The 72089-nt window shown below is 33.7% G+C and overlaps 2 protein-coding genes and 1 long non-coding RNA gene across 3 annotated transcripts; 1 reads left to right on the top strand and 2 right to left on the bottom strand.

Moving 5' to 3' along the window:
• The first annotated feature begins 28818 nt into the window (after positions 1 to 28818).
• LOC140058670 (dnaJ homolog subfamily C member 2-like) lies at positions 28819 to 55315 on the top strand. Its single transcript, XM_072104363.1, has 17 exons — positions 28819 to 29162; positions 29917 to 30106; positions 30558 to 30633; positions 30947 to 31048; positions 31767 to 31911; positions 32778 to 32858; positions 33160 to 33315; positions 37529 to 37652; positions 38391 to 38459; positions 39153 to 39233; positions 39454 to 39542; positions 46683 to 46746; positions 48309 to 48487; positions 50986 to 51086; positions 51927 to 52028; positions 52667 to 52818; positions 54449 to 55315. Coding segments are annotated over exons 1-17 (1770 nt in total). The 5' UTR covers positions 28819 to 29160; the 3' UTR covers positions 54506 to 55315.
• A 163-nt stretch (positions 55316 to 55478) lies between these two features.
• LOC140058235 (galactosylceramide sulfotransferase-like) lies at positions 55479 to 56715 on the bottom strand. The gene is made up of 2 exons (XM_072103797.1): positions 55879 to 56715; positions 55479 to 55520 (listed from the first exon to the last, which is right to left on the bottom strand). The coding sequence occupies exons 1-2, from the start codon at positions 56713 to 56715 to the stop codon at positions 55479 to 55481; spliced, it is 879 nt and encodes a 292-aa protein (XP_071959898.1).
• Positions 56716 to 56823: 108 nt separating this feature from the next.
• LOC140058994 (uncharacterized) lies at positions 56824 to 70887 on the bottom strand. The gene is made up of 3 exons (XR_011847092.1): positions 70708 to 70887; positions 66488 to 66615; positions 56824 to 56911 (listed from the first exon to the last, which is right to left on the bottom strand). It is a non-coding gene; the product is annotated as an uncharacterized lncRNA (long non-coding RNA).
• Positions 70888 to 72089: the final 1202 nt, after the last annotated feature.

Genomic DNA, 72089 nt, shown 5'->3' with positions numbered 1-72089 from the left:
TCGAATAAGATAGTAATATGTAATACAAAATATTAAAAAAATTGGGAAAAAGGAATAGGATACAAAATAGGCATGGATGCTTTAAAAATTAAGTTGTTTTCTTTTTATTTATCTACGTACGTTTAAAAATTAAGCATCTACGTACGTTTAAAAAAAATTAAGCATCCACGTACGTTTGAAAATTATGCATCTGCGTACATTTAAAAATTAATTATCTACGCACGTTTAAAAATTAAGTATCTACGTACGTTTAAAACTTAAGTATCTACGCATGTTTAAAAATTAAGTATCTACGTACGTTTAAAAATTAATTATCTACATACGTTTAAACATTAAGTATCTACGTACGTTTAAAACTTAAGTATCTACGCATGTTTAAAAATTAAGTATCTACGTACGTTTAAAAATTAAGTATATACGTACGTTTAAAAATTAAGTATCTACGTACGTTTAGAAATTAAGTATCTACGTACGTTTTAAAAATTAAGCATAATATGAGTACGTACAAAATTAAACCTTATAAGTTTATAGTTAGAGAATAAGTGGAAGTGACTGTGAAGTGAAAGAAAATATAAAATCTTCAAAACGAAAGTAAATAAAATGCTTTCAATTTGTATTCTGATAATTTTCAAAAATATATAGTATTAAAATAAAGTACCGGTATGCGATCGTTACAAAATGTTAGTACATTTAAGTTGTGGACAAATGTGAGTCAAATGTCATAGGTTGTTAATGATGACACTTATAAACCTAAAAAAAAATAAAAATGAAATCCATCATAGGGCCTGTTTCCGCTGCAACTTCTCAAAATACGGTATAAAAATACGGTATATAAAATACGGTATTTTTTAGTACCCCGTTTCTGCTAACAATACTTCTTGGTTGGTTGTGTTAAATTTCATCCTTTTTACACAAATTGCCATTCATTTATTTGGTCGATAATTAAAAGTCGCAATAAAGGAAGTTCTACGTCTCACTTTCTACAGCCTTGCCCTAGTGATAGAGATGTTGTGAGAGCACAGAAAACATCGTAATGGGGACAATGTAATTCGTTCCCTGCCCGAGTTATTGTATTTTGCAATGTTGTACTGCTTTTGCAGGCTCTTCAGCTTTGAGTTTACTTACTTTGGAGACAAGTCTATTCCATACTCCTGCTTTATTTTTTATAAATGTCTTTATAAATTTGGTTGTCCCTTTTAGTACCTTTTAGTTGGTCGGACATTTTAGCTTCCCCACCCCCTTCTTCCCCACACAGATTTATATAGTAACTACTGTGACGTCTTCGCTCCACATTTTCGCCGAATATATCTATACACGTGTGTAAAACAGCTGACAGCGACAGAAAATAAAAACACGATCTTGACCTCATGTCGCAGGTAAAAAAATACGGTATTTTTTATTGGGCAACAGAAAAAGGTAGGCCTATACGTGACTCTCCATCTCTCACTATGTCGGTCTATAAACACTCATATTCATATTTTTTTCGTTATTTTGACACTGGATATTAATAATTGGAGGCAAATATAAATGTTATAAACATTTTTTTAAACATTTTCAGCAACTTCGGTTGGTCGGTCGGTCGATAAACACTAACTCATATTCATATTTTTTTCGTTATTTTGACACTGGATATTAATACTTGGAGGCAAGTAATTATAAATGTTTTTAAAACTTGTTCAACATTTTTAAACATTTTTTAGCAATTTCGGTAGGTTGGTCGGTTGGTAAACACTAACTCATATTCATTCAGCAGATGTGGTAACCTTTGCCTCGCATTACAAAAACTCTGTCTACACTATCAAACTAGTTTGACAAAGAAGTTTTATGCGTCCAAACAAGGCCATATACATAGCTGCAGTCGCGTGCTCAAATTTGATTAAGTGTTTACTGGCCGACTAACCAACCGACCGACCGACCAACCGACCGACATATAGAGCTGTAGAGTCGTTTTTCCCGCGACTAATAATGTTAGTGATATTCCGAAATATGGTAGTAATATAACGTCATCATGTCCAGATATGGGCACATCACATTTTTTTGTCCCATACATTATGATAGTGTAGACAGACCTTTAAAAAACACTTACTCTGGAAGAACTCATAAACACACGTACAATTTTATTTTATTTTATTTTATTTTTATTTTATTTAGTCAAAACATACATGACTCTGTGGTCTAATGGTGTGATACTCGCCCTGTAAGCGAGAGGTTGCAGGTTCGGATCCAGCCAGAGGCATTTTTTCATACAACTAAAAAATACGGAACTTTCGCCAATGAGCTAAGCTCGACGCGATTATGAGATCATGTTCCGAATATGAGCACTGTTTCTATAATTTACAGTATGATTTATATATAATTTACGCAGTGCTACGCAACATCATTGATTTACATATACACAATATTATTTAAAAAACCGTTGCGAATTAAAGTTGGAATTTATTCTGACTTGTTAAGCCTCCACTGATTGTGAGGGCGTTTGTTGTATGAGAGAATGTATCTGGTGGGTGAAAATCTGTGATAATACCATACATGGCTCTGTGGTCTAATGGTATGATACTCGCCCTGTAAGCGAGAGGTTGCAGGTTCGAATCCAGCCAGAGGCATTTTTTCATACAACTAAAAAATACGGAACTTTCGCCAATGAGCTAAGATCGACGCGATTATGAGATCATGTTCCGAATATGAGCACTGTTTCTATAATTTACAGTATGATTTATATATAATTTACGCAGTGCTACGCAACATCATTGATTTATATATATATATATATATATATATTTAGGTTGAAATTTTCAGACCGTTTGGATAGAGTGCTCAATACCAAGGTAGAGCATAAATAAATAAAATAACAGCAGAAAACTTGGTTACTTCATTGTTTTAATCACTACAAATTTGTTTCGTACGACCAGCATGTAACTGGCCGCACTCTTCAGGTGAAATATAAAACTTATCATTTATATTTCACCTGAAGAGTGCGGCCAGTTACATGCTGGTCGTACGAAACAAATTTGTAGTGATTAAAACAATGAAGTAACCAAGTTTTCTGCTGTTATTTTATTTATATATATATTTATATATATATATATAAACACATTATGCAATGAACATTAATATAATATATATAACATAGATCGGCATGCCATAAACAATTTCAATTTAAAATTTATATTAACAGGTTATGCAGGCTGTTCAAGAAGTGAACACATAATCGTCCTCATAAAATAACCAAGTCTATCATTAAAAATATCAATATGATTGCTATTTAGATTATTAAATGTATATGGTAGTCTATGAAAAAATCCCCTTTTAGTACAGTCGACACGGCTAAAAGGAATATGTACTAAATGTCTATTTCTTGTACGACCAGGGACATTTAAACTAAATAGTGAAATTAATGAACAGTCATATTTAGAATTTAAAATATTATTATATAAAAAAACCATATCAGATATCGTTCGACGATTGCTGACAGAATCAATGGAAAAGGCAAAATTAACACAGTTATAAGACAAGAAACGTACAAACTTCCGTTGAACAAGATAAGATAATTCTATTAGTAATGTTTCGTCCACAACAAATTAAAATAAAATACAATACAATAATGTAAAATTATTGTGTTATTGCTATTCAAACTATAATTTTCAGTTTATTCACCCAATTAAGTAATCAGGACAAAAAAACCCCAACGTTTTTTAACTAATAGAGTCAATGTCATCATACGTTTTTGCTTACAGTATTTAATTTAAATTTATATTTCAAAATGTAGCATTGGGTTCTTACCGTTGCGAATTTCGTAATCGTGCTGTATAATCCCTTGGTATTGGTGATGAAAAGGATTTATGCTGTGGTGACAAATTGTAGAATACGCAGCATAGTATCACGCACGATGTTAAAACAACAACGAAGCTCTACAGTGAAAAAGAAATATTCTTACAAAAAACTCCGCTCTATTTTTACTTACTTAGTTTTAATTACATTTTTTTCTTTCTTCAATAAAATATGCTTTTTGTATTTATATTCTTCCTAATAATTTAAGAAATAATGATTTATTATCAATTATTTTGGTTTGACAATCAGTAGTAGTAGTAAATATAGTCTGAAATGCTCTATTAATTATACCGTATCGGGGATTATTAAATACATACGTTTTTTTAGGATGTGTATTATGATTGGATTCGGTTGTCCTTCGACCTTCTCTAGTTGATTTAGGTTATCAATTAATTAATCAACTTTTATTTCAGAACAAAGTTTGTGGCCTATACTGTATACAACAAATCATATCAATCCTGTAACTAAACTATAGTACTATGCATATTCCGGGTTTGGGGCGTTACTCCCTAAGGTTGGAGTGACCAACACATACCCAAAAACACAATTTCTATGACAAATAATATCAATAATTATATACAGACGGTAATTATACCCGCCCGCGCAATGCTACCTGGCCTAGGTTGACCGCCAACACAAAGTCATTGTTTATTGCACATAGGTATGTAGTAAGAATTATTATGTCTTCCAGCTCGAAGACATAATATATTTTTTAGCTAATTTTGTTATTCTTCAGATGCTCATGAATCCAAAACAGTTAGATGCCATTGTTTCAACCACTTCTTCAGCCGCCATTTTGTATTTCAAGATGGCCGAGGTTCCACACTAAATCTGGTCATCCATGTTATCTTTGGAATGTAATACTGATACATTTTATTCCATTTCCAATATCAATAAACGTATGGTTACATAGTTAATTGGGCTCGTTGGATAACTTTTTAGCTCACTCTACAGCTCACTATGTCGGTCGGTTGGTCGGTAAACACTAACTTGAGCACGCGACTGTTTCATTCTTAATACAGTTTTAGTAATGTTTGTTTGATTTTCTGTCTACTTTGTCATACTTGTCCATTTATAGGCCTATGTTTTATATTATATTACATATTATCTTATAATACTAAATATAAGTACAGTACTGGATTACACTTACTACGCCATAAAATGTCAAGTTTCCAAGTTATTTAAAATCAAAATAACTATAGTCTGAGAAAAAAGTGAAATAAACTGTTGTCAAATCACATCTTTGTTTTGTTTCGTTGGATAGCTTTTTAAATTCTGAATCTATTTTATTTTTAGTAGTCTAAATTTAATTTAATTTAAAAATTAGTGTTATTTTGTCAAATCTGGTACCATACAATATAAAGCCATCTGTGCACAATGCCAATGTTAATTGACATGCCTTTCTCTTTGAACATCAGATGAAATGCAGTAAAACAAAAAAAAAACCTAAATAATTGCATTTTATATTATTATACAGTGAAATTATAACAAAATATTAAGAAGTTTTTAATAAAATTAAAATAAATTAGTTTTCCCAACAAATTAACACGAAATAAAGACAAGTCAGTGTCCTACTGCCTTTACAACCTTTATAGACTACCAAGATAATGTACAAATAAGAATTACTGTGTTTTTAACGTCTAAAAGTTCCCTTTGATTTTTATGTATGGTTTGTGGTTACCGCAAAATAAACCATAACTATAAGTTCTTATTATCTAAAGAGTCACATATCTACTTTCCAGCAATATTCAAATTAGTTTTAGAAAACAACTGCAGCTTATAAATGCTGTGTATGTAAAGATTTCAGTTATTGATTTCCGTTTTATAAATTTGTATTTTAATTTTGTTACATTTACTATTTCTCGGTTATTATTATATTTCTTTTTCATCAAAAATACAGTGGTTTTTTTTAAAACTGAAGTGCGATCGACTACCACCGTAAGTTTGTTGTTCCTTTTTGTATTCTTATGAGTATGAGCGTATGCCACCGATTTAAATGTATATTCAGTAAATTGTATTATCATCTGAAACCGTGGACTCGACTGATTATTATATACAGTAGATGAGCTGTTTTCTATTCTGCTTTCATGGTCACATAATATGTAAATACAAGGATGTGTACATAAATTATTTTAATTAAACAACATATTTTGTATTGGTTTACTTTATAATATAGGCTTACAATATGCAATATGCTTGTGCTTGCTCAGATAGCCATAATTTTTTTCTATTGGCAGAAACCATATTTGAAAAAACAACATAGACACCACTGAACTGGATAGTTATAAATACATTAACTAACAGATAAGACAATTCTAGATTACTTTCCAAAGTTACGTTTCTGCTGAAAAAGAAAACAAAGGAAAATCGAATAAACTGTAAAACTGTATTCAGAATAGAAAAGGTTATACTACGATATCAAACAGTATAATATTTGAGAAAATGAAATGTTGTACTAAAGACCTTTATTGGTCACGTGACTTGTTTTTTGGTAAAAATTACTATGTAACTGTGCATTTTTTATACGTATGTAACATGATCAGCTCTGAGAAAAATCATGGTAATATAATAGGTGATGTCCATGATTCTTTCTCTGTAAGGTTCAAGCGAAAGTGTTATCAATCCATGACAGGTGGTACTAGTCCAGTAAATGTATGGTTGAATCTAGAACAAATTGCAATTTTGTTTTATCTGGTTGATATGGTTCAAATGAACATCATGTCCAAAGTTTACCAAAATCGGACATCGGGAAGTGGCTTAATTAACATAAATTCAAAATGGCCGCCATTTTCTATTTTGAAGCCCCTTTTCGGGTGGATTTAGACCAGTAAATGCATTACGAGTAGATTTTAATGTGATATCCAAACAAACATATAACGTTTATATAACGTTAGTTTTTGGTTGTTGTTTGGTCAGGTTCGGACGTTCAAGTGACGTTCGAATAACATTCATTCAAAAGACGATGTTTGTTTGACATTATTTTAACGTTGAGGTGAACGTTTATGGTAACGTTCAAATATAACATTAAAATAACTTGTCTTAATAACGTTTATCTAACGAGAAAAAGTTAACAATATTGTTTAAATCTAACTTAAACATAACGTTTTTAATAACGTTTTCCGAACATTAGAAGGACATTCATAATAACATTCAAAAGTAACTGGCAGTGAACCTTTTTAACAATGATCATCTAATGTTAGGTTAACTTTAATAATAACGTTAAAATGTAAGATTACATAACTGTTCTAACATCTTTATCTAACGTTAAAAAGAACGTTCGCAATAATGTATGAATTTAACTTAAACAGAACGTTTATCAAACATTAGAAGGACATTCAGAATAACGTTAAAACGTAACTTTCAGTAAACCCTTTTAAGAACTGTTGTCTATAAATTTCGACGTTTAGGTGGCAAAGTAAAAAAAAAATTAAATTTGCACAATGAATTGGTTGAAACATGCACAGATAAAATTATTCTTACAGATATTGTATTTTTTTTCTGATTTCAGGATATGATATTTGTAAAGTAATTGTATAAAATTTGAATTGAAATCAAATTGAATTACATATTAAAACCGAAATGTAAAGTAGACATTCCTCTATACATTGATATAAAGAATTAAATGTTTGAACAAGAAAAACTGGCTATTTGTTATCAAACCCTACCCAAAATTGTTTAATAATCTAGAACTCAGTGTTTTGTTAACTTGTGTACGTACATACTCATAGCTATAAACATGTGCCTAACGATGCTTAAAAGAATCAGAGTATAGGCCTATCATATATTATATATAATTATATGAGAATTTTAGATATATTAGTCATATCTTAAATATAATATTGACATGTTTTAGATACGAAAATATTCATTATTTATTTACTGATGTATTGTCCCCCTGAAAAAAAATCCAAAACTTGGATCGGAAAAAAAAATTATTTACCTGAAAAAACTGTAATTTAAAGTAAAAAATAGTCAAATTGGCTGCCAGCCAATGAATTTTTGATTGAATTTAACCATTTATTTTTTCAATTTTAGTGAAAAGATATTTTATTTGTTTTTTTTTCTTAGCAATTGATTAACTTGATTAAAACTACAAAATAACCTTTTCAAATTAATCTTCATTGTTCATGTTTTTGGGGGACAATATATCTTTAATGTCCTTATGTCCTCATGTGACGTCATTAATTATCTAATTACAATCAACTTACATCAAAATAAAGAGAAATTTATGATTTATACATTGATACCAAAAAATATGAGCAAGGAAAACTGCACTTACAGATATTTATGTTCGCTACCCCCAAATTGTCCAAACTGTGGATTGAACAACTCAGTCACCATGTACTTTATCGGATCGAATTGAACCAGCATATTCCAAATTACAAAGAAACAACATTCCTTCTTATAGAGTGAATGTCATCCTTTTAAAGAGTGGTATTAGAGAGTGGCGCATTTGGTTTTCACTCTTTTCCTTTAAAAGAGTAAAGCAAGTGACAAGTATATTTTTTGTGATAAAAAAATAAATCTTTGTATATTTTTAATATAGATTGGCATAGTTACAGTTAGAAATGTTACTATATTTAGTTACGTTAATTTTTTGATGAATATGTTTTAATTATTAATGCTTAATAAAATTGAAAGTCAGTAAACTCAATTGGATGTTTTAAATGCTTTTTGTAATATTCATTAATTAATGTATACATGTATTGTACTTCGATTCTTTGAGAACAATCTTCACTATAACCACATTTGTATAACACACAGAAACACCGGTACGCATATTTATTATTAGTAATTTACGTTTTTCTTTTTATTCGACTTTTGATAATAAAATTAAAATTCATTATGTTATTATTAGATGTGATAAAAATGTAAAATACAGTATAATTGTAATAAATTACCATTCCCTAACATATAGAGTAACATAGTATTTACATGAACATTCTAGAATAAGATGTTTTGATTTAAGAAACCATGTATAATTAATAAGAACAATCAGGAACATTCCAGAAGTGCTATTAATAGAAACTATAATCAATAGAATAAGAAGAAGTATAGGGAATGATCTAGAAGGTTATGAACATATTGTATATAAGGGGAAGTATGACAATTGTAAAAGGGGAGAAGGATTTTTTGATTGAAGCATTTATTTTGAAGAAGGGTTGGATTAGTGGTTGGATATTATATTGTAAAGTTATTGTGAAGTTGTTGTTTAAAGTGCTTACTGGATTGTTAAAAGTTGAAGTTGATTAAAATTAAAGCTTTGTTTTGAGTTATTTTACAACTTTGTGGATTTTGTGTGTATACTTTTATGTCACAAAGGAGTTCCTAAAGTATTTTCAACCGCTCGGAAACATACGTGAGAGGAGTTCGTGACAATAATAATAATGTGTAAATTAATATTAATTCAATATTTAATTAGTTTAATGTTGTAGATAAAACACCTGGCAAAAAAAACAACAATAACGTTTATCAAACATTTAAAAAAGTAGCCTAACTACTACAAATAACGTTCAACAAACATTAAAATTATGTTATATAGATGTTAATTTAAACATTAAACTAACGTTACTAATAAGATTAAAAGAGCGACATAGAGGGTCAACATTTTTACGTTAAGTTAACTTTATATTACAGCATCTAAATAACGTTACAAACATTTCTAAATCACATCATTTGAACGTTATTTCGAACCTTCAAATTTTGTTATTAATAACGTGTAATGAACGTTTACAAGGGTCAACATTTGACGTCAATCGAACGTTAACTTGTAACATTCAACAAACATTTACAAATCACCTCATTATGAACGTTATTTCGAAACTTCAGATAAATTTATTAATAACGTTTAATGAACGGTTACAAGGGTCAACATTTGTAAATTGCATATAATTATAATAAACTAAAATGTCTGTAGAGCCTTTGTTCTGCCCTCAAATGACTCGGATTCAGATTTCTAATAGCCAACCTAGAACTGTTTAGTAAATTTCAAAATCACACTTGTATCACTCACCTCCAAAGTATGCAAATTCTTAGTACAAGTTACATGAAATATGCAAATTAGGGGGTGAAATTAATTGCAGGTTCATATATATCGACAACCACTAAGTCTAGAGAGTTGATTTCTTCAAAAACTTGTTCAGAATGTAGGCCTACATATTTATATTTGCTCTAATAAAACATTTTACGAAAAAATGATCGGAAATACAAAAATTGACCCTTGACTCCATTTATCAATATTGCAAATATAATGAAATTAAAATGTCTGTAGATATTTTGTTCTGCCCTCAAATGACTCAGATACAACTTTATAATAGTCAACATAGAATTGTTAAGTAAATCTCAAAATCACACCTGTATCACTAACCTCCAAAGTATGCAAATTATCAGTAAACGTTACATGAAATATGCAAATTAGGAGGTGAAATTGCAGGTTCCTATATATCAAAAAACACTAAGGCTAGAGAATTGATTTTTGAAAAACGTTGTTCAGAATGTACATATTTATATTTGCTCTAATAAAACATTTTACGAAAAAATTACCGGAAATACAAAAATTGCCCATTGACCCCATTTATCAATGTTTACATACATAATGCAACTAAAACGTTTGTAGAGACTTTGTTTTGGACTCAAATGACTCGGATACAGGTTTCCTATCGTTAGCATAGGACCGCTTTGTAATTCCCAAAATCACGCCTTTGTCACGCATCTCGAAATTATATTATTTAGTAGTACAAATTACATGAACTATGCAAATAAGGGAGTGAAATTACAGTCTTCCCATATCTCGAAAACCAATAATGCTAGAGAGTTGATTTTTGAAAGGCCTTATTAAGAATGTACATATTTATATTCGCTCTAATGAAACATTTTACCCAAACATTATCAGAAGTATGATATTTGACCCTCGACCCTACTTTTCAATATTTGCATATAATGCAACTAAAATGTTTGTACAGACCTTGTTTTTGACATGTCCATCCATCCAGCACTTGCTGATCATTTTGGACCTTCAGGTAAGGCAATGAGAGTAAAGGATCTTGCCTAATTGTGCAATTAGTATGGTACCAATAACCTCGAATCCATGCCTATCACATGCTAGTCCGATATTATTGTCACACCATCACATGCGCGATTTGAACGATTTGCGCAATTTGAAATTGCGCAAAAAAAATCCTTGCGCTATTTGAATTGAAACATGTGTTTCAAATTGCGCAAGCAACGTATTAAATTGCGCAAGTAATCTGCAAATTGCGCAAGGTTTTTCGACAGATTGTGAAATCATGCACACCCATATTTTTATAGTAATTTCTAAGAATGATTCAAAATTAAAGATAAATATCGCATTTCCTTATTTTAGTAGTGCAAATATTGTTATAAGTTAGCATACCGTCGAAGAACCGACGAAGGAAAACGAAGCGGTGGTGTTCCACCAGGCGGGCGCGGCGCGGGCGGCCGGCTATACTACTCTAGCCTAGCTAGGGTTTGGACTACTGATACTGACTAGGTTACATGGCCTAGCTTAAACTAATATTAAAAACTTAAAAAGTGAGTATTAACATTATCTTCATTGAAATGGTCTTATTTACCCTATATAATAAAATACTAAATTTTAAACTCCTCTGCCTAGGCCTAGCCTAGCCATGTATGGGAAAATTTACAGTTCGTTTTCAAATTGCGCAAAGGTGTCATATTGCGCAAGAACTATCTTGCGCAATTTACAAATTGTGCAGCGCAATTTAAAATTGCGCAAAGATTTTCTTGCGCAATTTGAAATTGCGCAAGTTGATTGCGCAATTTGAAAATGCGCAAAAAAATCCTTGCGCAATTTTAAATTGCGCAAGAATTCTTTGCGCAATTTTAAATTGCGCAAGAATTTTTTTGCGCAATTTCAAATTGCGCAAATCGTTCAAATCGCGCATAACATATACAGCATTCGCCACTATTTCTAGACGGTCTCCCATCCAGAATGCGACCGGGCCCAACGTTGCTTAACTTCGATTCGGTGATCTGACGAGAACTGGTGTTTCGACGAAGTAAGTAATGTGTAATTACAGGCATGGGTCTAATACACCGCGCTGTGGTTAACGCCCTATTTCACTAAAGGTCAAATAAAGTGGTTTTTTTTCCTTATAAAATTAACAGAATTTCCTTATTATGTAGTTTTTATTTCATCATGTTTATTGACACAAAGAGTATATATTTCTTTTATAAAAAAATGGAATATATTATTGTTTGTAAGGGTATAAATGTTAATATGGAGACACTGTAGAGACATTAAAAAGCCTTGTGCCATTATTGCTTTATATTGTCACTTTCCGTCTGTTTCCGAATCTCAGGTAAACTGTATTAAAAACAGACTTTGCCTTAAGCCTTTTTGTACATGCAAATAAGCTCCAAGGCAAAGATTTTTCCTATCATGATACTTTGTTTGTTTGATACTGTAGCCTCTACAATAGGCCTAATTTGTTCCCTCTGAGATATTAAGCTTGGCACTGTTGCTGCGGATTGATTGTTTAAGTTTCATTTTCATCGTGCAACCTGAAGCTTCGTTTTATTTGAAACCATAGATAAATCCGATCATCTCCAAATCTGGAAAAATGAATACGGTTAAACCATTGACGACACATCATGGCCATCAGCAAACTCTTGACGTCAGGGGTATAAAGTACGTCAAATAGGCAGGGCAACCTCAGTATGCATATACGTATGGGTAAAAATCGCGTTCTAGGTTACATATGCGTATCGACGTGCCGATTGTATTTCACACGTTTAAGATTTATTCGTTGAAAATTAAGTTGTTAAACGCGGTAAAGATAACATTTTACAAGCATAACTTAAACATAGATTACGAAAAGAAAATTCAAACAGAGTTTAGTATAGAACTGCTTCATGAAAACGACAAAAAAAGTAAATATTTTGGCTAGGCTTAGGCTTAGGCTTGATGCGCCGATGAACCTGGCTAGCCATACATATGGCTCTCTAACCGAATCTACATTTATTTTGCCCAAATGTGATATAAAGTCAACCGTGTTCGTATATGTAAAATGTAAATGCGTATGTGAGATAGATTGCTCTAATAAGGCCACGTCGTTCACATTACAATGCAAACCACTTGAACCATATTAGTGCTCTTCATAAATTTTTAAAGATATTCTGATAAATAAAAAAAAGTTACATTACCTTTAATATATTCATAATTTCCACAATCTATATGATTTTACTGTTTTTATAAAGTGAGCACAATGAATATAAACCCTCTAGGCCTACTATACGTGTCACGAATAAAAGTGAAATATTATACTTTAAATCAAATATATTAGCCGTCACAACATACAGTATTGTAGTGGAAGAAGGAATACTTATTCATGCCCGTTCTAAATAAAACATCATCAGACATGTATACGCCTTTTTCAGGAAACGGAAGACATCTTCGATCGATGACGTGACAAACAATGCCGTGCAACAAAGCGTAAATATAAATTGGCATAGTTACCGTTAGAAATTGTATTGTATTTAGTTACGTTATTTTTTGGATGAATATGTTTTAATTATTAATGCTTAATAAAATTGAAAGTCAGTAAACTCAATGAGATGTTTTAAATGCCTTTAGTAATATTCATTAATTCATTAATTAATGTATACATGTATTGTACTTCGATTTTTTGATAACAATCTTCACTAGAACAATATTTGTATAACACACATAAACACCGGTACGCATATTTATTATTAGTAATTTACGTTTTTCTTTTTATTCGACTTTGATAATAAAATTAAAATTCATTATGTTATTATTAGATGTGATAAAAATGTAAAATACAGTATAATAATATAATGTAAATTAATATCAAATCTTCACTTCATTGGAAAGCTCCTTGAGAAAATAGTTTTAAATCAATTTATATCTTATCTCTATAAATTCAATTTTTTAAATCCATTTCAATCTGCATATAGAGTTGGTCACAATACTGAAACTGCCCTCACCGAAATTCATAATGATATTGTCTGTGCCTTGGATCGAAAGCGTGCTGTTGCACTTGTTATGCTAGACCTTTCATCTGCTTTTGACACTGTTGATCACAACATCCTTCTCTGTCGTCTTTCAGATTACTATGGAGTGTCTAATAGTGCTTTAGATTGGTTTTGATCTTATCTGACTTGCCGGACCCAGTGCGTAGAAATCAATGATACTAGATCTGCTCCTAAGAGCCTTGAATGCGGAGTTCCACGGGGTTCTATCCTTGGGCCCTTGCTTTTTTCTCTGTATATTTCCCCTCTCACTGAAATTATTAAAACACTACCACCTATAATAGCTGATGACTTACAGATATATTTATGTCGATTTTAATCCTTCTGAATCTCACGATATAACTAAACGACTTGAAAGTTGTCTCTCTAAAATATCATCCTGGCTATCATCCAACATGCCTTTGCTTTTTATTTTATTTTTTAAAATTCTAAAACCGAATTTATCATTTTTTCCACCAAACACATACGTTCCAAATTCAATATTCCCTCGATTTCTTTTAATTCCTGTTCAATTTTTCCATTTTTTTTCCATGTTAAAAATGTTGGGGTTTATTTTGATGAATTATTATCCTTCAACAAACATATAAGTCATGTTAAAAAAACTACTAACTTCCATCTACGTAACATTGCTTGCATTCGAAAGTATCTGTCAAAGCGTACTGCCTCTACATTAATAAATGCCTCTGTCACTTCTCGCCTTGATTATTGCAACTCTCTTTTTTTTTGCCCTACCGAAATCTTCAATGAATCGACTTCAACGTCTCCAGAACACTGCTGCACGCATTCTAACTATTACTAGAAGATCCTCACACATATCTCCTATTTTATATAACCTCCATTGGCTACCTATTGACTCCCGTATAAAATATAAGATCCTTTTACTAACAATTAAAGCGCTACTTCTTAAACCTTGATCTTCTTCCCACCTACACCCCTCTTGCTTGTCTTCGTTCGGCTGATCAAAACCTACTACTTGTTCCTAGAATTAACACCAAATCTTATGGACAAAGGTCTTTTATGTTCTCTGCTGCTTCTCTTTGGAATTCTCTCCCTCGTCATTTTACTCATTCAACCTCTATTACTATTTTTTTAAAAAGAACGCATCTTTTTAACATCCAATACAAGCGCCTTTGATTTTTACTTCGGTTTAGTTGATTCTGGCGCTATACAAATACCTAAATTATTATATTATTTCAATATTTAATTAGTTCAATGTTGTAGATACATTTATTGTACTTTGATTCTTCGATAAAATTCTTCTTAGAATAGCATTTGTATAACACACATAAACACCGGTACGCATTATTATTATTAGTAATTTACGTTTTCTTTTTATTCGAATTTGATAATAAAATTAAAATTCATTATATTATTTTTAGATGTGATAAAAATGTAAAATACAGTATAATAATAATGTGTAAATTAATATTAATTCAATATTTAATTGGTTCAATGTTGTAGATAAAACACCTGGCTATTTCCCAGCAAAAAGAACAAAAAATAACGTACAAATCAAACTAACTAACTATTAAATTAACTTTCAAAAAGTAACTTTCAATTAATCTTTTTAACAACGTTCATCTAACGTTAGATTAACTTTCATAATAACATAAAAAGGAAAAGTTACATAACTATTTCTAAAACCTTAATCTTACGTTGAAAGAACGTTCACAATGATGTTTAAATCTAACTTAAACAGAATGTTTTTAATAAGGTCTATCGAACATTAAAAAGACTTTCAGAATAACGTTCAAAAAATAAATTTCAGTGAACCTTTTTAACGACGTTCATCTAATGTTAGATTAACTTTTTATAATAACGTTAAAATACATAAATATTTCTTTTATCTTTATCGTACAATGAACGTTCATAAAAAGTTAAAATACGACTTTGTACATAACAATTTTAATAACGTTTAACGTTAACAGGACAGTCACAATCAAATTTAAAATTTGAACTTAATGACATTATACTATTCAACAAGCTTAAAAACTTCGAAATGAAATAGAAACTTTAAATGCGCTATTAAATATATTACTTTGCCATCATTAAACAACAAGCGATTTCGTTTTAATAAACAAAATAGTGGAATAATCGTTAGTTAAAGAAAATATGAGAAGGAGCAAATTTGCAACATCTATGTAACGCTGTGCACTATCACCGAAACAGAGGGATGAATATTATATTGAAAGCAAGAACTTCAGTCCAAAATTAACAAAAGCCAGTGAAGTAGACGAGACTTGCTGTGCCTATGTATGGTGGAATTATGTTGACGGCGCCAACTATTACTTTAATGTATGTACTGTATTGGGAACTGTGATCCAACTCTATATTTAGGATATGGTCGAATTATTAAACCCCAGATTCATAACAGACTTAAGATATTTAAAATATAAGATAGCAGTTATAAAAGATGCAGATGCAGTTGCAGACAATTAACTGGAATGTTCTGTCACACCAAAATCAGTCCGGGCCAAAATCTGTCCGGCGGACCAGTGTTGGCTGCCAAAATCAGTCCGGGGGACCATTTATGGCTGCCAAAACCTGTCCGGCCGGACCAATTTTGGCCGCCAAAACTGGTCCGGCCTGGATAAAATCGGTCCGGGCAGTAGGACTGTTTTTGGCCGCCAAATATGGTCCGATCTTGCAAATATATGGTGCGCAAAATGAGTCATAATGTATATATCATTTAAAAAGGCCATGATTAGTCATTTATAATATATTGAAAACTACGGGGTTTTATTTGTTATTTTAATATTATAAATTAAGCCTGTTTTTTTTATCATCATTATTACTATTAGTAGTAACTCATCAATAATTAGTACTAATTTTTAGGTTTTTTGTGTACAATTAATTCTCTGCCTGTTTTTAATCCATTTTGTTCTTTTGTTTTTTAAACATCTTCGTTTCCCCATGATGTTAAAAACAATTTAATTTATTACTAATTTATGGTTAATCAATCAATATCAATTCACTACAATCATTATAAAACAATTATCCAATATTGATTAGGCTGAGGAAGGAAAAAGGCCTCAATCATAAAATAAAATCTGGCTGGCAATATCAGCGTCTCATACCCGTTCATGTGAGTGTGTGGCAGGTTGAAACATGAGTGAACACCTAAGTCATGTTTTTAGATAAAATACATTTATTTACAGTATTTATCCGACAAGATAACTTACTTATATATATCATGGGATATTTTTCTAGCCATAAACAACTTAAAACAGCATCATAGGCCTAGTAATTCAATTAAAATCGACAGAAGAAAAACCCGGACCGATTTTGGCAGTGGCGGACTGCTTTTGGCCACAACTTTAGAGCCAAAACTGGTCCGGACGGACCGATTTTGGCCCCGGACCATATTTGTCGTGACAGTTCTATTGCATAACTTCATGATCTTAACCTGAATGCGTTAAATGTTACACCGTATTAGACAGACTTGCCTTAAGCCTGTATGTCCATGCAAATGAGCTCCAAGGCAAAGATTTCTCCTATCGTGATACTACGTTTGTTTCATACTGTACACTCTAAAATAGGCCTAATCTGTTCCCTCTGACATATTAAGACTGGCAATGTTGCTGCGGATTATTTAAATTTCATTTCATCGGTCAACCTGAAGCTTCGTATAATTTGAAACCTATATATAAATCAGATTATTTGCAAATATGGACAAATTTAATACGACTAAATCATTGACGACACACCATGATCATCAGCATGCTCGTGAAGTTAAAGGGGTATACAGTACGTCATACTTACAACCTCCGTATCCGTATATGTATGGGTAAAAATCGGGTTCTACGTCATCTTATAAAAATATATATATATATATACACATCTTACCGTACGTGATACCGATTTTGTATGTGGGTCAACGTGCGGTTTGCATTTCACACGTTTAAGATTTATTCGTTGAAAATTAAAGACACCTTCCCTACAATTTGTGACGTTTTGTAAAAATAATACATATGTATTACTTTAAAAACATTAAACCAGGTCATTCCTTGTCTTAAACGTACGTTTTATGGTAAATTAGGATAAAAAGTTTTTTTTGCCAGACTACGTTGATACAAATTGGAGAAAACCCGGTATTTTCGCTGAAAAGTTAGGAGTCTTCCATTTGTTTTGGACTCACGATCGATCGAAAAGTGGGTGAATTACAGAAGAAAAACAAAAATATCAATCCGCGCGCAATGCATTTTGGGATTTATAGCGGGCCGCTATAATTATTAGATTCGACTTATTTTTCAAATGTTTAACCATTTAAAGACGTAAACAGTTATCGCAATAGGACCATATAGTATTATTTACATTAAATATAGTTTGTGATCTTAAATTAGATCTAAAAAACATAGGGAAGGTATCTTTAAGTTGTTAAACGCGGCAAAGATAATATTTTATCAACAAAACTTAAAAATATAACAGACAGAGTTTTAGTATCTTTTCTGCTAGATGCGCCGATGAACCTGGCTAACTATACTATATTTATTAGTCTAGGACCTGGGTAAGATTTGTATGCATTTAATTTAGGAGAGAATATATTAACTATTATAGGATAATTTGACCCCAAGGAACAACATGGGATACGTTCCGGTCCAAATTCGCTATCCGGGGCGAACATGCCCAAAACTGGGGTCAAGGGTTAAAAATGTATGGTTCTTATATCTCGACAACCACTTGTCGTACAGATTTGCTTTTGGTGTCAAATTGTTCAGAATATACATATTTATATTCGGTCACAACTTTTAGCGAAATAATGACCGGAAATGCTTTTCCAGTACTTTTGACCCAGGCCCAAACAACACATTTTCTGGTTAATTATTCTTTTAAATGCCAATGGACAAATTGTTCTTCCAAAAACTTAAATTATTTAATTCTATATAAATAAACATAACAATTACGCTGCCAAATATTCATTTTTTGTGTATAAAAGTAATCGAAATATGCACATTTTCCATACAATTAGCTTCATAATTAAACATTTTCAATACAAGTTGGGTAGCAATGGGTAGCATATTGTATATGCTTTCATTTGATACCATACAGTTTGTCCATTGGCATGTTAAAGAATAATTTAAACCGAAAATGTGTTTTTTGATCATTTTTGGGTCAAAGGTCAGTAAAGCATTTTTCGCTAAAAGTTGTGTTAGACCGAATATAAATATGTATATTCTGAACAATTTGACACCAAAATCAAATCTGTACGACAAGTGGTTGTCGAGATATAAGAACCACACATTTTTAACACCGATTTTGTGCATGTTCGTCTCGGATAGCGAATTTGGCACACATTCCATGTTGTTCGTTGGGGTCAAATTATCCTATAACAGTTGAGATATTCTCTCCTAAATTAAATTCATACAAATCTAACCCAGGTCCTAGACTATATCTCTAACATAATCTAAAATTATTTGGCCCAAACGTAATATAAATTCAACCGTGTTCGTATTATGTAAAATGTAAAATGGGTATACGTGAGATAGATTAGCCTATTGATTGCTCTAATAGGCTAGTACGTCGTTCACGTTACAATGCAAACCACTAGAACCATAACTGCTCAGCCTGTTAAAAAAATATATTCTGACAAGAATAACAAGAAAGCTACATTACCTTTAATAGATTCATAATTTCCACAATCTAATATGATTTTACCGAGTTTCTGAGTAAGTACAGAGAATATAAAACCTCTAGGCCTACGAAATGTCACGAATACAAGTTATATTACAATTATATAAATTATTATCAAATACATAATCCTTCAAAAACACCTTCGTGTTTTATGAAATTGAAATGATCTGTTACAACACCAAATGTACAAAACGCCAACTAATGTCGAAACGACCGCTAAAGTAGAACAATCCACCGCTAATGTAGTAAAACCTTCAGCTAATGTAGAAACACCAACAGCTTATGTAGTAAATTGTTTATGTATACAAAATCAACACCAGTTAATGTAGAACGGTCAACAGCTAATGTTGTAACGAAAATTGCCTCCCAGCATGTAGAAAATATTATATATTTGTCTACATCATGTGTAAATGCATTTCTTTACTTAGCTATCAGTCTATCTCTTAATCGATAGCTTCTCTTAAGACCACACCTCTCGTAAGTGACGATCTCTTTTAAAGAATCACCATCTTTCTTAAGGGACCACCATCTCTCTTAAGATATCGCTTCTCATAATCGACCATCTTCCGTAACAACGACCTCTCGTACGTGACCACCTGTATTAAACGACCACCGTCTCTGTCAAGGAAACGCTTCTCATAATCGACCACCTCTCTTAACGAACACACCTCTCGTCATGGGGAGAGAGAGAGGTTGTTGTCCCTTCATAGAGGTGATTACTTACGAGAGTTGTGGTTGTTAAGAGAAGTGGTCGCTTACGAGAAGTGGTCGATTATGAAAAGCAGCCCATTTAAAACGGTGGTCCTTTAAAGAGGTAGTCTCTAACGAGAGATGTGGTCGTTAAGAAGGTGGTCGCTTACGAAAGTTATGAGAAGCGTTCCCTTATGAGAAGAGGTTATCAAGAAGAGGTGTTCGATTATGAGAAATGGTCTCTAATCAGAGATGGTGGTCGTTCAATAGAGGTGGTCATTTACGAGAGGTGTTCGTAGCTAAAGGTGATAGATTATTAGAAGTGGTCCCTTAAGAGAAAGAAAGAAGTTGTGGTCCCTTAAAAGATGTGGTCACTTACGAGAGGTGTGGTCGTTAAAAGATGTGATGGCTTACGAGAGGTGGTCGATTATGAGAAGCGGTCCCTTATGAAAGAAGATGATCCCTTACAAGAGGTGGGCGATTATGAGAAGCGGTCCCTTAACAGAGATGGTGGTCGTTCAATAGAGGTGGTTGCTAACGAAGTCAGTCGTTTACGAGATAGCTAAGTAAAGAGATGCATTTGCATGAATTAGACATAGATTTGTAAAATATATTATATTTTCTAATTTAGCTGGCGATAATAACTACATTAGCTGGGAGGCAATTTTCGTTACTACATTAGATGTTGACCGTTCAACATTAGCTGGTGTATATTTGTATTTACTACATAAGCTGTTGGTGTTTCTACAAACATTAGCTGGTGGATTGTTCTACATTAGCGGCTGTTTCGACATTAGCTGGCGTTTTCTACATTAGCGGTTGTAACAAGCCCTTTACTTAAATTCGCATTCGCATATTTGGTGTCAAATTGTTCAGAATATACATATTTATATTCGGTCACAACTTTTAGCGAAATAATGACCGGAAATGCTTTTCCAGTACTTTTGACCCAGGCCCAAACAGCACATTTTCTGGTTAATTATTCTTTAAAATGCCAATGGACAAATTGTTCTTCCAAAAACTTAAATTATTTAATTTTATATAAATAAACATAACAATTACGCTGCCAAATATTCATTTTTTGTGTATAAAAGTAATCGAAATATGCACATTTTCCATACAATTAGCTTCATAATTAAACATTTTCAATACAAGTTGGGTAGCAATGGGTAGCATATTGTATATGCTTTCATTTGATACCATACAGTTTGTCCATTGGCATGTTAAAGAATAATTTAAACCGAAAATGTGTTTTTTGATCATTTTTGGGTCAAAGGTCAGTAAAGCATTTTTCGCTAAAAGTTGTGTTAGACCGAATATAAATATGTATATTCTGAACAATTTGACACCAAAATCAAATCTGTACGACAAGTGGTTGTCGAGATATAAGAACCACACATTTTTAACACCGATTTTGTGCATGTTCGTCTCGGATAGCGAATTTGGCACACATTCCATGTTGTTCGTTGGGGTCAAATTATCCTATAACAGTTGAGATATTCTCTCCTAAATTAAATTCTTACAAATCTAACCCAGGTCCTAGACTATATCTCTAACATAATCTAACATTATTTGGCCCAAACGTAATATAAATTCAACCGTGTTCGTATTATGTAAAATGTAAAATGGGTATACGTGAGATAGATTAGCCTATTGATTGCTCTAATAGGCTAGTACGTCGTTCACGTTACAATGCAAACCACTAGAACCATAACTGCTCAGCCTGTTAAAAAAATAAATTCTGACAAGAATAACAAGAAAGCTACATTACCTTTAATAGATTCATAATTTCCACAATCTAATATGATTTTACCGAGTTTCTGAGTAAGTACAGAGAATATAAAACCTCTAGGCCTACGAAATGTCACGAATACAAGTTATATTACAATTATATAAATTATTATCAAATACATAATCCTTCAAAAACACCTTCGTGTTTTATGAAATTGAAATGATCTGTTACAACACCAAATGTACAAAACGCCAACTAATGTCGAAACGACCGCTAAAGTAGAACAATCCACCGCTAATGTAGTAAAACCTTCAGCTAATGTAGAAACACCAACAGCTTATGTAGTAAATTGTTTATGTATACAAAATCAACACCAGTTAATGTAGAACGGTCAACAGCTAATGTTGTAACAAAAATTGCCTCCCAGCATGTAGAAAATATTATATATTTGTCTACATCATGTGTAAATGCATTTCTTTACTTAGCTATCAGTCTATCTCTTAATCGATAGCTTCTCTTAAGACCACACCTCTCGTAAGTGACGATCTCTTTTAAAGAATCACCATCTTTCTTAAGGGACCACCATCTCTCTTAAGATATCGCTTCTCATAATCGACCATCTTCCGTAACAACGACCTCTCGTACGTGACCACCTGTATTAAACGACCACCGTCTCTGTCAAGGAAACGCTTCTCATAATCGACCACCTCTCTTAACGAACACACCTCTCGTCATGGGGAGAGAGAGAGGTTGTTGTCCCTTCATAGAGGTGATTACTTACGAGAGTTGTGGTTGTTAAGAGAAGTGGTCGCTTACGAGAAGTGGTCGATTATGAAAAGCAGCCCATTTAAAACGGTGGTCCTTTAAAGAGGTAGTCTCTAACGAGAGATGTGGTCGTTAAGAAGGTGGTCGCTTACGAAAGTTATGAGAAGCGTTCCCTTATGAGAAGAGGTTATCAAGAAGAGGTGTTCGATTATGAGAAATGGTCTCTAATCAGAGATGGTGGTCGTTCAATAGAGGTGGTCATTTACGAGAGGTGTTCGTAGCTAAAGGTGATAGATTATTAGAAGTGGTCCCTTAAGAGAAAGAAAGAAGTTGTGGTCCCTTAAAAGATGTGGTCACTTACGAGAGGTGTGGTCGTTAAAAGATGTGATGGCTTACGAGAGGTGGTCGATTATGAGAAGCGGTCCCTTATGAAAGAAGATGATCCCTTACAAGAGGTGGGCGATTATGAGAAGCGGTCCCTTAACAGAGATGGTGGTCGTTCAATAGAGGTGGTTGCTAACGAAGTCAGTCGTTTACGAGATAGCTAAGTAAAGAGATGCATTTGCATGAATTAGACATAGATTTGTAAAATATATTATATTTTCTAATTTAGCTGGCGATAATAACTACATTAGCTGGGAGGCAATTTTCGTTACTACATTAGATGTTGACCGTTCAACATTAGCTGGTGTATATTTGTATTTACTACATAAGCTGTTGGTGTTTCTACAAACATTAGCTGGTGGATTGTTCTACATTAGCGGCTGTTTCGACATTAGCTGGCGTTTTCTACATTAGCGGTTGTAACAAGCCCTTTACTTAAATTCGCATTCGCATATTTGGTGTCAAATTGTTCAGAATATACATATTTATATTCGGTCACAACTTTTAGCGAAATAATGACCGGAAATGCTTTTCCAGTACTTTTGACCCAGGCCCAAACAGCACATTTTCTGGTTAATTATTCTTTAAAATGCCAATGGACAAATTGTTCTTCCAAAAACTTAAATTATTTAATTTTATATAAATAAACATAACAATTACGCTGCCAAATATTCATTTTTTGTGTATAAAAGTAATCGAAATATGCACATTTTCCATACAATTAGCTTCATAATTAAACATTTTCAATACAAGTTGGGTAGCAATGGGTAGCATATTGTATATGCTTTCATTTGATACCATACAGTTTGTCCATTGGCATGTTAAAGAATAATTTAAACCGAAAATGTGTTTTTTGATCATTTTTGGGTCAAAGGTCAGTAAAGCATTTTTCGCTAAAAGTTGTGTTAGACCGAATATAAATATGTATATTCTGAACAATTTGACACCAAAATCAAATCTGTACGACAAGTGGTTGTCGAGATATAAGAACCACACATTTTTAACACCGATTTTGTGCATGTTCGTCTCGGATAGCGAATTTGGCACACATTCCATGTTGTTCGTTGGGGTCAAATTATCCTATAACAGTTGAGATATTCTCTCCTAAATTAAATTCTTACAAATCTAACCCAGGTCCTAGACTATATCTCTAACATAATCTAACATTATTTGGCCCAAACGTAATATAAATTCAACCGTGTTCGTATTATGTAAAATGTAAAATGGGTATACGTGAGATAGATTAGCCTATTGATTGCTCTAATAGGCTAGTACGTCGTTCACGTTACAATGCAAACCACTAGAACCATAACTGCTCAGCCTGTTAAAAAAATAAATTCTGACAAGAATAACAAGAAAGCTACATTACCTTTAATAGATTCATAATTTCCACAATCTAATATGATTTTACCGAGTTTCTGAGTAAGTACAGAGAATATAAAACCTCTAGGCCTACGAAATGTCACGAATACAAGTTATATTACAATTATATAAATTATTATCAAATACATAATCCTTCAAAAACACCTTCGTGTTTTATGAAATTGAAATGATCTGTTACAACACCAAATGTACAAAACGCCAACTAATGTCGAAACGACCGCTAAAGTAGAACAATCCACCGCTAATGTAGTAAAACCTTCAGCTAATGTAGAAACACCAACAGCTTATGTAGTAAATTGTTTATGTATACAAAATCAACACCAGTTAATGTAGAACGGTCAACAGCTAATGTTGTAACAAAAATTGCCTCCCAGCATGTAGAAAATATTATATATTTGTCTACATCATGTGTAAATGCATTTCTTTACTTAGCTATCAGTCTATCTCTTAATCGATAGCTTCTCTTAAGACCACACCTCTCGTAAGTGACGATCTCTTTTAAAGAATCACCATCTTTCTTAAGGGACCACCATCTCTCTTAAGATATCGCTTCTCATAATCGACCATCTTCCGTAACAACGACCTCTCGTACGTGACCACCTGTATTAAACGACCACCGTCTCTGTCAAGGAAACGCTTCTCATAATCGACCACCTCTCTTAACGAACACACCTCTCGTCATGGGGAGAGAGAGAGGTTGTTGTCCCTTCATAGAGGTGATTACTTACGAGAGTTGTGGTTGTTAAGAGAAGTGGTCGCTTACGAGAAGTGGTCGATTATGAAAAGCAGCCCATTTAAAACGGTGGTCCTTTAAAGAGGTAGTCTCTAACGAGAGATGTGGTCGTTAAGAAGGTGGTCGCTTACGAAAGTTATGAGAAGCGTTCCCTTATGAGAAGAGGTTATCAAGAAGAGGTGTTCGATTATGAGAAATGGTCTCTAATCAGAGATGGTGGTCGTTCAATAGAGGTGGTCATTTACGAGAGGTGTTCGTAGCTAAAGGTGATAGATTATTAGAAGTGGTCCCTTAAGAGAAAGAAAGAAGTTGTGGTCCCTTAAAAGATGTGGTCACTTACGAGAGGTGTGGTCGTTAAAAGATGTGATGGCTTACGAGAGGTGGTCGATTATGAGAAGCGGTCCCTTATGAAAGAAGATGATCCCTTACAAGAGGTGGGCGATTATGAGAAGCGGTCCCTTAACAGAGATGGTGGTCGTTCAATAGAGGTGGTTGCTAACGAAGTCAGTCGTTTACGAGATAGCTAAGTAAAGAGATGCATTTGCATGAATTAGACATAGATTTGTAAAATATATTATATTTTCTAATTTAGCTGGCGATAATAACTACATTAGCTGGGAGGCAATTTTCGTTACTACATTAGCTGTTGACCGTTCAACATTAGCTGGTGTATATTTGTATTTACTACATAAGCTGTTGGTGTTTCTACAAACATTAGCTGGTGGATTGTTCTACATTAGCGGCTGTTTCGACATTAGCTGGCGTTTTCTACATTAGCGGTTGTAACAAGCCCTTTACTTAAATTCGCATTCGCATATTTGGCAACCCTAATTCATGATGTGAATAAAAACAACGTACAGTATCCAGAGTTGTTCAGAAATAGAGATGCCATGTGTTGCGTCTGGCCAGATGAAAAGGGTTACTTGGGGGAGGGGGCGGTGTAGGCGATTATTATTCAAAGTGATGTTTTATTGGGGAGGCGTTTATTCAAATAAATACCATCATAATACATTATTTAATTTAAACATCTTTTGAAACTAACTTCCGCGACAGTGTAGGCCGTTTCGGCCCAAGAAGATGTTTTAGACGGCTTGCAATATGGGCCCTAATGGGACACAGATAGCCTACAGTTATTCCTGCCAGCTTACTCAATAAAACTCGGCTATCGTCGGGATTTTATTTTTTAACTACTGTACCTTCACACGCCCGGTCCGATCCGAAAATAAACAAAAAAATAAAATAGCTATAGCCACTAACGACCAACTTAACTGAAACCAGGTAGTTGTTGCAAGGTGAACCTGTGAACTCATCGTGAACCCGCGGAAGTTAATTTGACCGCGTACAATTGAAATTGAGTTGAAAATCTACCAATGAATCAGAAATTTTGTTTTAAAACTCTTTATAATATATTCCTAAGATAGAAATATGGAACAATATCGTAATAGTGAAAACTGTTTTACATTTCGCGGTACACCTAAGATAGTTCAGGTATTTATCCAAGGCAGAAATTTGTTCCAAAGTTTTTCCATTGTGCTCGCCTATGTCAGAATTAACCATAATTTATATATTATATAGATTCTAAATTACAGATCTCATTTCTTTTCATGAAACTGAAACTTGAAAGGAGACAGGACCACAATATAAAACAAGTGCATTTATACCTTATTGTGAAATCCTGTATAAATATGTTAAATAATAAATGCGTTATTGCTATGTAATTCAATTTCTGAACCTTCAGGGCCATAGTCACCAGTATGGTTGGTAAGTTTTAAATCTGTCGACTTTTGGCAGAAGCTTGAAAGAAATACAGATACAGCTCTGCCTATAAATAACCTTGTAAATGAATGAACTCCTACTTCTCATCTTCTACAATCTCAACCAATTTCATTAGATATGTACAGACAGACCAGTATTATACACTGGTTTGATGAGTGCACATGGTTGTGGTATACAAACTCATGTACTATGGAAAGACAAGAATGCCTGGTGATGACTCTTGCCCGAGATGAGTTGAGGTGGACAGAGATGACATCAAAAAGCAATTATTATGTCGACCCGGTGAACTATATGGCTTTTGGACATGTATCATTGTGAAAATAGTGTTGAGGCAAGTGCTTTTGTTGAAACTGAACTTGTATTACCTACGGTATACAACCAGTGACACAAATATCTTAAATGGAAAACATCTCTAAAGGACAGAAGCACACTAATTCTGCTTTCTCTCTACAACTTGCTTCTACAAATGCAGACAGAGAAAAAAGAGATTCTAAGTTTAAGTATCATTTTGTTTTAAAGAGGCTGATCATAAAGATATTAACTTGAATACAGAGAGTCGACGAATTCTAAATGATGTGGTTAAACTATATCCCTATAATATATGTATATGAGAGGACATGTATGTGTGGGACTTGCTGGATTTACATCAATTGATCAGGGTCATTGAGCGTGGTATAATTGGAATAACACAAATTAATGATTTCATCAGAGCTGGCAAATCTAGTTAACATATTTAAAGGGAGATGATATCCCGAATAATGAAGAATGTTGCAATTCGCACAAAGGTGTTTGTTGGCCATTGCATGATGAAATTGGACAGAAAATGTTTGAGGCATTGGTAAAAGTCTTGTAGAAGGCAAACTGTATATATGGGATCCTAAGAAAAAGACAAATATTGGCAAAAAATATATATGACGGTGAATACAGGTCACAAACTTATCAAAGTAAAAGAGGACTCCTATAGAGATTATTTGCCGGTGAAATGAGGTATTTCAGTTATTTTGCCAATTTGTTTCTGAACAAGGTTGTTGGGAACGCAGATCAGTCTGTGGAAGTTTGATGGACACAGTAGTAGAGAACGAAGGAAGGTCAACTTATTGTATCGCATTCAAGATTAGAAATATTTCATTGAAGGACTTTGGCAGAGTTAGTTGTCATTTAACTGAAGAAGTTTATGAGATGTTCTAATATGAAGAAGTGTACTGTCAGTACTGTAGACCTCCTGATGGTCAACATTTTGTGTTACTCACCATGTTGTTGTCATAAGCATTATCATTTTGTGTATTTCAATCTAATTTTATTTAACTTAAGAAATTTATGGCGGCCATTTTAAAATTCAAAATGGCCGCCATTTTGTGTTAATCACCAATGTTGTTGTCATAGGCCTATCATTTTATGTGATTTCAATCAACGTCATAACTTGCACATGTTTTAATAAGAGATTTAATCAATTTTTAAAAAATGGCGGCCATTTTGAAATTCAAAATGTCAGAATACTAATGAATATAGGTTTATAATAATTCTTATACAGCAGAGAACCCATATGAACTTAAAATGTTATTCATAATGGCTGTTTTGTCCAATATGGTACATTTATTGGATATTTTACGTATTGGCGGCCATCTTGGATTTGACACCCTTAAGCTTTTTTAAAAAAATGGCAACATATTTTTTTTATTACTTTACATCCTAAAGACACTAAATCAGCTGGAATTTTGCTTTTAACAAAAAAATGACACGAATATTACATAGTGGCCTACACTATTGATAGAGTAGCTGCTTTGAGATCTTTGGTATGGTATACATTTTCACGTTCTTGAGGGTGCTATTGCTGTTTTTGACAACATGTGTCAATTGTCGTATTCGATTGGGAACTTTCGTTTTCAACGTAAAGATTCGTTGAGTACTTTTTGTATTCGAATTGTAAATTTGTGCTCAACAGAAAGTCATTCGAATAGAAAACGTTGACAACGAAAGCTTTTTCGTTAAGAACAATCTCAACGCTCAAAATACTCCGTTAAAGAAGTACTCAACGGAAAAACTGTACTCAACGGTGAAAGTCTAAATCGAATACGACAACTGTGTGTCTCTTCTGGCTGGTGGGACCTGTGATAAGGTAGACTTTTTTACGAGGAAAAACGGAGCTTAAAATGTTATTAAACGAGAACAATCAGCCTGAGTCTATTGTATATGGAAGACTACTATGTGAGTTGTTTAACTATATAAGTACAATAAAACCATACATTCATAATATGCCTAGGCCTAGGCATTAATATTACAGTAGCTAGGCATAGGCCGAGGCCCTGGCTGGGCCTAGCTAGGCCTATAGGCTATGCTATGTAGGGTTTTTTAGTAGGCGGCAACTAGCCTAGCCAGGGAAAAATTTCATTTTGTAATTTTGTTTAGCAAAATTGCTAATCAAACTGATTTTTGAGTCAAGAAACATAGTTTTGTATTGTATTTTTTGCTACACAATTTTAGAAATGTGTAGCAATATTGTTGTTTTGTATAGGTAGCTTTTTGCTATGCTACATACACTGGCGAAATTATTCCCTGCTAGCCATATAGCCTAGGCCTACCAGCCTCTGGGCCTACTAGTACTAAGGCCTGGCTACTAAAGCCTATCTCTAGGCCAGTAATAAGCCAGGGAGTTCAGTGGTATAGCTAACTAGGCGGCCCTCCCTATGTCAGGCTAGTAGGCCTTCTACACGAACCTTCTACACACAGAGTAACAATACATTATTAGTATAGGATAGGCCTAGAATAGATGTATTTTTACAGTATAGCCGATAACTATTTATTAGACCTGTCCTAGCTAGGACTCTGAGGGCCTAAAAATAATATTGTATAGGCCTAGCTAGTAAAGGTATAGGCCTAGCATATAATAATCTTAACATTTTCATCCTTTGTTAATCAGATTGTTGAAATCTTATATCATGCGAAAATGTATTATTTTCAGGTCCGATGTTAAAATTGAACCAGTAGGCAGGTGGTACAGTATGAGGCATTCTCTCAACGTCGTCGCAATAGACTCACTATCGCACAATGAATCTGTACAATCCAGTAGCTCATCTGACGAAGAAGAGGAAACGATATTCGACGAAGAAGATGACACTATGCTTAAGACACTAAATCCAAAAGATTGGAAGGTATAAAAGTGCTACAAAAATGGTTTAAAAATATAAAATACTGTGAGTGAGTGAGATTGCCTCTCAACGGAATTCTTGGCTACCATTCCCAGGAATAGTGTTCAAATCCGCGGTCACATGTATTTAGATTTCTTTTACCATAAAGCTTCCCAATTTTAGAAAGATGATAAAAGCATTTTTGTGACTTGGATAGATCCCCTACTCACTTTCCCCAACATCCTAGAGACACTCTAGGCCTAGGAAGCATATGATTTGCGACGACCGACAACCAAACTTTGCCATGTCAGTTCGTGTGTCCTCGCTCCTCACATTGTCACTGGCTTTATAGTTTTCTAGGTCCAGGTGATTGACCTGACCTAGATTGGTTGTCAGTCCTCAGTGGTCACAAGTTGATAGTTTCTTAATAGAAATTCATATTGTTAGTTATTTAGTTAAATCTTTATTGATACAGGACCAAGACCACTATGCTGTTTTAGGCCTCTCTAAGCTAAGGTATAGAGCCTCTGTGGATGACATTAAGAAAGCATGTAAGTTACTAGAAATTCATTAGTGTTTAATACATTTTACTGATTTACTTAATTTTCAAAACTGTGATGCATTTTATTGTGTTTTAATACTTATTCTCTTGAACACTTATTCATGATTGACTGATAAATTGCATTTTAATACTTATTCATGATTGTCTAAAAATTTCAATTCCTAATTTTATTTTTTATATTGTTTATCAATTTTTTATATATCATTAAAATGTATTAATGGTTGGATATATTTATTTACTTTTTGATGCTAACTCATGATTCTGTAATGAGTTGTACTTTATGTACTTTATTATATTTTCAGATAAACATAAAGTGTTAAAACATCACCCAGATAAACGAAAGAAACTTGAAGGCACTGTGCAAGTCAGTGAAGATGATGATTACTTCACATGTATCACAAAAGGTAGCAGTTTATTTTCATTATTTCCAAATATATCCATATTATTATTTTATTAATATTATTTTTATTAAATAACATAATTACCAAGTAAACTAAAAATTTATTTAAATCAAATTTATATCCTTCATTTTAAAAGCTAGTCATGTTAATTCTTGCTCTTAGAAACAACATAATAATGCTCACTACAAAGCTCAAAACAGCTAATGAAATAAATAGTGGTGTATTATTATTGAAAAATAAGTTATAAAAAATGAAATACAATTACTTACGGTTGCAAGTAATTGTATTCATTGACGAATACATAGTAGTTGACTTTCACTGAGTGGTTTTTAATGGAGATCCAAGTTTATACCATGCTATACACCTTACTTTATTTTACTACAAACAATTAAGACTTTTGCTTACTAAATAATACTGAAGATGTATAAAGCTCTGTCTATACTATGAAAATTGATGTGACAAAAAGTGTGATATACCTAAAATATGATAGTGAAAATAAAATGCTTAAATATGGTATTGATGACATCATCATGTCTTTATATGCACATGCACATCATATTTTTTGTCACATAAAGTTTGATAGTGTAGACAGAGCTTTAATATACCTATTTGATTCGTGTTTTGTCTCACTACTTAAATAAAAATACATCCACCTTCTTTTAAGATTGTTTTTGTATTTATTATTTATGCAACATTTTTATTTAGATTTTCTTTTTCACAGCATATGATATCCTTGGCAACCCAACCAAAAGAAAGTCATACGATAGTGTTGATCCTCAGTTTGAGGATGACGTCCCAAGCGTCAATACATATTCAAAAGAAAATTTCTATCAAGTATTCCGAGATGTTTTTAAAAAGAATTCTAGGTAATATATTATTTATATCATCCTTTTTTAGGTGTGTTATTGTTTCAGTTTACACATTGGAATGTATGATGTTTTTGTGTCCAAACCAATTAAACACAATTTAAAGTTGAATTTCTTAACAACAGCATAATACTATAGCTCGTTCACTTGTATAAAAAGTTGCAAAACCCATAACTTTTGACCACCGAGCTTGCGCTGATGGGTTATATTCGAACCCAACCTGATGGTAATTGTTACTACAACGAAGAACTGAGTTTTTTTGTGTCTGTAGTGTCAAGTATAAACATGTTTTGTAATTATTCAGTAAATATTAGGGAGGTTTCGCAATCTTACGATTACGATAACGAAAACGAATACGTCACGCACACGTATTCGTTTTCGTAAGCCATAAACAAATCTGTTTCGCTTGGCAACGAAATATTGAGGCGCGTCCAAAATATGACTGCGGTAAATTTGAGCGAAGTGCAGGTACGTGTTGCTTGGTGCTTGGCTGCCTAGGCCTAGCGTAACATCAAAGCGAGTGAGGACTTTAAAAACTGCTATTTATCAAAATTGACTTGGCATTTTAGTAAATTACTTTAGTAAATTACTTTCAATAAATCTATAATTATATTATAATCATGAATCATTCCTGATTCAAATGCAAAATAGATCAAAAACTATACTCGTTTTGTAGTTACAAATATGACTGGTGATATTCGTCAACACGAATACGCTTTACGAATATGAAATGGGGATCAGCTCAAAAGTTTCACAAATGTGTGACGTATCCATTTTCGTTATCGTATTCGTAAGGTTGCGAAACCTCCCTATTATTATAATTTATTAAATATTATAAAATGATATAATTGTATTTTTTTGTTCAGGTGGTCCCTGAAACCAAGAGTGCCAGCGTTAGGTGGTGAAAATGCTACGTTTGATGAAGTCAACAAATTCTACAATTTCTGGTTAGATATTAAAAAAAAAATTATTTTAGTTTCTTGCTTATAAATATAAACAAAAATTAAAATCGTGTATAAGTTAATGATTATACTCTTTATTCTCAACTGTAGTAAATGTAAATGTATTGTTTTTCTAGGAAATAGACTATATTAAATAATTCATTTTTTATAGTCATAACATTTTTTTAAACATAAAATCTATATTTTCAATTTTTAATCTGTATTTAATTTGAAATCTGAAAGAAATAAATGGTATAATTTGATATTCTGGTATAATTTGATATTCTGGTATAATTTGATATTATAGGTATAATTTCCAGTCTTGGAGAGAATTTTCTTACTTAGATGAGGAGGAAAAAGAAAAGGGAGAAAATAGAGAGGAGAGGAGGTGGATTGAGAAACAGAATAAAGTTGAAAGACAAAGAAGTAAAAAGGAAGAAGTAGCTAGAATAAGGCAACTTGTAGGTAAGTTTACCAATCTGTCTTTTCTGACTGAACGACTTTTTAATGTCCCTTTGCAAAAAAACCGTATACGAACGTATACGATTTACATACGTTTCGTATATGTTTCAAATAGGAAGTCCACTTCGTATACGAAACGTACGTCAATTCGGAAGTTCCTGCCCGCATAATAAAGATATACGAACCTTATACGATCATTTATAAACAATTTCCTAATTATACGATCTGTATACGACGACGCGTGTATACAAACTGCATCGTTTTACCAAGCAAAAAGGAACTGTCCCTCTTTTTACAAGACGACGATACCATAAATTTACGATGGCAGGAGCATCTTGACTTCAATAATTAGTGTACAATTTGTTTGTTTTTTCAGTCGGTATATGTATATTAAATTCCCTATGATGATTTAGTTCATAGTTTTTGCGAATGAAAAAAATTGGTGCTGTATTTTACTAGACGTTGTTTTTCTAGCAAGCATAAAAACCCACCCAGGCTGTTCTGCCTTGTTTATCCCCTCTGCTATTTCTTTACCTTTTGTATGTTCCATTAATAAGTGAATCACACAAAATGTGCTGTTATTAATTTGAAAGTGCTTTAAATAATATTAATGTACTTGGAAATAAATAAATAAATATTAAATTGGGCCCGCAGTATATTAAATTTAAAACGAGTAAGTAAAATCCATAAATTACAATTTAATAAAAATTTAGAATACATGTGGCTCCCTATTATATATATGGAATGATCCAAATAAATTCGCCCAAAACGTGCCTGTGTTATGTGCGCTGCATGCATGCATCACCACATGGATGGATCAGAATTCATTCATTTTCAATCATCATTGTTGATTTTTTGGCTACGGGTTTTAACTCACCATAAAAAAAAAAATAAAAAATGGGATGTAGGCCTAGTTACAGTAGGCCCAAGTAGATAGTAAATTCGATGACTTCTAGCTAGCTAGGCTATAGGCATATTGTAATTGTATATATCGAATATGCAGTATATAGCTACTGCAGCAGCTCTAGTAAACTAAGAGTAACTAGGCCTGGGGAAAATACGCCAAGGAAAGAGTCTGTGGTACACTCATTGTGAAAATAAGCAAGCTAGCTTTCCCCCATATATTAGATTTGGTTATATTGTATTATTTTAATAACCTACTCTTGCTAGTAGTATATCAACAACGGTGAAATGGAAATACGATGCATTATGGATATCATCGTTGCAGAGTTAGGGGGTGCCAACAAAACATTCAACAGCCAGAAATACAAAAAAGAAGCTCCGATGTTTTTATTTAGAGAATTTTACTATTTTAGGCATACAGAACTAATTGCTGTAAATTTCCTAGAGTTGTCACTGATAAATACAATTTAACATAACCTACATATAACTTAAAAAATCCAAATGATAAATTGTATGCGAACGCAGTAAAAGGGCCAACCAGTTAAATAATTATTTTACATCTCCCTGGTAAAATGGTACCCTACGCCCCCATTTTTATGCCTCCATCATTGATAAGCCGAGCGGTATTTAATTATTTTTATTATTTAATTCGTAAATTAAAAAAAAAAATCGTTAATATAAATATGTGAACCTTTGTAACTTTTTGTTGTATATGCGCGGGCACGATACTATTTAATAAGATAGGCTTTATTCATATCATTGGCGTCACTGGAGTGGTAAACAACTATGAGCCTAGTTGATACCGCCGATCGTAACTACGTATTGACATTTTACTATAATATTGAATATGCACTGTTAGTGTTACTTTAAAAAAGGATGTAATAAAACTGTGTACAATATTAGTAGGTAATAGTTTTTTTGTGCCCCCTCTGTACACACGCCTGCCGGCTATTTGCAGGGAAAAATTTCATTTGAAAATTTTGTTGAGCAAAATTGCTATCAAACTGATTTTTTAGTCAAGAAACATAGTTTTGTATTGTATTTTTTGCTACACAATTGTAGAAATGTGTAGCAAAAAGGGTGTTTTGTATAGCTTTTTGCTATGCTACACTCGCGAAATTATTCCCTGATTTGTTTATCATTTTAATGAATGTAGTACGAGTCTAACTCCAAATAAAGATATAGAACACATTTTGAGAATTCAAAGTGTTGATCTTTTTTAAGAATCTGATATTACCATGAATCATCTTTTTACATAATATACAGCATAAGCATGTACAATCTAATTTAATTGTCACACAATAACAAAGGACAAGGATTTCAAATAAACTGTTACAAATAAACAATTATTAATGAAATAGTTGGGGTATTGTTGGGTCCATGGGAAATCAACAATGTTTAGTAGACTAATTTAATTTGTTATTTAAAGTTGAGGGTAGTTATGTTTTAAACATATTGGAATACCATGAAAATAAAGAAAGATATGTTTTATGATTTCTTAATCACCAAGCAGAAATACCGCTGAGATAAATGAAAGCAATTCAATCTGTTCGCTACCGGGAATAAATTGAGATTCGATATAATTGTATTTACTATCACCACTAATTGTGTTTTTTTTTTCCTCGGCGGAATTGATCGACTTCATATTCAAAATCCGAATGTATTCATCGTTAAATAATAATTATTATTATTATACAATGATCCCACTTCTGTTTTGGGTCATGGTTTTCCTCTTCGGCATTATTTGCCGAATTATTGTTACTCCATCTCCATTGCTACAACACACGTCGCGGAATAATATCGCTTAACATAACGATGTAATTTGACCACCCAAAGCTCGCACGTGGCGTGACGAATTGAAAACGACGAACCCGATGATTCACCCGATGATATGCATGATTGGCCACCAGGGAGCCGAGTCGACCACGAGGTTGGAACTGTAGGCAACCGAGCGACGCTCGGTTGTCGTCGGCGGCTGCACTTACTGACCTCTGTCATATTTTATAAAGGAAAACTGCAAACAACATCGTCGATTTGTGAAAATGGCCCCTTGTTTTTTCTAGGCCTACGTTAGTATACCTGTTTAGCGTACTTTATTTACTTGCGAAAAACGTTGTTTGAATTTTATCGGTAGCCTATAGGCTATCTAATAAATATAGATAGAAATAAATATGATCTTATGTACTAGCTCCTCCTACTACTTACTAATAATTAATACTACTACTAGACTAGGCCTAGGCCTAGGCCTATCTAATAATAATGGCTGGTGCTAGCTAGGCCTAGCCCTAGGCCAGAGCCTACGTACGTATTTGTTGTAATGACAATTTAAATGTTTTATTTAGCTCTATTCTACTCATTACTGCTATTATAATTTATAAAATGGCCTAGTTTGTTCGTATATGATTCGTATACGTCCCGTATACGATATTCTTATCATGAATAAACAACGTATACGTTACGTATGCTAAACGTATACGACGCCAACTCTTTGTGGAGCAACAGAGTGGAAATAATGTAAACAGTGAAATCGTATACGATCCGTATACGTCGTATACGTTTTCAGCGTATACGGATCGTATACGGCTTTTTTGCAAAGGGGTAGATCATTAGCATGTTTTGTTTTAATTTGTGGGATATACAATATATGATTCATTGATTTGTGTTCTATGGTGTTGGTTGAAGTTCATTGGACTAAACCATTATATATCGAATCTAATTAAACACATTTTTTCTCACTCTTGGGATATGTCCGAAAAATACAATTAAATATAATAACGTCATTATTCGGCAAAATATAATTTTGCTTTTAAGTATAGCACTTTGTTTTTTTGTTCGCACACATTTTCAAGATATCGTCCTGAATGTTTTGGTGTTATACAGATACATACTTGCAGAACATGCCTATTGATTTTCAGGAAGATTGATATGGTGACATCTAAAAAACTTATATTCAAATCTGAAGCTAAAAATATTAAAAAGCACGCCCTCTGTATTTTTTTAACTTATGTCGAAATATCAAGTAGTGAGCCGTCTCTCTCCGAATGTAGTTTTTCCTGATATATTTTGCCAAGTACTTCTTTTCTGACTGCTTTTATTTTTATTCTTAATACAATGTGTATATTTTATGTCAGACAGATTAATTAATTTTATAAACTATTGATTGATTGAAAAATAATTGAATTGCTTTTCCAGTCACTCAGTTTGTCAGATGTTTTAAATATTTATATCTAACTTGGTGTTTTAAAATGCCACTTTGTAAATATTCAAGTAATGTGATGAATTCATTCATTTTGTTTAACATTTTATGAAACCGATAACGCATATGCCTGTGATCCTAGAATTAAGAAATTTAAAGATGATGAAAAAGAAAGAAAAGCTGCCGAAAAGAAAGCCAAGCAAGACATCATTAAAGCTGCTGAGATGGCAAGAAAAAAGGTAAGCTGTTAAGCTATGAACAGGGACTATAAAACAGTCTTAGCTAAGACCACCTAAAGGTACAAATTGAGGGCGTATTTGCGCGTAGAATACTAAATAAGGTAATGTTCGTCACGCTTGTTCAAATCGCAATCATAACAGTACGTATATTTTTACGCGAGAAAATCTATTCTAGGCCTATACACGAATAAAATCACCGCTATTATTTGATTTAACAATCAATTCAATTCAACATTCAATTTGTTGTCTTTTACAATAAATAATATGTAAAATAAAAAAAAAAGAGGTTTAAGACTGTTTTAAGACTCCTTTGAGTAGGCTTTAATTTTAAAGGCCGCTAACAGGTTAGACCGCGGTATAGCAATTGTCTATAATAAAGACTACTTGCTACGTCACGAATTATAGACCGCTTATAGCAATCCGCCCCAGATTTAGTTCATCTTAAACCTTTTTAGTCCTGACAAATTAATTTGCGCAAATTCAAAACAACGGCTTATCAGATTCATTGTCCTATCAATTATTATGGAACTATGTGAGGCCTACTAGAAGTAGTGGCTGTGTGTGACAGTGGCTGTGTGAACTAGTACACCTAGGTAACCCTTCCTTTCTTCAGAGATGTACTAGGTTGTTTAAAGTACACACACGCACTTTGTGTACACTTGACCTACGGTTTATAGCCCTTACTTGTATTAGTTTTATTATGATTTATAATGTAAACTTTTATTGTTTTGTTTTAAGGAAAAAGAATCTGTACTTGAAGCTGAGAGATTAGCTAAAGTAAAAAGAGAAACAGAAGAGAAAGCTAAGGTAATTTAGAATTTTAATAAACAAAGTGAAAATCATTTATTCAATACTATACTTTAAGTACTTTTACATTTGTTATAAAAACTTGATGGATTAAAATTTATAAGTTGTTGTGTAGATGCCGTGGTGATTTTCTTGTACTGTATTGTATTTTTGGCCATAGGCTTGAAGAAAACAGTGTAAAAACAAACAGAATATTGAAAAGCCTGGACGCTGTAGTCAAAATGTATATAATTAAATGCCAAGAAATCTTAAATATTATAATTGTATGTGTTTGCTGTTTCATTTAAACCATTCAACAAAATACAAGAGATATTTATATAAATGTTATATATAATTCTGTTAAGCATTGACCACTTAATCTACTTGATTATTCTGAACTATGCTTGATCGTCATCATTTTAAACGCTAATCGTCGTTAGACATTGCGCGTCTCACTTGTGTTTGCCACTCAGTACGTTTTTGAGCAAGCATGTATATAGGTCCGCATGTGAAAAGTTGTGTTTCCTTTTTTATGTTTGCCATCCATGTTGTTGTTGGTCTTCCTTTTGGTCTTTCTCTGAGCCTCTCCGAGTGCGATAATTGTTTTGATAATTTGTTTTTATTATAATTCATAACATGATGATTGACCTTTGAGAATTCTTCATTTTTTTTTCAATGCATTCTTCATTATGTGATTTTATGTACATTTTTCAGGCCGATGAAGCTAAGAAAGAAAGAGAAGCTTTGAAGAAAGCAATGAGACGGGAGAGAAAGGCTCTTAGAGACACTTGTAAGGTGAGCCTCACTTGACATTTATTGCTCTCTTGGCTTAGCTTTATATAGTTAATGTATCTTTACAGTGTATTTCACACATCTCAATGCGCTGTAGACTAATGTTGCACTTTTCATGCTTCCCCATTTGTGTTACGGTGTTGCCAACTACTACTATTTCATTCGTTCCTTCATCCACTTTTATCTTTTATTTATATTTAATATATTTGTTCTACTGTTTTAGAAATATAACTATTTTCTTGGTGAAGATGGCGATTTAGTAAAGCGATTGGAAGCTGTTGAAACATTATGTCAAAGGTTAGATTTACAAAGGTCAGTACTCGTAATAGGTTATAATTATAATACACAAATAAAAACTGTTAAATGTGTTATTCTTAGTCCTCAAGTTTAAATTGAAACTCAAATTCAGATTAGGCCTTCCAGCAGTGCAGCGCCTACCAGATCAGCACACCGGGAGATGATCCCCTACTCTTTTCGAATAGTGTATTAAGTTCTTTAACATGCACTGTTAAGTGCGATCCATTACACCATCACTCTCCAGTATATACAGCACCCGCCGCTATTTCTAGACGGTCTCCCATCCAGAACGCAACCGGGCCCTACGTTGCTTAACTTGGGTGATCTAACGAGAACCGGGGTTTCAACGCAGTATGGCTGTACATACACATACACAAGCATTTATAAAGTGCTATAAGAGTAAAATTCTATTTAAACAAGTGAGTTTTAACACTTTGACTGCCAAACACGAAGATCTTCGTGTTTGGAAACACAACGCTTGACTGCCAAACACGAAGATCTTCGTGTTTCGCGCTTTTTTACGAAATCCGGTAGATAGGTTAATTATTGGTATATACTATAAATATGAACACTATATTCGGTCTGGACCGTGAATATTTCACTATTTGAAAGTAACTAATCTGGTTACGAACGACTGTCAAAATGGTACCTGTCGAAATAACAAACACCGCGCATAACAGTAGCGCGTAGAGCGATGGCTTGGCGCATTGTGCATCGGTCGCGCGCTAGCTATGCCGCCGAAGCATTACAAAAGTTTTGTGGATTGACATATTTGTTTGTTATCTAAATAAAAAATAATGGAGTTATTTTCAATATAAAGTCTTTAATTTTATTATTATAATATATGTATACCCTAATTGTTTTGGTGTTTTACTGAAAGTGACCGAGTTTCACGCAACAAACTTGTTTTGAAATGATATGGATATTATCATCAGTTTACTATCTAGGCTAGGCCTAGTCGTCGTAAAACGGTTCTGGACCAACTTTAGGCCTGGTTAACTAGGCCTGGTGTCTTTAGTATGTGGATTTTGGCGAAACATTGATGTAAGCTTTATGATTTATAAAATGTAATACATTTTTCGATAGTGATAACTTGTTTTTATAGGCATATAGGTGCCGTGTAAATAACTTTTTTGTTGTTTGTTGATCTCACCGGGCGATATTTTCATATTGTGATGTCTTTCACAAAATCGCGATTATCTTGGCTTTCTTGCGCGAAACTAGGAAAAACTAAAAAAGTGGGTTACTTTCATTTTACTATTACGATTTACATATTGCGATTTAAAAATCGTTCTTGGTACCATTGTAAAGCTAAAATCTTTATGATTATTTTAGTCTAAATTACATATAAAACAGATCACATGCATAGTTTCAATCAGCTTTAATAAAAACATCGAATTGGGCTAAAAACGCTGGCGGTAGCAGTTTCTAACTGGAAAAACCTCTGGCAGCCAAAGTGTTAAGAAATTTAAAAACTGCACTGAAAATCTTATTCTTACGCAATGTTTCTAGCGTAATAATAAATATTTTTAATTCCTTGAAATTTTGGTTTAAAAAATGTATTTTGTCTTAATTTTTATATTGTATTGAGTTTCGTTAAGTATAGATCTTTATGTGTTGTCATTTTAATGAGCGCCCTAAATCGACTGGCCTGCTGGTACAGTTGGAAGGGTAACTAGCTCTAAATAAATTTGAAATAAAAAAAACAAAAATAAATTTATAGTAGGCCTGTTAAGTGACCCAATCCTTCAAATTGTGATAACATTCTGAAACTTTGCACAGTTATTCATTAGGGTGTCAAAAATATGAAATGGAAGGGTTGCACAAAATTTGGTCAGGGGAAATCCGCCATTTTGGATTTCAAAATGGCGGACCCAAATTGTTCACTTTTCAGGTATATCTCTGCTAAATAGGCACCTAGAGTTCTGAATTTAGGTGCAAATTATATGGTAATGGGGTCACCCAACATATTGGTATAACTAATATTTTAATTGCATGGCGGCCATTTTGGATTTCAAAATGGCGGACTTCAAATTTTCACTTTTTAGGTATTTCTCTGCTAAAGAGGCACCTAGAGTTCTGATTTTAGGTGCAAATTATATGGTAGTGGGGTCAACAAACATACTGGTATAACTAACATTTTGATCCCATGGCGTCCATGTTGGATTTCAAAATGGCAGATTTCAAATTTCCTTTTTTCAGGTATATCTCTGCTAAAAAGGCACCTAGAGTTCGGGTGTCACGAAAGCTCAGACCACGAAAGCTCAGACCCCCTAAGACCTAAGATCACGAAAGCTAAGACCCAACACCTAAGATTACAAATATTTATCTTTCGCACCTGCCTTGTATTTTAACTCCCAACATTTATTCTGAATACCACACCTTAGAATTGGCACTTTCATGAAAAAGAATCACATAAAAAGTAACAAAAATACATTTTTAAATTGATGATTTTACAGACGTTTTTCTCGCTCACAAAATGACTAGCCTACAGTACAGTAGGCCTACCCCATGGGCCATGTTCAATGTTTTTGTTTCTATGGAACGTCAAAAGAGCAAAAATTATATAGAGGGCTGAAAACTCTGTGGAGTCCATCTACAGTGTGGATGGAACAATGTAAAATTAAAATTGTAATGATAATAGTATAATCATGCAAGTACGAAGAAATAAATACTGGCAAATAAATTTTAATTTAAAAATCATGATAAGTTTTTTTGTTTCGTTTTCTTTCTGTTTTTATACTTGTACTATTATTGTTGCTCTTTTGGCGCTCCATAGAAACAAAAACATTGAGCATGGGGAGCTCGAGGAGTTACATTGTCATTACAGTATACAAAGAAACACATCTGTAAAATCATCAATTTAAAGGATTTATTTATTTGTTATTATATGTTTCTCCTTCTGAAAGTACTTATAAGTCCTAATTTTAAAGTGTGGTGTTCAGGATAAAGTTAGTCAACAAATTTGGAGTCAAAATACAAGAAAGGCAGGTGCGTAAGAAAAACATCCTCTGAAGCAACACAATGGAGTAAATATATACCAACAAACAACCCGTCAAGTTTGTTTGTTGTAAAGAAAAAATATACATTTACTCAACGGGCGAAAATAATGTGAGTTTATCTATGTTTTGCGGTAGTATTAAATTATATTTATGGTAATAAATGAAACCTACTGTGTTTAAAATTATGTATGGATAAACAAGTATTGTTTTTAAGCTGTAGTATATCTTAGTATTTGTAATCTTAGGTGTTGGGTCTTAGCTTTCGTGATCTTAGGTCTTAGGGGGTCTGAGCTTTCGTGACACCCCCTAGAGTTCTGATTTTAGGTGCAAATTATATGTTAATGGGGTCACCAAACATATTGGTATAACTAACATTTTGATTGCACGGTGGCCATTTTGGATTTCAAAATGGCGGACTTCAAATTTTCACTTTTCAGGTATCTCTGCTAAAAAGGTACAGAGTTCTGATTTTAGGTGCCAATTATATGGTAATGGGTAACCAAACATATTGGTATTTAACTGACATTTTTATTGCATGGCGGTCATTTTGAATTTCAAAATGGCGAACTCAAAGTGTTTCAGTACGGTACCTACAGTTATAATTTTAGGTAGGCCTACAAAGTATAATATAGTATTGAGGTCAACAAACATATTAGTATAACGTCATTGATTGCATGGCGGCCATTTTGAATGTAGCTCAACCCGTACTGGTTTTACACTATTTGTTTATGTTCATAATTACATGCATTTAACACGGACACTTATTGTAGGTCACATTTTCCCTGGCAACCACACAGCTCTGTACATCGTAAATCACTCTTTCTGCATTTACAGCATCCAAGATCACAGTCGGTGTGTCCAAAGCGAATTAAAACCTTTGTGACATCTGAAAGTTCTCCAAGCAATGAACTCCAAGCTGGACTAAATTTGTTGCCGCCCTTCCTCTATCCCCAGTTTGCTGGGTCCTGTCCAACCCTGAATGCATCTAGACAGTCGTACCACTTCCTGGCTTCCGTTTCACATGTTCTCTTAATGCCGCAGATGTTGGGGGATATTTTCAATAGTCTTTCTCTTGTTGTAAAAAGATATCGTATTGCATCATTAAATGTTCTGCAGTAGACATAGTTACAACAAACTGTTCTAGATAATCTGTGTCTGTTTCACTAACATGCCCTACAGACAATGACATCCTCTCAAAAACTGGAGTCATACATGGCATCTTTTTCAAAGTCTCGTTAAATGTAGCTTTACCTTTTCCTTAAACAGATGAAGTTCTATCACAACCGCTAATGGTATGAAAGAACAAGTAAGCGGCTGATGCTTGTGATCCAATAGAAGAAGCAATCTCCTGTATTGGGATGTACTTCAAGTGCTTCCCCACTCCAAACTCGATCAGAAGCTTGTGGATGCCAGGTTTTCTGTGGAAAGCTGACAACAACATCACTGTGAACAGTCTTGACAATGCGTGGAAAATTTCAGCGGCAAGTTTAACGTGAACAAACATACGTTCATCTGCCTCTTCTATGTTACATGGCATCAGCGATTGTATATTTACTGGTTTGTTACAGCTCTGTCTCCCAAAGACCCTACAAACATTCCGTGATTTTTGCCAATGTTCTCTACTACTTCAGTTACAATAAATGAAAGCAACTCTGATTTGTTGTCATCAAATCTAAAAAATGTGGTCCAATTGTTGTGTATGCTCCCGCTGGCTTTAACGACCCTCCTTACACCAGAAACGCGGTTTGAACGCGTACCAGACTTTAAACTGTCATTAAAGTATCTATCGAAAAACAAATCTAGTCGTGTCATTGACACAAATCACGGAATGTTTGTAGGGTCTCTAGGAGACAGAGCTGCAACAAACCAGTCTGTAAATATACAACTGCTGATGCCATGTAACATAGAGGCAGATGAATGTATGTTTGTTCATGTTAAACATGCCGCTGAAATTTTTCCGCACATTCTTGTCAAGACTGTAGACAGTGATGTTATTGTTATTGCATTGTCAGCTTTCCACAGAATACCTAGGATCCACAAGCTTTGGATCGAGTTTGGACTGGGGAAGCACATCCCAATACACGAGATTGTTTCTTCTCTTGGACCACAAGCATCAGCCGCTTACTTGTTCTTTCATTCCTTTAGCGGTTGTGATACAACTTCATCTGTTCAAGGAAAAGGTAAAGCTACATTTAACCCGACGTTGAAAAAGATGCCATGAATGACTTCAGTTTTCGATAGGATGTCATTGTCTGTAAGGTAAAGTGTCGAGACCTAAGCTAATGATAATGTCCGTGGTGCCCATCTCCATTTCTTTAGCGTTTGAGCCAGACTCCACTAAGTGTACATGTTTGTGGGGGTACGCCACTCCTCCCGCACAAACGAGTATGATTTACCTTCCCAGTACTTTTTACATACTGTACCGGTACCCATTTCTATCATCTGGGTGGGGAGGAACAATGTGGATAAAGAATCTTGCTTAAGGACTCAGCACTGTAGTGACCGACCGGGCTTGAACCAGCAACCTCTTGATTGCAAGTCCAATGCTCTAACCACTGCGCCACAGTGCTCCACACTCTCAGATGTCACAAAGGTTTTAATTCGCTGTGGACACACCGACTGTGATCTTGGACGCTGTAAATGCAGAAAGAGTGATTTACTATATACAGAGCTGTGTGGTTGCCAGGGAAAATGTGACCTACAATAAGTGTCCATATGTTAAATGCATGTAACTATAAACATAAACAAATAGTGTAAAGCCAGTACAGTTTGAGGTACGTTCAAAATGGCCGCCGGCGGCAATGCAATCAAAGAAGTTACCCATTACCATATAATTTGCACCTAAAATCAGAACTCTGTGTACCTTTTTAGCAGAGATATACCTGAAAAGTGAAAATTTGGGGTCCGCCATTTTGAAATCCAAAATGGCCACCATGCAATGTTAGTTATACTAATATGTTTGGTGACCCCATTACCATATAATTTGCACCTAAAATCAGAACTCTAGGTGCCTTTTTAGCAGAGATATACCTGAAAAGTGAAAATTTGGGGTCCGCCATTTTGAAATCAAACATGGCCGCCATGCAATCAAAATGTTAGTTATACCAATATGTTTGGTGACCCCACTACCATATAATTTGCACCTAAAATCAGAACTCTATGTGCCTTTTTAGCAGAGATACAACTGAAAAGTGAAAATTTGGGGTCCGCCATTTTGAAATCAAACATGGCCGCCATGCAATCAAAATGTTAGTTATACCAATATGTTTGGTGACCCCACTACCATATAATTTGCACCTAAAATCAGAACTCTAGGTGCCTTTTTAGTAGAGATATACCTGAAAAGTGAAAATTTGGGGTCCGCCATTTTGAAATCTAAAATGGCGGCTTTCCCCTGACCAAATTTTGTGCAACCCTTCCATTTCATGTTTTTGACACCCTAATGAATAACTGTGCAAAGTTTCAAAATATTATCACAATTTGAAGGATTTGCCTAAAATATGCACCTTAACATGCCTACTATTATATCCTCTGCAGGGTCCCAAATTTGTTTTTGTTCTATTATATGTAACATGCATTCTGTAAACTGAATATCGAGTTACATTATATTACTTTACTTGATGTATGTTAATAGGGAGGTTTCGCAACCTTACGATAACGAAAACGGATACGTCACACATTTGTGAAACTTTTGGAGCTGATCACCATTTCATATTCGTAAAGCGTATTCGTGTTGACGAATATCACCAGTCATATTTGTAACTACAAAACGAGTATAGTTTTTGATCTATTTTGCACATTTTGCATTTGAATCAGGAATGATTCATGATTATAATATAATTATACTTTTATTGAAAGTAATTTACTAAAGTAATTTACTAAAATGGCAGGTCAATTTGGATAACTAGCAGTTTTTAAAGTCAAACTCGCTTTGATGTTGCGCTAGGCCTAGGCAGCAGAACACCAAGCAACACGTACCTGCGCTTCGCTCAAATTTACCGCAGTCATATTTTGGACGGCGCCCTCAATATTTTGTTGCCATGCGAAACAGATTTTTACTGGCTTACGAAAAACGAATACGTATCCGTTTTTGTTATCGTATTCGTAAGATTGCGAAACCTCCCTATTAACAAATGTTTTACATTTGCATTAGTTTGCAGAAACTGAATGCAGGAATGACATCAGAGGACTCATCAAAGACAGTGTTTGAAACACAGGTTTGTATAGAGTTCTGCGGTGACGTCACATTGCTAGATGCCGCTGCGTGGTTGCTAGCACAACCAAAAATGCGTTCAATGCTATATGTTGATGGTAAACACTATAGATTTGTGTTTCTATCAAATTATGTATCTTTTACTTAAACTGTACTTGAAGAATATATAGATTATTAAAAACAAATATTTAGTGATCTTTTGAAATTTTAGTTGTTATTAATAATTATTGAAAATTATGAAATTTTAAAATGACTGCTTCAATAAACTTATTCTAAACCATTGGTGAACTAGGAGTCACTCAGGCAGGTTGAACGCATATTTTGGTTGGCTAGCAACCATGCAGCGCCACCTACCATCATGACGTCAGCACCGCAGAACTTTATAGAAATACAATAAGGTGGTGTTTAATTTAAATGAAGAATACTGAAACTAAGAAATAAACGCCCGCCACATGCACATAATACACAGATAATCATAGTAGTAATAGTTTAAAAATTAAATAGCATTTTTTTCATGAAAGTTAGTTTGTTCTTTATAGGGCCCGTTTCTGCTGCCAACCCAAAATATACCGTATAAATATACCGTATATATACCGTATATGAAATTCGTGCACCGTTTGCGCTGCACATACTTCGTGGGTGGGTTGTAAAAATGTTGGCTTTCATTACCCAAAATGCATTTCGTGAGACGGAAGTATGGATTGACCTCGTGTAGTGAGGTTTTTACCTACCGGTACATGCTGACAAAAACAAAACAATGATGGTTTCTCAAAACGTCGTAGCATTGCTTTCTATTTTAAATCTAATGAGCAGAAGTAGCAACGAATTTACACCGCACATACAAGCACAATCTAGAAATGTCACTATAAATAAACTCTGTTATTCAAATTGAGTTTATATTATGCTATATTATCCTATATTGCCGTTTTCATTTCCATTTTCTATTATACAGTATTTTACCATGATTTTACATCACGTTGTTGTCGTGTAAGAACATTCGATTTATGGTAATTAAAATCTTGGTATCGCTTCTGTTGCCATGCAGTCTCCCCCCAACCTTCGCTTCCCCCCCACAATTGAATTGCAAAAATAGTGATTTGTTTGGTCCACAGTGACATTTTGATCTGTTGCTTGCTTTTACACGTGTGTTTCAACTTTCAATGCAGCAGAAAAACCAAAACAAACGCGTCGCGCTCTGTTAGTTTTTGACCTCGTGTCATGAGTCGGGTCACATTTACGGTATATTTTGAGTGCAGCAGAAACGGGGAACGAAATATACGGTATATTTTGGAATATACCGTATAATATCCACAAACGATGGGGATATTTATGCAGTATATATACCGCAAATATATACGGTATATTTTTTATGAGACCCATTTCTGCTGCCAAAAAATATACCGTATATAAAATATACCGTATATATACGGTATATTTTTGGCAGCAGAAACGGGGCCATAAAGTACACTTCTCTGGCTTTCCAAAATATAATATGGGTTTTTTTGTGTGTGCTGAATTGTAATAATAAAATTAAAAAAAACGTACTTATAAACTATCTCATTACAGCTGAAAGAGGTAACTGAACAGATTGGACAAGAGAGAGAAAAGGAGCTTAAACGACAGCAAGAACTATCTGCAGGCAAAGGAGCAACAGGAGGAGGAAGTGACTCATCTCCTTGGAACAATGAAGACTTACAGCTTCTTATCAAGGCTAACAACCTGTTTCCAGCTGGTACGGTGTCCAGGTAGGCTTCAGATTACTTGATTGCCAAATTAATATCAAAGCTTAGCTGTTTAAAATTCCTGTTTCTTATATGTTATAAAAAATTCTTTGAACCTTTGTAACTAAATATAATAAGGAATTAGATTCTTGTAACACTTTTTTCTCAATTTTCTCATTCTGCTCAACAATGTTGAAAAACAAATGAGATTATTATCAATGTTGTTGCAAAGGTTTTTATTTTATAATAAACAATTTAAGTTCATGTATAGGTACTCAAATAACAAACTTCCAACCGCTTTCAACGGTTTCTTCACTAAAAATAACGAACTACACACATATAACACTAGGAACGCAAACAACTACATTTCTAAAAACTATAACAGTAAGCAAATACTTAACTCTATACTACATACCGGTCCCCTACTCTGGAACTCTCTTAATCCGTCAATAACTAATAGCAAAACAAAATAATACTCTAAAAATAAACTACAAATCTTATCTAATATCAAAATATAAAGTAAATTAATTATTTCGATCATATTAATACTAAAATTAAATTTAATTAAGCGAATCATATAAATACTGTTTGTCCTTCCTGTCGTCCTTGTCGTGTTTGTATCGTCGTACATGTCCGTCCCTGTCTGTCACCTTATGCTTATTATTATTATTTGTAACTCTACTTTATCCAGGCTTAAAGCCCCTTGGAGTTTAAATAGTATTCTTCAGGCATAATGTAACTATTACTTTACTTAACTAGATGGTACGCTCGCTTCGCTCGCGTACCATCTAGGTCGTGCCCACAGATGGTTCTCGAATACATAATAATTTCAGCGTTAAAGAACTGGCGATTTCAAATGTACGTATCGCAGGACAATAATACATGTCGTTTACAGGAACGAATAAATAGACACTGTGATTTATGTACTCAACTAAAATTAGCACCCTGGGAATTACTTCCGAAAGAGAAACTTGTCACAAAATGAGACAAATTGTTTAAGTCAAATTTAAACAAACTTAATTTGTGTTTTGTATGTAACATTAGGGTTGAGGGATGGGGAAGAGGATGGGTGCAAAGAAGAACAATTTTTAAATATATTCTTTATCCATTTAGTAACGAAATATTAATTGTTTTCATGTTTTACAAATAATATACCACTATAGGCCTATACAGTAAAACATTGCGATTTAATACTTTGTTGAAACTATCACCGTCGATTGAAATAGTATAGTACATGTAACGATACATCACTACGACGTGTATATGTTTATATAATTTAAAACAATTTGTGAACACCACCTCTATTCGGGCAAAATCATAAATTCGATTTAATGGTCAATACATTTTAAATTATCTAACTCAACTTAATTAGTAGGCATAATGGTTTTCAATTGTTTTTAGAGCCAATTCATACTTAAGTTGGTTCCTACCCTACCCTCCGAAGTTGTTCTGCGTTTACTGGTTTTACAACGCTACTCATGCCAGTGAGGGAAGGGTGGTGATGTGGGTGGTTTAACTGCAATAATAAAGATGTGTACATAGTATACGGCGAGTGAAAACGCTAGCTCATTATCTGTTTAAAAAAAATGTATATCCAACCTCTGCAGCACAGATTGAAATGGTTGGGTTGGTTGAAAAAAAAATGGATCGAATTTCTGTTATGAGTATACAGTACTTGCCTTTACGACGCCTGAGGGAATAGACACTTGTGGAACAGAGATTGGAATGTTCCATTCATCGCAAATCAATACATTTGTATAAACGTATATTAAATCTATCAAAATAGTATTTTTTAAAGAAAATCGGCCTGTCTTCAACATTATGATGCTGTACTCGAGCTGTTCAACCGGTTTTCAGCCATTAAAAACAATTATCGTAGGAGGAGATAGGAAAATGCGAAGCATCCTCGTATTATCGTCTGCGGGTATTTTTTCAAGACGGACATCCATTAGACAGTGTATACCACGATCGAAAAACACCCCTATTTGGGGCAAATCGTTGAACCTAAATTCGTTTTAATCGTCAATAACTAATTATCGAACTCAATTTAATTACTAAACAGGGTTACATCAGGCGGTTAAAATCAGTACCGAAAGTACGAACCAACTTTATATACCATCGAGTAAACATTCTAGAAATAACGCGCGATTTACCGAATTTTGCCCTTACGTAAATTAATTTCCAACCATTTGTATCTATATTTTTGTATGTGTTTGCATTATGTGAATAAATCTGAACCTGAACCTGAACTTGAAGTATACTTGATATAAAAGGAATTCAGTTCCTCGAGGACTTGGTTTTGAAAACATGGCTTCCCATCATTTAATTGTTTAGTTTTGTGATAGCTGTTGGTTTTGTGAAAATAAAATAAAACAAGGACAACTGTGAAATATAGTTAACCATAATCTCACAATTTACAAATTAAGCATTGAGTACATTTATTTTTTGTCAGGTTTGGCAAAATATCACTCATTCCTGTGTTCTTGTTCTCCCTATTATTTACACATTGTTATTACCTGTAGGTGGGAGGTGATAGCCAGTTTCATCAATCAACATTCCACCTCTGGCGTCACAAGAGTTGCTAAAGATGTTTTGAAGAAAGCGAAAAATTTACAGAAAGTTGGTAAGTGTATTGTTGTAACTTACATTTTTTTTATTATTTATACTGGGCGACCTCTTCAGTCAAAAACTGGTCTCCCAAATGGCCCAGCTATGGCTGTGATGTACTAGTACACCACACCGGGGTAACCCCCCCCCCCCCCTACTCATCTCGAAGGATGTACTAGGTTCACATTAGCTAAATGTGTACACTGGACCAACAGTCCTTGTAAGACTCATTCTACCACCAGAACCATAGATCGACTGAGCCTCGAACCCTTGCTGATGTTACGGCTACATATTACGGTTCCACTGTCTTAACCGCTCGGCCACTCACTATGCATAGTTTTTATGATGTATTGCATTATGGGTAATATTATTGTGTACGTTTGGTTGATCGTTTGACTTGATAGCTGGCTGATTTTGATTGGCTGTTTTGTATTGATAATTTACTATTGAGTGCATTGATTAATTGATCATATTACAATTTTATTGAATTATTAACTGTTCCTAGATTAATATGGTGTATGGATTAATTAGATTATTGATTGATTTATTAATTATTTGTTTGATTTAATGATCAATTAATTGATTTATTGATTTTTAAAATTGGTTGGTAACTTATACTCTTTTCACATCTGCAAAATGTATCAAGTTGTAACCAGGTTTGCATAATGCGAATTTTCCACAAAATTGTACAAAAATAAGATAAGAGGCCAGTTTTTGTTCCGAATTATTTATTTATTTATTCGGTATATAAAATATATTACAAAACGACAGTCAAGGACTGAAATGAATTGTATATGTTGATTTTCACAGTATATAATGTTACATTAGAGTTTAATTTTTTCCCCAAATTTGTTAGATATGAAACAAATGGCTAACAAGAATGCGTTTGAGAAGTTTGAGCAGTCAGTGCAGAAGACTAAAAAGGCAGACATTTCAAATCCCTCTGAACGTTCTGATGGTGAGTATTATAACTTTAAATTTTAACTATTAGCTCTGTCTACACAATCAAATATGATATGCCCAAATATGGTATATGGATATGACATCATCATGTCAATATATGTCATCACATTGTTTTTGTCACATAAAGTTTGATAGTGCAGACAGAGCTTAATGTTAATATATAAATCAGTTCATGACCAATACCATAATACATATGCAACTTAAATAAACATTGAAAAGATCTTCAGTGTTTAAAAGATCTCTTAGGTCAACTAAGATGGTGGGACGTCATAAATTTTTTTATACAGTCATAATTCATTGAAACACCGCGACACCGGTTCTCGTCAGATTGCCGAAGCTAAGTATTGGACCTGGTTTCATTCTGCATGGGAACGTCTGGGAATTGTGGTGGTTGCTGTATATACCAGAGAGTGATGGTATAATGGTAATATTGGACTAGCATGTGATAGGTATCTGTACCATACTGGTTGCATCAAGCAAGATGTTTTGCTTTCATTGCATCACCCAAAGCCGTTGGTCCTTTGTACATAATAGTTCAAGTTAAAGAACTTGGTACAAAATCTAAAAGTCCCTATTAGCATTCAGCAGCAACAAATATCATGTGACCTATATTATTTTTGGTTTATTTCGAAGCTGATCTTCCAAAAGCTTGGACTAGTGAAGAGCAGAAAAGTTTAGAACAAGCATTAAAATCTTACCCTAAAGATTATGGAGCGGACAGATGGGATAAAATAGCTGAAGCTGTGCCAAGTAGAACGAAGAAAGAATGTATGAAGAGATACAAGGTAGGTACAGATTTCACACAGACAATCAGACTTATTGAAATAACAGTAATTGCTCTTAAGCGTGGCTTACTTTGACACAGCAACTGAGTGGAACTATAATAGTCACACAAAAGCATTTTTTGAGCTACTGAATGAACCTGATTGGAACCAATGTGCGAGTGCTCATTTCAACACTAGAACGGAACCGAGAATGCTCGTTTTTAAAAATCAAAATGAGGATGATTTAAAATTTAGTTTAATTCCATAGAACACAAATCAACACAACTCCACCTATGTCGACATATATTTGTTTCATTCAATTTCCTGGAGCACTTATGTTGACACAGTTGAGTTGCATTCAGTTCGGTGTCAACATAAGCTCCCCCTCCCCTTCAAGGTTGGTTCCCACTAGAGACGCAACGCAAGGACGTACGCACCACGCAATCGAGGTGACCAATGACAAGCTACTGTTTGAATAATCCATCGTATTTGATTGGTCAAATCACTTACGTTGCGTTACGTCTTATATAAAATATAATATCTAAAATCTAAGCTCTTGTCATTCCTTCCATATGTGTGTTTACCGTAAAAATTGTTAGCCTGACAAATAACTGGTAATTTAACCAATAACAGACAAAGCTGATACCTTTAAAATTGTTTTAATGTCTACTATAATAATAAAAATGTATTGAACATACACTTTTATAACAACGGCACACTTCAACATGAAGATGCGTTCTCTTAAACTACAATGTTTACCAGCAACCGCATTACAATGCAACAAAGTTAACAATAACATTTATAAAATTAATAATAAAAATGACAACCAAGCTGTGCCCTACTATGTACAGCCCACCAACTTCCACAACCCCCGCCCCCAATCTAAGCTCTACAAATCCCCATTTCTCTAAATCAACATTACAAATAATTATACAGTGAAAATCTAAGTTTTACACAACACAAAAAGTATATTTATGAGGTAGCTCTTGAGATCGGTCAATTCACAACAAACATGGTCATTTTCAAAAAACAGTTTATTTTTTATTTCCATGTAAGCTTGAATTATTATTAATTATTTATTATTATTCCAATTGATAATTGATAGATCTCTTATTGGTGCTTTTATATGAGCTGCCCATTCTGTGTTTTTGTCATTTTCAAAATCATAACATCAGTAATAATACATTCATCTAATATATTCACACAAATCAATATTTTGAGTGTAAATCATTAAGGTTTTCTGATATTATATCTAAAAGTATTTTTAAACAATAGTTTGGGCCGACATTCTCTTCCATCTTTAAAAGTCTATCAACCTAATTTATTCTATACAATTTGTATGAAACACATTTTTGACCGTCAAGGCTAACATAGAAGTAGTGTGAGTGTTACAAGGTGATTTTAGAATAAATCTTGTATAGTAGTATGTTGAAGTTTAAAAAATATATTAGTAAAAAGTGCTTCATACAGATCTAACATCACCTTACAATATGAATCCACATACTGTACTTATATCTAGAAATAGTGAGACAATGCTTTGTTTATTTATGACGTTTTTTCGTCGGAAACAAACTTTCCGAGAGAATAGAAAATAATAAAAAAAACAAAATAATTTTAATATTTTTTTATCTTTTTTTTCTATTTATATTAGGAAATTGTGGAATTGATAAAAGCTAAGAAAGCAGCGCAAGCTCAAGCAAAGAAGTGAAGTGAAGAAAACTAAAAAAATTGGGCCGTAAATCAAAGATATTTATCAATAAGAATGTAGTCCTATACTGATTCATTAGTTTACTCTGTAGGAAAACTGTTTCATTTACATTTTTAAACCACTGTCAGTAGAGTGTAATTCTTTTACCCACGTTTTGAAACCTCTCAATGAGTTGGAGGAAAAAGCTTAAATATTTTGATATTATAATAGTTTTCTTCTATCTTACCATTGAATTGGTTTCGCAACGCTACGAATTTGATAAAAAAAACGGATACGCACATGCACATGTATTCGTTTTCGTAAGCCAGTAAAAATCTGTTTCGCATGGTAATGAAATATTGAGGCCGCTGTCCAAAATACTGCGATAAATTTTAACGAAGAACATGTACGTGTTGCTTGGCTGTGATTAATCATGAATCATTCCTGATTCAAATGTAAATTGTGCAAAATAGATCAAAAACTATACTCGTCTTGTAGTTGACATGACTGGTGATATTCGTCAACACGAATACACTTTACGAATATGATATGGGGATCATCTCTAAAGTTTCACAAATGTGTGACGTATCCGTTTTCGTTATTGTATTCGTAAATACCGAAACCTCCCTATTATCCATTTGTTGACATTTTGTAAATATTACTTGAAAAATATTAAACCTGGTCATTCGTTGTATTACAGTAAATGTACATTTATTTGCATAATCTGTTCATACAAATTGGGGAAAACCTGCTATTTTTACTGAAAATGTATGATTCTTCCATTTGTTTTTGCCTTTACGATCAATCAAAAGTGGGTTAATCGCAGAAGGAAAACGGAAATATCAATCCGCACGCAATACATGCTGGTATTTGGTATTATTAAAGACAAAGAAAATGATTGCAATAGGCGTATATATAGTATTTAATTGGACATAAAAAGAAGTTTGTAAACACTTAGGAAACGTGTTTTTAATATCATAGATGTTGTTCATCATTAATCATTTGTATATTGTACATTAAAATTACTACTGATGGCCTTAAAATTTAAAAAAAAATGACATGTACAACAAAAGATACTTACATTATTTTTTTTGGTCAAAGTGAATAACTATTATGGAACATCAAAATGGCATATTCAGCCAAAAAAATTATAAAAAAAATCTTTCTTTGAAAAATGCCCCGCCACATACATTTTTATACAATATTGTATTACAACACATTTCTATTTGTGGTAGAATTCATTGATTGACATACTAATCAAATTTGTATTAACATTCCATTTAAAATTGTCTCGTAACCAAACACCTAAATATTTATATTTTTAGGGTTTTTCTTCTTCTTCTTCTCCTCATTTTTTGTTTGTTAACGATAGTCCGGTTAAGGTGGATTGTCACGTTCAGGGGGATTGTCCCGTTCAGGGGGATTGTCCCGTTCAGCATCATCTTTCTAATTCGTTTGTTCATCTGTTCTGGCCCTTCGGTATGATATTGGCATTCCTTGCTAGAATTGCGTATTGTATACTTCATACGTTTCCCGCCGGAAACCTGCCCGTCGACGCATTTACGCCACAACTCTGACGTCATATTACGGAATCGTCCAAGATCTGCTTCAAACGATGGTCCGTAGTCAACTATGCGTTCATGCAATCGTTTTAGAAAATATTTATATAGCAGTGTATCGGCATGGTTCCGTTTTCGAGCTTTCTCACGAATCGCCTCAGACATAGCGCTTTTTTTAGATGTTGGTCTCATATTTCTTGGAAGATATAATACATCTTCTAGACTCCAGCAAAGTAGTTTACTTAGTAACACTAAAGATTCGTCGTAGAACTCGTTTATGAGGACTAGGTCCATATCTTGATCAAGTCTAGCTATTGTCTTATTTATTATTGTTTCATTAAGAAAACTCTTCCTAGGTAACCCAAGATCAAACATTTGGTCGTTATAACCCATGATAGAAGACGCAGCTTTACGATATTTTGTCGGGTTAGAAACAAACGCTTCAAAAGGCGGAATACCTTCTGCTTTGCTGTTAACGTATTTTACCAAACGGAAAAACATAAACGACGATTCTAACTGTGCCGATGGTTCTCTTATTATTGTAATGTGAACAGGATCTTTTTTCATGAATGTATTTAACACTGATCGATTATAACGAACATGCAATGCAAATATATTGTATTTATAGTTTGAGTAATCTCCCTTAGTTACATTGGGAGGTGGTAGAAACATCTTATGAGATTTGTACTCAAAATTTCGATTACCGAAATGAATTGATCCCCTTTGTCCTATTTTCCTCACGAACGTTAGTGAATGTTTGTATCCGTACAACTCAATGAGTCTTGCAAGAGTTGTGCCACCTGTCTTGTGAGTCTTTAGGAAAACTATAGTTTGCCTTGGGCTGCATTTTGGAACTTTAATCGTAGGCCTATTGAAAGAGAAAATAATTATTTATCATTGTCTTCCATGTAGCGCAGACTGTTAGTTTATTTAAATAATGAATTAGTGTTGAGTGAACATTTTGCAACTAGTTTATTTTGCGCGCGCAAAGACAGAACGTTCAAAAGATGGTTCTGCACTTGCTTTTATATAACGTAATTATAAATTTCATACAAAACGCAGTAATTATGGACAACTCGATTATTAGTCTTGGCAATATGTCTAAATTTAAAAGAAATGAATATAGGCTATATTTCGTTTTTCGATGAATTTTTTTTTGACGCAAAGTTCATGTGTGAATGCTTGATCCATGAGGTATTCTGTGATGGCGCTAGTAACACTGCTATGCGTGGGTAATTTGTGAATGATTTAGTAGGCTACATACACGAGCCTAGATAGGGAAGATCTGTACTGCCGTTCATTGTCAGAGGAGGGTGAAGTCCGGTAATGTGTCATGATATTAACAAGAGATGAAATAAAAGCACGAATAGCTTTAGCTGATAGTCGTTGTTTTAGTCGTCAGAAGTTTCTATCCATCTATTTCTCGTGTATTGTTGTTTGTTTGTATTATAACACAAGTTCATTTGGGATTTTCAGTAAATTACCAATGTTTTATTCAGTCAATACTGTAACTAATCTCTCACTATTCAATCAACATATTATTACTATACTACTATATTGTTGAAAAATGGATTGCGTGATATGAAAATGTATTGATAGTAAAACGTAACAAAGATACGTTCTTGTGGTTATTAGGTATTCATGCAGTGATGAAGCCGAGGATTATTTTTGTTTCCAAAGAAATATTTTGGTTGTGAAGGTCGTTAGATTCGATGGCGCCAGCATTACTTCTTTTACCAATTTTAACAAACATCAAAACATTCAACAATGATAAAATGCCATGCAACTCTGTAACTACTTTATGACTAAGCCTTCCAAGATCCGGGTCCGAACCCCCCACCCCAACTCCCCTAAATGTTAAAGGTACCCCTTTGTTTTAGAAAACACACTAAATAAACAAATTTGTTTTCGTCAATGCGCTACTTCTAATACGGTAATAAATAAAATACTATTAATTAATGTAAATTAATTATTATTATCAATTAATTATTTAAAAAAAAGTTAGACAAAAAAAATATGAAGCTGCTTCTATAAATATTCAGAAAAACGTATTATTTTTAATTAAATGCTAAATAAGTCAGCAGTCAGCTACCGGTATAATTCTCTGTTACTACGGAAATTCGGCCTACTATTACGGATGTATACACAAATGAAGATAAATAGGAAAAACAAAACTATACACAAAATTATGATTTGGCATTAGGCCTAAATTATGGAAAAACGCAATAATTATTAGGAACAAATCGACGACCCATATGACGGGTTTTTCCCGAACACAGTGTGTTGTTGGCCTTTTCGTACACTCTCATCAGGAGAGAGATACGTCTCCCTGCTCTCATGACGCGCGCACCACAAGCAACACGTTAATCAATCAGAAACACTAACTCATATTTATATTGTTTCGTTATTTTGACAATAGATATAATACTTGGAGGCAAATATTATTATAAATGTTTTCAAAATTTTTTTTGAACTTTTCAGCAACTTCGGTCGGTTGGTTGGTCGGTAAACACTAACTCATAATCATATTTTTTCGTTATTTTGCTGCCGGATATTAATACTTTTTGAAGGCAAATATAAATGTTTTTAAACATTTTTCAACATTTTTTCAACATTTTCAGCAACCTCGGTTGGTCGGTCGGTCGGTAAACACTAACTCATATTCATATTTTTTTTTTATTCTGACAGTGGATATTAATATTCGGAGGCAATATAATTGTTTTTAAAAATTGTTAAACCTTTTTTAAACATTTTCAACAATTTGGATCGGTTGGTCGGTTGGTCGGTCGGTAAAAACTAACTCATATTCATTCATATTTTTTTCGTTATTTTGACACTGGATATTAATAATTGGAGGCAAATATAAATGTTTTTACAATTTTTTTAACATTTCAAGCAATTTCTGTTGGTCGGTCGGTCGGTCGGTAATCATATTCATTTTTTGTTCTCGTTATTTTGACACTGGATACTATTATTGTAACTATAACCCTTTGAGATATACGGAAATACCATTGACATCAACGTTATAATGTAAGTGGCCCCCGACAGTATCCCAACAATTTCCGATTCGCCCCTTATACGATTTAGTAACTCGAAGAGTCACACGGCTATTTCATTTTGCATTGTAACTATATACCCTAGACTTTTGGATATACGAACATAGTCATGACAGCAACCTTATCTTGTAAGTTGCTCCAGACAGCTGCCCAAAAATGCTATTGAAGTACAATTGTCTACATTATTATCATTATGTGCAATGTATTGTAAATAAACATTTGAACAGACGAAGAAATAAAAATGGGTCGAACCTATAACATAAGACAACAAAAAACATAGGATTGCCATCCAAAAAAATGGCTCGTGCCATGCACACAGTGATCCTCTTCACCGAAACTCTGAACTTCTTCAATATAATAAATATAATTATTTGATATTTATTACAATGTATGGTTACCTTTCATATTGAATCATCGAGATACGTGTAGGCCTACACCAAAATATGGTGTCTGCTAGGCCTATAATGTTCACCTTATGTTCTGTATGTTCTTTGGCCGGAATCATTTGGTTGTTCATGATTGATCGAAAGATTTCATTTCGCTTGAAAACGAATTGTTTTGTTAAATCATTTTCCTTCATTTTAGCTTGTTGTGTTATGGTATTTTTGTTTGTGCTATCTTTTTGTTGTCTATACAGATTGACCTTAAAACGCAGTAGCGTGTAAGAAACTTAACTAACTATATGCCTAATCTAGATATTTACATTTCTTATAAGATTGGTATTAGTACATTGATACCGTAATATAGCATCCTTTCACTGGGTGATCTTATCCATCCGGGTTATAATAATAATACTAATAATAATATCCTGGATTTATAGCGCCTAAAACCAATACCGCTAAATCCTTCATAATTCGAAGCTTGATGTATTTTTTATGATATGACTAAGTTATCCGCCCAGTTTATTTACGGCTAATGTACTAAAAAATACAATTTTTAAAGTCTAACATGGCCAAACGATTTGAAAGTAGACCAAATGACCCATCGGTAAACTAAAAGTAAAATCGTTGCTAGAACATGATTAGTATTTTATTTTGAAATACGTTTAAGATTAATAACGCATACTATTATATTTAAACTTATTTAATTTAACTTTACAATCAATTGTGTTAATAATTAATGCATTTTAAAGGCCAAAGCTCGAATAGCGAAAGCTGATTATTTTGGTCTTGTTTGACATTTTCAGCAATTTCGGTCGGTTGGTCAGTCGGTAAACAGTAAATGTCGGTACACACTAACTCAAATTCATATTTTTTCATCTTTGGGATATACGAACATACTCACGACAGCAACTTTATCTTGGAAGTTGTTCCAGACAGTAGCTCAAAAATGCTCGTTGGGCCCTACAAGATTTAATCATGCGAAAAGCCACATGACAAAGTCCATTTTACATTTTAACTATTACCCTTTGTGATATACGGAAATGCAACTGACAGCAACTTTATCATGACAGTATCTCCAAAATTTTTGATTCGCTCCCTTCATGATTTAAAAACTCGAACAGTCACACGGCTAGCTCCTTTTACATTTTTGCAACTATTAACCATGGTTTTGGGATATACGAATTAATACAATTGACAGCAATGCCTAACATTTCCAATTCCGGTCCCCTACAAGATTTAATATGGACTTTACGAAACACGACGATTTGGGGAGGACGACGGATATACTGTGTTCGCTAGAGCATAAAATCGTTTACAGCCAACATAGCCGTTTTGTTAGTTACGAATCCTTCGCGTCGCGAAGACGACGACCGGCAGTATCTCTCTCTTGGTTCTGGTGATACAGCATAGGCCTAGCCTTCCCAGCTAGGGCCTCGCATTCAAACGCCGCTTTTAACACAGTCCAATAACAATTTATTTCATTAAACAATTAAAGCAGTTCATGTATTTTATAGTTTTGAAAATTCCACTTTTAAGTGTAACTTGAACTGTAGGCCTATATTTAAGGTTATACATACATTACTTCTAGTCGTTCTCTGTAAACCGGAAAATCGCAACTTTATCGTTCTCAAAAAGTTAAAGACGACAAAGTTTCACTTTGTTAAAGCTCATGCATAAATTATTCATGAGCACCGTCCTGTGGCTTCCCGTCGTGTTTCGTAAAGTCCCTATTAAATCGAAGACAACGGCTAATTCTTTTTCTTAACTGTTACACATTGAGTAGTATACGAAATTATAATAATTACAGTATAATTATATTATATATGGTAATTATGTGAAAACATACGGCATTAGAACTGACCCTACGGGATACATTGTATTATAACTGTTACAGATTAACCCTAGAAATGGCCGTCCTCCAAGATAAATCATTTAAAAACATAGATGCCTAAATGATTAATGTGTCGAATAAAAACAAAATGATCATCTTCTTCTTTGTCCCATCATCTTACAGAGTCTATGATATACTTCATAACTACAGTATCTCTATCAGAACAAAAATTCGACTACTAGACCACCACATTATTCGCATTAATTGTCAAAAACATTTGGCACAATTAAGATTTTCAATCTGGGGAAAAGTCTCAGACATAAAAACTCTTGATATATGTTACAACTTTCCTATTCTTAAGAAGTATGCAGACAGGTGGAGTTTGATTTTGGATTTGGAATCAAGAGGGCTGTTGAGTGAAGATAAACTTAAAGCGGTTAAGAATGACGAGTTGATTTGATTTGATTTGTGACAGTACAAGTTTACCAAGCGAAGTACACTCAATCTAAAGCTGTCCATTTTCTTGCTTTTTCTGTTTCTGTTTGTTATTACTTGTGAATTTTAAGGGTTTCAGAAGGCTTGTTGTACCCTACTAACTGAGTCATATTGGGCATCCTGCCTAGAAAGCTAAACCTATTGTTTTAGCTTCAACCATACCAGAAGATAGACAATGGGCATGATTTTTGTCTGCTCTCCCACGAAACGTAGCTTCTTCATTTATCAAGGCCTACTGCTTACACTATTTTTGCTAATAATTACATCTCCAAAACTTTCTCCTGTTGATCATACTGCGCTGGGAAGAAGGAAATCAGTTCCCAGCAATAAACACATTAAGTTTGGAGCTCCATGCTCGTATTACCGTAATCATACAGCTACATTTAATGCTATACTACTTGCATCAGATGGCGACATTAATCCTAATCCAGGACTAGTTAATAACCCATGTGCTGTTTTTGATCGACCTCTTGCAAAAAATCATAGATCCATTGATTGCTCTACCTGCTCTAAATTAGCGAAAAAAACTACGAGTTGCATATCAACAAGCTGAATGTTATAAGTCAATGGATTTGCCCTCGTTGTACATTTTCTTTTCTGCCAGAACTTGACGTATAGTCCTTAAGTGAAGCGCTAGATGTCTCCACTGTTTCATCCGGTCATCAACATCAATCGAAGAATTTGTCCTACATGTACCTAAACGCCAGAAGTATAGTTAATAAACGCTTTGAGCTTCAGGCTATAATTGAAGATATTAAATCTGACATTTTATGTATTTCTGAATCCAGGTTTGTCTATATTATAACTGACTGTGAGATTTTATCCGGATACAATTTTTTTAGAAATGGGGGTGGTGTTTTAATTGCTACTAATTTTAATTAGTTGTTGGTAAAATGTTAATGTGTATAGACCACCTTCAAGTGATGTATCTTTTCTACATCTTCTGGAAGACTCTTTGTCCTTAATCTTCAATCTCTCCTTCCAATTTTGGAATATCTGTCTACTTGGCGATTTCAACTTCCCACTTCAACCTGAATCTCCCTTGCCGCATTCTCTAGACTCTGTAGCTAGTATTCTTGACTTTCATCAACTTGTTAACTTTCCTACTCGTAGATTTTCTGCTCATTCTAAATCTGGAAATATACTTGATCTTCTGTTCACTAATAACCCACTTTCTATTTCAGATATTGTATCTGGTCCCAGCCTAAACAACTGTGACCAAGACTCCATTCTCTTTTCTCTCTCCTGTACTAAACCTTCCAACACTCTGAATTGTACTTTTTATCAATGGTCTAAATGTTATGTCCTTGACTTTCACACTACGCTATCCCACATTCCTTGGAATCTTGGCTACGATCCCATTGATATAAATAGCACATGGAAAAACTTTAGAGACTTTCTGTTTGCTGCAGTAAAGGATATTTTTCCTGTCAAAAAATCTAGATCTCGTAAGAAAAATTCTCCTTGGATTACTCCTGATAATATTCAACTCATTAAGAAAAAGAACATGTTATATCAAAAAGCTAAAAGATCTAATAGTCTTCTCGTCTGGGAGAAAATATCAACGGATTCGTAACAATGTAAAGTATCAATGCAATACTGATTACTACTCATACATCCATAAATTGGCCAAAGACTCATATTCTAACCCAAAACGTAAACGTAAGAGTAAACGTAAATCTATAAACTCTTCTAGTTTTCTAATCAATGGTAACCTATCATCTGATCCTACCTTAGTTTCTAATCACTTCAACCTTTCCTTCAAAGAAAACTTTTCTCCCGTCAGTGAAGCTTTGGACACTCCTATATCTCCCTGCTATTCACATATCGGCTTCTCACCTATTACTGATTTTTCTGTCTCTGCCCTTAATGTCTCCGAAGCCATTTCTAAGTTAAACGTACATAATCTCCTGGACCAGACAATATTTCTCCTTCACTTCTTAAATTAGCGGGTCAGCTGTTATCTCTTCATATCTCTCTAACTTCTAGAAACTGTCTCTTTCTCTTGGCCAAGTTCCACTTGATTGGAAAAGGGCTAATGTAGTACCAGTTTTCAAATCAGGTAATCGTGCAATACTTAAAAACTATCGACCTATTTCTCTTTGCTCTATTCCTTGTAAACTATTAGAAGGACTTCTTTCTACTCATATTAACACTCACTTAACTAATCTATGTCTTATTCCTAAAGCTCAACATGGTTTCGTGCCAAGACAATCAACTATTACTTTAGTCTCCCAACTTTACCATCGCCTAGCTTCTAATCTTGATAAACGTAATTCTCCTAAAACCGATGTTATATTTCTGGATTGGTCCAAGGCCTTTAATAAGATTTCTCATACTCTTCTTCTTCAAAAACTTCACAACTATGGTTTCTGTGGCACTACATCTCCTTGAAAAACATCAACGCATTCTTACAAGATACTTTTTTTTGGGTAAACACTTTGAACGCCCTCCTACTTACGCCAAAAGATTAGCTCTACTTCATCTTCCTTCTTTGACTTCTCGGATTGATTTCCAAACTATTATCTTTGTCAAATGTTTATATACTTTATCTCGATGTTTCTTCCTTTTTTCTCCTATTGATTTTGTGCTTGAAAATTGAAATACTATATAATATTGATATTGTCCACTCAAGTGAGTGTGCTTTTGTAATCAAGAAAATTCAGAAGCTAACAGGATTAAGTTGTTGCTGTCATGAGTATATTCGAATGTGTACAGTTCCAATAAAAAAAGGATTAGCCATGTTAGCCCTTCACATGATGCAATCTTGTCTATGAGCTACTGCCTGAGCCAACTTAGAGATTGAAGTTGTTGTCATGAATATTTTCGTATTGTATAAAGTGGAATTAGTCGTCCCTTCACGCGCTTAAATGTGTTATAGTAAATGTTTGGGTTACTGTCTGGGGGAAAAATTGCTACTGGCTCACATGTATTTTTTATATCTCAACGATATTTTCGTATATCCCAAGGGTAATAATTACAATGGAAAAAAAAATTGCCGTGTCGTTAAATCTTGTAGTGGCTGCTGTGGAACCTGTAGGCTGTCTTGGGCAACGTACAGGATAAATTTGCTGTCAATGGTATTTTTGTATATCCCTTGCAATGAAACGTTATACAATAATATGCCGTGTAGCTCCGTGTAGAGTTATTAAATCTTGTAGGGGTCGGAATCGGAAATTGCTGGCCTGCTATCTGAGACAAGTTACAGGATAAAGTTGCTGTCAACGGTATTCGTATATCAAAAAGGGTAATAGTTAGGCTACAATGTAAAAGGAATTATGCCGTGTGGCTCTTGCCAACGGGCATTTTGGGATACTTTCTGGGGAATCTTACAGAATAAAGTTGATGTCAATTGTAGTTTTCTACATCTTAATGTGTAACAGTTACAATGCAAAAAGAAATTAGCCGTGTAGCTCTTCGCATGATTAAATCTTGTATGGCCCCAACGGGCATTTTTTGGCTACTGTCTGAGGCAACTTACGGGATAAAGTTGCTGTCAATGGGTTTTTGTGCATCCCAATGTGTAGCAGTTACAATGGAAAAGGAATTAGCTGTGTGGCTCTTGACATGAATAACACCATCTTTGAGTGGTCACTTTGGACTACTGTCTCGGGCAACTTACAGGATAAAGTTGCTGTCATTGCTGTTTTAACATTGTATACACATATGGGGACGATGTCCAACAACTTTTATTCGCGTGGCTTTTCACATGATTAAATCCATTTTTTACCCCTCCTATTTGGTGTCCCCAAAGAAAAATTATAGGATATGACCCAGCAAAAATATTGATTATTGAATCTTAGCCATATATCTACATAATCAGCCTATCGAACCTTTTGTGGCTTTTCACATGAATACACTTTCTGGGTCTATTACTCATATTCATTCATATTTTTTCGTTATTTTTGACAGTAGATATTAATACTTCTTGGAGGCAAATAACAAATGTTTGTTTACAAAATAATAGTCAACACAAAATAAAAAAACAAAACATTTAGGGGACAATACGTATTTAACTTAAGGTAATAGCGCTAAGCATTGATATATTATCAAAAACATTAATTTTCTTAAAAAAGATAATGGTAACAACCGCAGATGTCGTAACCTTTGTTTCGCATTACTAAAACTCTGTCTACACTATCAAACTAGTTCGACAAAAATGTGTTGTGTCCAAACAAGGCCATATACATGGCTGCAGTCGCGATCTCAAATTTGATTTATTATTTACTGGCCGACCAACCTACCGACCAACCGACCGACATATAGTAAGCTGTAGAGTCGTGTTGCACGCGACTAATAATGGTAGTGATGTTCCGAAATATGGTAGTGATATAACGTCATCGTGTCCATATATGGGCACATCACATTTTTTTTATCACATACACTATGATAGTGTTGACAGACCTTTAAAAAACACTCTGGAAGTACGGTCTAAACACATGTACAAGATAATTACATTAGTAATGTTTCGTCCACAACAAATTAAAATGAAATACAATACAATAAGTTAAAATGATCGTGTTATTGCTATTCAAAATATAATTTTCAGTTTATTCAATTAAGTAATCAGGGCAAAAAAAAACTACGTTTTTCAAATAATAGAGTCAATGTCTTCATACGTTTCTGCTTACAGAATTTAATTCAAATTTATATTTCAAAATGTAGCACTGGGATCTTACCGTTGCGAATTCCGTAATCGTGCTGTATAATCCCTTGGTATTGGTGATGCAAAAGATTGATACTGTGGTGAAAAATTGTAGAATACGCAGCATAGTATCACGCACGATGTTAAAACAACAACGAAGCACTATAATGAAAAAAAAATATTCTTACAAAAAACTCCTCTCCATTTTTACTTACTTAGTTTTAATTACATTTTGTTCTTTCTTATATAAAATATGCTTTTTGTATTTATATTCTTCCTAATAATTTAAGAAATAATGATTTATTATCAATTGTTTTGTTTTGACAATCAGTAGTAGTAGTAGTAAATATAGTCTGAAATGCTCTATTAATTATAGCGTATCGGGGATTAAATACATACATTTTTTATGATGTGTATTATGATTGGATTCAGTTTTCCTTCTCTAGTTGATTTAAGTTATCGATCAATTAATCAATAAATCAATCAATTTTATTTCAGAACAAAGTTCGTGGTCTATACTGTACAGAACAAATCATATACATCCTATAACTAAACTATAGTACTATGCTTATTCCGGTTTGGAGCGTTACTCCCTAAGGTTGGAGTGACAACTCATATCCAAAAACACAATTTCTATAAATTGACAAATAAAATCAATAATACCCTGACGGCAATTATACCCGGCCACAATGCTAGCCGGCCGGATTATTATATTTTTCCTATTAGGTTAAGGCAGAAACTATAGAGGGCCTGAATCCATACATGAATATTCATGATGTGACGGCAAGCCCTGAAAATAGTTTTCAAGCGGTAATTGAAAATGATCTGTCGTCGCGCTGCTAGCTGCACAAACACTCACAAATTGAGTGTAAATGAAATTGATTAAGAATTTGACACTAAAATAATATATATGTTTAAAATGTTAGTCTAACATTGTATTTTCAGACATAACATTAACATGAATTATTCCCTCCAGGTGGTACTCGAATACACAGCAATTTCAGCGTAAAAAAGGTGGTTTTTTTTCCAAATGTTTGTTCCGAAGGAGTGGACTATAATAGTTATGTTCGTTTACAGAAACGAATAGACACGATGAATTATTAATTAATTAATATACCACTTGATACAGTAACACATTTGCGATTTAATACTTTATTAAAACTGTCACTGTCATAGTCGATTGAAATAGCACAGTACATGTAACGATACAGCACTACAACGTTTATATCATCGGAAATCAATACATTTGTATAAACGTATATTAAATCTATCAAAATAGTGTTTTTTTAAGAAAATCGGCCTGTCTTCAGCATTATGATGCTGTATTCGAGCTGTTCAACCGGTTTTCAGCCATCAAAAACAATTATCGTATGAGAAGATAGGAAAATGCGAAGCATCCTCGTATTACTGTGTGTGGGTATTTTTCAAGATGGACATCCATTAGACAGTGTATAACATGATCGGAAAACACCGCTATGTGTGGCAAATCGTTGATAACTAATTATTGAACTCAATTTAATTAGTAAACAGGGTTACATCAGTTGATAAAATGAGAACCGAAAGTACGAACCAACTTTATATACCATCGAGTAAAAATTCTAGAAGTAACGGACGATTTACCGAATTTTGCCCTTACGTAAATTGATATATACTGTATATGGGAAAATTTTTGAAACTGCTAATGCTGGTTGATATGGTCCAAATGAACATCATGTTCAAAGTTGGCCACAATCGTACATCGGGAAGTGAATTAATTAGCATAAATTCAAAATGGCCGCTATTTGCAATGTTGAAATGTCAGTTATCATTTAAAATATCATGACGTACCTATGACATCATAAATGGTAAATGTGATGTCATAAAATGTCACATTTTACTTTTTGCTACAATTTATTGACTATTTCCGCAACTGATTTGTACTCACGAACACATCTTGTTTTGTGTTTCCTACAACGATATCTTTTAGAACTTCATCTAAAATTGGTAAAAAAAAATATAAAAAAATATTGTCTTTGATATTTATACGCCATTTTGTGAAATCACATTATCAATCATATCTGCATAACTCGTCATAAAATATCAATAAAATTCACTATATGTAATGTTCAGATGAAGGGTAAAAATATTAGCAAATAAAAACTTACGCGTTCAAAGTCAGGCACGTTAAATTGCTACGTTAAATATTTAAAAAACTCAAAATTACGTTTTGATCAATTTAGAGCATGAATTGTACCATTTGCCTGTTTCAAAAAATTACTACGCAAAAACACGTTTTTGGAAAGTTTAAACTTACATTTATATCTAGCCGCAATGCACTTAGGTGGTCTAAAACCAACCGTTAAGGAGATACGGAACTTTAAAATGGTATAGTAAATAGCAGCCATTTTGAATTTATGATTTTTAATCCACCTCCTGACTTCCGAGTTTGGTAAACCTTGGAAATGATGTTCATTACAACAAGGAGAATGTTAAGTTGTTGTTAGTTGGAGAGACACATCTTACCGGTGACAGCGTTTTGTGTAATGCTTTTGTCTCTCCTCGGCTTCGTGTCTTGTACTTCATATATATATTTCTATGTTTTTGTAATTATTATTTTATGTTTATTGCCGAAATGAATAAAAAAAAAAAAAAACTTTCCTGCAGATCCTAAATTGTTTGCATAGTAGAATGTCATTGTCAAAGCAGTTATAACATGTGTATGACGTCACAACTACCATATGACGTCATAGGTACATCATATGGGAATTTAGATATGCTAATTAGAATGTTTAATATCACATTTATATTTATTTGTAATGCACTTAGTTGGTCTAAATACAACCGTTACAGAGATATGTACTTCAAAATAGCAAATGGCGGCCATTTTGGATTTATTCTTATTAACCCACTTTCCGATGATGTCCGACTTTGGTAAACTTTGAATATGATGTTTATTTGAAAAATGTTTTTCAGACAAAGCAAATTTTGTTTCAATTCAATTTATTCTAGTAGCTTCACCCTACTTTTGACTTATCTGGACTGGACTACAGTAGTAATGTGTAATACATGCATAGTTCTAATACACCGCGCTGTGGTTAACACCCTAGATCACCAAAGGTACTATACTATCAAGTCTACAACTTCTACTTACATAACTTTGCTCTAGCGTTTGGTCAAATTAAGTGGTTTTTTTTTCTTTATAAAATTAACAGAATTTCTTTATTATGCAGTTTTTATTTCATCATGTTTATTGACACAAAGAGCATATTTTCTTTTTGTAAACACATTTAACATATTATTGTTTGTAAGGTTATAGTGTGCTTTAGTTAGTTTGGAGACATAGAGACATAAAAAAGCCCAGTGCCATTATTGCTTTATATTGTCACTTTTTGTGTCGTGTCTGTTTTCGAATCTTAGGTAAACCGTATTAGACAGACTTTGCCTTAAGCCTTTTTGTCCATGCAAATGAGTTCCAAGGCAAAGATTTCTCCTATCGTGATACTTATGTTTGTTTGATAATGTAGCCTCTAAGATAGGCCTAAAACTGTTCCTTCTGAGATACTAAGCTTGGCACTGTTGCTGCGGATGGATTGTTTTAGTTTCATTTCATCGTTCAACGAAGAACTGAAGCTACGTTTAATTTGAAACCTATATATATATAAATCCGATTATCCCTAAATCTGGAAAAATAAATACGGTTATTAAACCATTGACGACACATCATACCATCAGCAACTCTTGACATCAGGGGTATAAAGTACGTCAAATAGGCAGGGCAACCACCGTATGCATATAGTTATGGGTAAAAATCGCGTGCTAGGCTACATATGCGTCTCGACGTACTATACCCGATTGTATTTCACACGTTTAAGATTTATTCGTTGAAAATTAAGTTGTTAAACGCGGCAAAGATAACACTTTACCACCATAACTTAAACATAGATTAAGAAAAGAAAATTCAAACAGAGTTTTAGTATAACGACTTCATAAAAACGACAAAAAAAGTAAACATTTTGGCCAGGCTTAGGGTAGATGCGCCGATGAAACTGGCTAGCTACACATTATAGCTCTCCAACCGAATCTAAATTATTTTTTCTAAATAATAATATGAATTCAACCGTGTTCGTATATGTAAAATGTAAATGCGTATAAGTGAGATAGATTGCTCTAATATGACTAGTATGTCGTTCACGTTACAAAGCAAACCACCAGAACCATAGTGCTCAGCCTGAGTAAAAAAAGGTATTCTGATGAATAAAAAGGAAGCTACATTACCTTGAATAGATTCATAATTTCCACAATATAATATGATTTCACCGTGTTTAAAAAGTGAGTACAAAGAATATAAACCTCCTAAGCCTACTATTACGTGTCACGAATACAATTTATAATACAATTATACTGTAAATCAAATATATAAGCCTTCACATTATGCAGACGTGCTTTAACAAACACACCTTCGAGTTTTATGAAAATCGTAATGGCCTGTTGCAACCGCAAATGTACAAAACGCCAGCTAATGTCGAAACAGCCGAATGTAGAACAATTCACCGGTAATGTAGTAAAACCTTCAGCTAATGTAGAAACACCAACAGCTTATGTAGTAATAAATGCAAAATCAACACGAGCTATTGTAGAATTGTCAACAGCTAATGTAGTAACGAATAGTGCCTCCCAGCTAATGTAGTTGCTATCGCCAGCTAATATTATATATTTGTCTGAATCATGTACAATTGCATCTTGTTACTTAGCTATCAGTCTCTCTCATAATCGATCACCTCTCTTAAGACCACACCTCTCACCACAACTTCTTTTAGAGGACTACGATCTCTCTTTAGGGACCGCTTCTCATAATCAACCATCTCCTGTAACAACGACCTCTCGTACGTGACCACCTCTATTGAACGATCACCGTCTCTGTTAAAGAACCGCTTGTCATAATCGACCACCTCTCTTAACGACCACACCTCTCGTCTGAGAGAGAGGTTGTTGTTCCTTAGAAGAGGTGGTCACTTACGAGAGATGTGGTCGTTAAGAGAGGTGGTCACTTACGAGAGGTGGTCGACTGTAAAAAGAGTTCCCTTACGAGAGTTGGTTGTTTTTAACAGAGGTGGTCTTTAATAGTTGTGTGGTCGTTAAGAGAGGTGGTTGCTTTACGAGAGGACGGTTTTGTGATGTCATTTTTTGCTAGGGCTCGGGGTTGTAGGCTATCGAATTGTAAAATTATACTACAAAAGTTTTACAGTATTTTAATTATCCTCAGCAAGGCGTATATAGATACAACTACATAACCATGCCTCCACGGGAAAAACGTCAATTGTGGGAGAGTGGGGTTCAGGGGATAGTGGGGATTTTGCTTACACCAGAATTGTGGTTGAAAAATTTTAAAGTATTTAATTATCCCTGGGAAGATGCTGGGAGTTTGTGGTGGGGATGTAGGCCTATCAACATAACCGAAACTGTATTTTGGAATGTTTTAAACTACATTTGAAAACTGCCACTGAGGGAGTATGGGTTGGGAGTGATATTAACATAATTTGTACTGGAACCGTCTTCAACACATCACCCAGTGTATCTGGGGTGTATTTATTTGTAGGCGGAGGAGGAGCGAAATACTAGCGTAATGAAGTAGCCTATACGATTGGAATTGTACTAGG

This window comes from Antedon mediterranea, chromosome 9, assembly GCF_964355755.1.
Source record: "Antedon mediterranea chromosome 9, ecAntMedi1.1, whole genome shotgun sequence".
NCBI lineage: Eukaryota > Metazoa > Echinodermata > Crinoidea > Comatulida > Antedonidae > Antedon > Antedon mediterranea.
Note: the sequence above shows the minus strand (reverse complement) of the source record. Positions and strands in the feature narration are given on the sequence as shown.

Coding starts and splice junctions, on each gene's coding strand:
- LOC140058670 (XM_072104363.1), top strand. Junction 30,634..30,946: donor GGATGACATTAAGAAAGCAT/GTAAGTTACTAG, acceptor TTATATTTTCAG/ATAAACATAAAGTGTTAAAA. Junction 33,316..37,528: donor GCTAGAATAAGGCAACTTGT/AGGTAAGTTTAC, acceptor ATTTTATGAAAC/CGATAACGCATATGCCTGTG.
- LOC140058235 (XM_072103797.1), bottom strand. CDS start 56,715: ATGTTTCTACCACCTCCCAATGTAACTAAGGGAGATTACTCAAACTAT. Junction 55,521..55,878: donor ACGGGACAATCCCCCTGAAC/GTGACAATCCAC, acceptor TTAAATTTTAAG/GCCATCAGTAGTAATTTTAA.